This window comes from Crocodylus porosus, unplaced genomic scaffold (genome assembly GCF_001723895.1).
Source record: "Crocodylus porosus isolate Cpor-Errol unplaced genomic scaffold, CroPor_comp1, whole genome shotgun sequence".
Lineage (NCBI taxonomy): Eukaryota > Metazoa > Chordata > Crocodylia > Crocodylidae > Crocodylus > Crocodylus porosus.
In genome coordinates, this window is record NW_017728915.1 from 30271592 (window position 1) to 30343680 (window position 72089).

Genomic DNA, 72089 nt, shown 5'->3' on the forward strand with positions numbered 1-72089 from the left:
TTCATATGTTCATGTGACCGACTTTTAGGTCGTGACCCACAAGTTGAGAAACACTGGCTTAAATAACCCAAAACTGACTCAAGGTCTGCCAGCAGGGACATGAGTTTTCCATTTCAAATGGCAAAACAAAACAAAACACAGATTGTCCCTGTCACTGGAGAGAAATATGGGTTTTTCTTTTTAATGGAGAAAACCGTGGATTTTGCTGTTTTGCAGAGTTCCAGCCTGCAGGGGCCTGGGGCGACTAGGAGGAGGGCCACCAGACAGCGGACACCATGTGTATGTACATGCACATGACCACCAGGCAGCCTGGAGAGCAGCTCCCAGAGCTAAGGGTGGGGGTGGAATTGAGGCCCCCATAGGGAAGAAGGGAGGGAGTTGGGCTGGGGCTAGGGCTGCTGCCCAGCCTGACTGGTGCATGGGGCTTGGGACCCGGGGCTGTAGTGCATGGCTGCAGGGCCCCAATAGGGAACAGGATGGGTCCATAGTTGGTTCATCTGGGGGGATAGTGAGGGGACTGGCTCCCCACTGCTGCATGCACTCCCAGGGAGGGGCACGTGCCCCCAGATCTGTGTGCAGGTTGGGGTTGAGGGCAGGTGGGGGCTGTCTGCTGCAGGCTTGGGCTCCCTGCCCTGCTCACCCCACAGCAGTGGGGGGAGGGGGGGCAGTGCAGGGTTGTGCCTCTTGCTGCTGCGGGGTGGGCAGGGGCCACTTTGCCAGGGTGATGCAGGGCTCACAGCAGCAAGTTTCCCTGCCTGACCCCATCTCCTGGGCCACGCAGCCCACAGGGGAGGGCAGCAGGGCGAGGAGACTGAACCCACAGAGGGCAGCTCATACCTGCCCCCAACCCCATCTGGAGGGTGTGGGTCTCCCCTGCCCCCTGGGAGTGTATGTAGCACCGGAGGGGGAGGCAGGAGGCTGCAGACCCAGGTTCCTGGCTCCATAACCCTGGCAGGGGGGCTGTGGGTGGGGAGTGAGGGGCACGAGCAGGGCTAGGGGGTTATGACTTGGGAATGAGGGGCCTGAACCTGTGTCTTGGTGAGTGAAGGGGCAGGTGAGGGAATTTGTGATTTTTTATCAGGGAAAACCAGGATCCCTGCTGTCAAGATAGTATGCTGTAATTGGATTTCCTGGCCCCAATGACTGCAAGTCAGACTCAGAACTGGAAACAGAAGTTTTTTTCAGTTTGGTCCCTTTTATGTCTGCTTACCTTGTTTTGTCTTTTGGTAAATGGGATCAGACTTTAACAAAAATAGCATCACCTCAAGCCCACCTCAACCTTCTCCTTTCACCAAAGGAGAACAATTAATACTCTAAAAGACCGGCAGAGGGGGTATTCCCTGTTTTTAAAAAAAAAGGAATAAGGGTTATTATTCCTTTGAAAGGCTTATTCAGTACTTCGTATTTCCAGTACTTTCAATCGTTTTTCCCTTCATTTGTTTTATATCTTCAATAGAAAGATTTTGAGTGGTGATTGTTGCCATGGAAATAAGCAAGCCACAGTATCTGTACTCAGACCCTGAGTTGTGTTTAACCATTTAGCGTTGGGCAAGGACAGGAGTCATGTGAAAACCATTGACTCCCTCTGCCAACTTACTCCATCAGAATTAAATCAACAGGCGCACTGATAGTGTGGGAAAAGCTAACCAGGAGACTGTGAGATGACTCTGAGCGGGAGGAAAGGAAAAGGATCAAGACCTTTCCTTGCAGGAAGGCTTTCTGTAGCTGTGGAGTACCAAAGTGACATGACAGAGGACTCCTACGGAGCGAGGTGAAGAGAATGGGGATGTTACCATCCTGAACTAGCCCCAGCCTTTGTGCTGGTGAAGAGTGACACAAAGTGCGAGACCCGAAGGAATCGGTTTGAATATGGGCCTTAGAGCAAGGGAAGGCTGACCAACCTCTGCAGGTCCCTGGCACAGAGGGGAAATACCTCTCCATAACAGTAGGGATGGGCAGAATAGGAAATTCTTTTCAGGTCACACAAAGGAGAGTTTGAGAATTACCCGACTTTGGGATATCCAGGTCCCTGACAGTCCTCTTACATTTTTATATCCAAACAGGGTTTGCTAGGATCAGTGCTTTGCTAACATTTGAGTTTTCCTCTGTCAGAATTAGGAATCTGAAAAGGGGAACATAGCCAGAGCGTTGCACAGCACACGCTTATCCTGCCAGCGTGTGTCCACTCAGCATGCCTGGAAATCTGTGAGCATGACAGAATGCATTAAACAGAAGAAACACTGCTGGGTGCATGGATTGAAAAATTAAAAATGATATCACCATGTATCACTAAGAACAATCAAACTCCCACACGATCAATAGTGCGAAGGCCCTTCTAACCCTCGCACAGAGCACTTGACACATAGGGTCTCCAAGTGACCCCCTGGCCTGGCCCAGAGGCAGACTCCTTGCAGACTAGATCTTCAGGGCAAGAGGTAGCTGTGTTGGACTAACCACGGCAGAGGCAATAGGGCAAGAAGCCTCTCCACAATGAAGGCAATGGGTAAAAGGATGTATGGCAAGAAGGGATGTGTCAGCACAGTCCTCACTTGCTTACCATCCATTGAGGGCTGTGTCTGGATCCATCGATTCTTTGGCAGGCAACTGCTCCTGGTAGTCATGCCTCAAGTTTCCTGGCCTGCCAGTAGCCCAGTGGCCAAATCAAGCAGCTCCTGCCCATGAGCCATATGTTTGACACCCCAACACTTCTGTTGTACAGTAATGCTGTACAATGAGGGAATATGAGGGCTTATGCATAGTATATGGTGCCTCTAGCACCAGCATTAATTTTTTTGCCTTTTGGTGGGATTTAGGTGTTTAAACAGTTTAACTAGGGCATAAGAATTGAGCAATCATGACAACCAACAGCTAGTCATATGTGCTATGTGTCTTATTTGCAGTTAGTTCTGTATAAAGAGGGCGACAAAAAAGGACTATGCCTAAATTAACAAGTCTACAGCATGGGAAGGAATATTTCTTCTTTGAATCAAACACCAGTAGTAGTAGTAGCAGTAGCATAAGCAGTAATGCCAAGAGGCTCCAGGCACTGCATTTGTACAGTGCCCAGCATAAAGCAGGTGATTCTTCTTGCCCTGAAGAGTATAAGCCAGCTCCAGAAATCAAGCTTCCTACTTGCCAACTTCACTGCCCAATAGACTATGCTGCCTCGTAGAGGATACAATTGCATTTGTTTCTTTTATGGCCTGATTTTTGCTGCTCTTCTGTTATGCTCCAAGACAGCAGACCTTCCAGAGGAGATCCAACAAGGGGCCATGGGACTTTGAAACAGCAGGCATCGTTTCTGTGCCCTGTGCACAAACACCACGGGAAATCATAGAACAAGAAAGGTTAAATCAAGTTTTAATGACTACTTCACATCACATTAAACTTTGCCTACATCAGCTCCATGCTTCAAATCTATTTGCAATCCTCAGGCTGGCAAAAACATGTTGCATCTAATTTTCATGCCACAAAGTGGACTAGCCATAGCATAAAAGATTAGTTATTGTATAAGTTATGTATTCACATATGAGGAAGGGAGTATTTGAATTGGAGGAGGTGAGTGAGCCACACTTGAGTGTGGCTTCAATGCACCTATAAACCAAGAAAATTCCTAAAAGAGTATTTTAGGGTGGAGCTGTCAGTCTGTCTTACTGCAGTTTTTCTTCTTTGCATGGAGTATTTAAAAATTTACTGAAACAGAAAATAAGAGCCTGGGCACTCAGCTGGAAGGCATGAGATGTCTCTCCCTCTCTCTGGCAGCCTGGTTCCCCACTCAACATTTCAGCGTTTGTACCTTCCATTCACAGATACCCATCACTCCCTCTGCAGCGTATAGTGAAGCATAAGTGTCTTAAAACAGAGTTGATGACACTAGCCAGCTAACCTAAAATGCTATGCTTAAACCTCCTCTGAAGAAAACTGTATCTTAATATACAACAGTGAACAAGCTGGTCGCAACAACCCAACTGAAGGAAGTGAGAAGGTCTTTGAAGATAGCAGGAATTTTCTAGACTTTGAGCTAAATACGTTATCTTGGTACCTCTGTGCCATCTTAGCTCACGTGGTCTGATCATGTGTTCTCCTATCATTCGCAGGATTGTCCACCTCCAAAAATGTTATCTCCATCATTTATTTTGCCATAGAAGCAGCTTCTCTTTCAAAGGCAAGACTTTCTGAAACCCCATGCCTACGCCTAACAGTAACAACATTACACATGTCATTTTGAAAGTAAGTTTTTTGAGACAGGGACAAACCTTCTGTTGTGTGTTGGTACCCAGTCTAGCTCAATGGGATCCTTGTCCATGATGAAGCTCCTAAGCACATAAGAGCACAGATAGTAAAATAATACTTTGCCAATATGATTGAAATCACCCTCATAAGACAAATAACGAGGCAGGTATAGTGTTACCACACCCACATACAGTTTAGATGAGCCATGCAATTCAACCACGGTCACTCAGCAGGTAAGCTGAGCCACAAGCATAACTTGAATTTTAAACTGCAACCCATGCCCTTTGGGAATCTTTCAACTTTAATGGCAGGTCCATCTAAAGCCAGAGCTTTACAGAGCTCAGCAATATTGCAAGGGAAGTTTTCACTGTTTTCCATAATTATTGATCCAGTAGTATGTGTTTCTGGGGCAGAATATTTCCAGCAGCTATTTAGAAGAACAGTAGGTTTACAGCTGGAGGAGGAGACATCTGTTGTTTGCCTATCCTTTCTAAGACTAGCAATGGGTGTATGAGACATGACACTCCTGGCAGACAGCCAGTACATATGCAGTGCATATTTTAGACCTTTAGAAGGTCTAAAATGACTCAAAATTGTAACACTTAATTTAAAATAGAGAAGCAAGAGATGAATTTTGTGGGATGCTGTACTTAAAGTTAATAGCTTGAGAATTTAATTTAAATTATTATTCGGCGTACTAGACGTTTTCCTCTTTCTTTTTAAGCAGGTGAAATGAATACTTCAGAATGTTTAGTTCTCTGATCAGTGAAGAGGTGGGAGAAATCTCATTGTGTTTCTCTTGAATTGCTTTTCAGGTAGAAGGAACCTATTCGTAATTGTTAAAAAAAAATCCTCACTATTTGAAAGATCTACTTTATTAGCAATAGCTAGCTCTGTTAAAGTCCATATAATCATAACCCATTACTGTAACTGTTTTGATGCTCTGCTGTACCATTTCAAAGTCCGTGTAGTCTGTCTTCAAAGTATTGCTCGCTTGTGAGTTAATTTTGAACTAATAATAAAAGTATTTCTTCCAACAAAAAAGTTATTCTGGAATGACATGTTGCAATCTCCAGTTGCTTTCATCTTCCCCTTGAGATGTTCTGATTTACATAATGTTTTAACTATCTTTATATATATATATATATCATTTCTTTCAGAAGGCGACCTTACATCTTACAGCTCTGAATATGTTACAATATAGGAGTCAGGATTAAAAAAAGGACACTGACTGTGAAGATATAAGGAACAGACTGACACTTGCCACCTCAATATTTCCTCTAGAAATGAAGCAGAATATTATATACTGTGAAATTCATTCCCATTGGCAAAACATGGAACTCATCAGGGCTCCTGTGCTGCAAAATATCTCAGGATACAGTTTTACACACACAAAAATCCTTATAAGACAAAGTTTTTTATACAGTTTTCTTTGAAGACTTCCTTTTGATTTTACCAAGCTGAATGTTCATTATTCTAATTGTGATATTTAACACCATCATGGCAACTGATCCAATGCACAATTCATTAAAAGATAATATCCATTTAGTATTCACATTTCCCCAAAAAGAACCTCAAATTGCAGACAGCAGGAAGAGACTCAGAAGATCACACAACAGCAGCAACAACATGCAATGTCTTTAAAGACCCACTGTTGTTAATTTTTTAATTGGGGTTATTTTACAGGCCAAGTTACAAACTATTCTAAAGGTATAATTCGTCATTCAGTTTTAGGCTGTGCTCACCATGGAGGATTATAAAGTAGATAGCTATTTATTTCTAGAGCAACTAGAGCCCTAAATACAATTAGGGACTAATTATTATGTGGTATAAAAATATTTCAGAGAGACAGTGAACAGACATGGAATTTATGTGGAAAAAATGGTTATCATATTTACCAGAATACAAAACTATTTCCAATTCAAGATGACTGCCCTCCCCACAATAATTAGATTCTATACATGATAAATTTATAAGTTTGTTATAATTTTTCATGTATATTATCTAATTATTGGAAGGCTATCTTAAATCTATGCCCCTTGTTGCTGCATGAGGGAAAGAGCAGAAGCAGGCAGTTGTGGGGGGGCAGGGGGGCAGGCAGTAAAATAGTCAAGCAGCCTAACTCTTGCCCTTTTCCTCCTGACACCTTGTCTCCCCCCCATCGCTTGCCACCCACTGCTGCCTGTCCTCCTAGTGAATGCACACCCCAGACCCTGCACCCCCGCACTACCCTCCTCATTCCTGCAGAGGGGAGTAGGCAGTGGGGGGGAGGGGGCAGAAGGGCTAGCAGGGGCAGGATCCAACCCCAGGTCAGGGCTGGAGTCAAAGCCACAGTAGCCCTCTCCCTCCCATGCTCGTACTCAGATCCAAGGCTCCCTCGCAAGTTAAATGGGAGGTGGGGGGAGACCTCATCTTGGATTCAAGTCGATATAGTATTCATATTTTAGTAGCCTCTAGGCACTTCAGATGAAGTGGGAGATCCATTATATTAGGAACTATATAGGCACACAAAGGGCGCTGGGCAGGTGAAACCATATTTCAGCGAAATTTAAATTAATTTTGTATATCAACATAAATTACAGCCGGATCAGAAAGGACGGACATGCAAGTATCCCAGGGTTGCTCATGGAGCCGGTAACTATTACAGAGGCAGAGAGAGGTAGTTAGCTGTGTTAATCTGAAGGCAGGCAGCAGGCAAGATAGACGTGCAGTTGGTCGATAAGGGGCATTTCAATCTCGCCTTCTGCATTACTGAGGCAGAAGAACATGCAATAATGGGCCTGAGCTTAGCAAACAGCTAACCCATGATGGATACAGACTGATTTAAATCAGCATAACATACACCACTGATTTTCCCCTTAATTCCTTCAGCAGTAGTTTTCTACCAAACTTGGCAGTTACCCTGGGGTTAAGCGTTCGCGTCATCTGTCTGCTGCCTTTTTTATACCACTACTGCGCCTGCCTTGAAATGTTTACAGTAAATGCGCCGAGGTCACAATGCAGAACGGTTATTAATCAAGGAACAAAACTCAGGTCACTGCAAACCTAATCCAGTACCTCTACATTTTTTAAATTAAGTTAAGCATTTTCAAGAAAAAAGAATCAAGTTCCATGAAAAAAGCTTCGAAGTGGCAGCTGCTACCCCATTTCACTTGCATTCCATGCCCATATTAGAAGCAAAGTGTGAAGGCTACATGTATTAATTCATCAGCTCCAAATAACCCCAGAAAATGGATGCAGTAAAAAGGTAGAGCCTCAGTTCTGTAAACTGTTTCTTCGAGCAGTCCAGAGCTGGATTGCTGAGCCGTTTCCAGGCACTGGAACTTCAGTGGGTGTTTTGCCACTGATTTCAGCAGATGCAGTAGATGCAGGCCTATTTTCAAGGCATATTCTTGGTCAGCCATTTGCTTAACTGAGTGTTTTCTGCTTTTTTGGAGGCACAGGGTTGCTAAGGAAAAAAATGCCAAATGATTAATTGAGGCGTTGCAGGGACAGGCCTGTTCAAACCATCAGCCTGCTTGGATTAAATTTATGTCCTGCTCTAGGATGTTACAGGGTGAATGCACAACATATCATTAAATAAATATCTTCACAATGCAGTTTTAAGTTACACTCCCAACTCCCATGAATATTAACTATCTAGTTATTGTTTATGACTCCTACCGCCATATCTACAGGATAATACAAGTCAGGCTTATAACTACCACTTCCAGTACACCTGAGGATAGAGACGGATTTAATACATTCACATTCAGCACCTGTAGGAAAAAAACGGAACTTGTTTTTGCTCAATATAAACTAGCGTCAGTCCAAGTTATTTTTCCACAAGGCTGGTTGTATTGTTCTGCTCCTACCTTGTTATTCTAGACATGTGTTTAGTTGTCAGTCCTGGTCTCCAAGTCTCCAGCCAGTGAGAACAGTACATTCCTCTCCTGGGAAAGGGGAAGCAATTTATATTACTCAGCTGCCACTTCTACACCCTATAAGGGAGTACTTCCAAGGAGTCCATGAGGAGGGTCATGAAACTGTGGTCAATCAGAAAAATGGTGACCACAAGCAGGTTCTTTTTAATATGCAATTTGTGACAAGGTTTGGCATCTACAGGGAGGTGCCTAGCAGAAAGCTGAGATTATTTTGGGACTATAAGAATTAAAGGGTCCACCTGGACCCTCCTTAAATTTGCCACTGCAAATCCTCATACTCAACTAAAAAGCCCATTATAATTTATCATTATAAATAATAGTATTACCAATTCAATATGGCAAACATTGGGTAATTGAAGACCACGGCCTGGGAGAAAAGCAAATCTCAGTTTCATGTCAAGCACTAGAGTGTAACTTTGGGCATTTTCCAAAATGACTAGGTACTTTGCCTGACTGTTCCTTGATACCCACCTTGTTTCCCTGTAAAGCAATGTGCTTTTCATAAGGCAGGTGGTTGGCATACTCTGAACACCAGTTCCCTCTAAGGAGTTTTAGGTTGGACACTAAAAAACTTGAAACACCCTCAAAAAAATCCATCATCACTTTGTAAAACATTAGACTTGGTATTTGTCATCTCCAATAAGTCTGTAAGAAACATTTTCAGCTGTGTCAATTCCTCCTGCAGTCAATGTTTTCAAATGCTGCTGCAGCCCCCTGTGTTTTAACTTTAAATACTCTTAAGTCCAAATGCTTAAGTAAATATTTCCATAAATATGATACAGTAGCAGTCTGTCCAATAGCCCAATTGGATTAAATCCAACAGTTTCCAGAGCAGTCCTTGGGGTCAAACAGTTCCTTAAACTGTCCCATAAGTAATTCAGGCTTAACAATTTAAAAACCCTTTGGTAATAATCTCATTTCTAAACAACCAGAGTTTGCCAAAGCTCATTTATTTTTAATGAGATGGTAGATATTTTACAGTGTGTATCATTTTTTATGCGTTGTGTGACATAAAGGCTAATGACAGATTTGTGTTCCTTCTGTTCAGCTGGGAGAACACAAGCTTTACTCACAGCAATGTATTTGAAAGAATAAGGCAATTCAGCATTAACCCCATTCCCCATGGAAGGCAGATTTCCAAAAAAAATAAATAAAAGTTTGGTATCTCTATTTATTTTTTTTAACTCCTTCACTGCCTCCCCAAAAGTTTTAAAGCATAATGCTTAAATGCACAGAAGAAAGAGTAGATACGTACAAGTAAGAGACACCCCAAGCTGTATTTCTCCATATAGCAAGAATAAGTTTCATTACACACTGGATACTAAAACATGCAAGGGTACACAGATCTTCAGTCGCAGCAAACAGAACATAAATCATGTAGTGCCTTTCTTCTCCCCCACCCAAAGGGGAGGATCTACAGGGTTTGATTTAAAAGAGGCTTATTTTGCACTTTGTGCAATCGCACTTTACATACCTGGTCCCCAGCACTGCAAAAGTACACTGAGAGCCAAATGACTTACCCCATCATTTAGATGTACAGTGAACCAATACACATGTATACTGGAGACACCTCTCCATCAAAGTCAGATGTGCAACTTCTCTCAAATATTGAAGGAATTGGCATGAATGCAAATGTACAACTACCAGCTACTGATACATTTCCTCTTGTTTTGTCCACTTTAGTTTTAAATGTCTTCGGCTATGGGACTTTCTCCAGAGTCCCTTTGGAATCCATTCCCCATCTGAGTCTGGGAGGAATTCCTAACTTTTTGTGTGATAGCCTAAATCACTTGCCTTTATAAAAAAAAATATTTATATTCTTTTAATACACTTCTCTAGAAAAAAAATTGTACAAGTTCTGAGTTGCGGGGGGGAGGGAGAGTTTTATCTATACCCAATAATGAATCATTGGAATCACCCAGAGTTGCCACAAAATCAACCACTGAAGTGTTATTACTAAGTCAATATTTCCTTTTTCATCAAGTCCAAGGAAATTATACTGTAATAGAGGCATTTGCCACACTAACATTTTCATCATAACTAACACAGGCTAATATTCTGTGTAAAATTACTACCATGAATTAACTTTATGTTTGTAGAAAATGAGATTGTATGTAATTACTGATTTCCATTCACAATAAACTAAGCAAATTATCTTCACCAACATAAATGTGCCATAAATTTGTTTTGAGGCATAATGAAGAAATAAATTTGTGAAAGAAATATGGACTGAATCTGCCAAATTATTGTAAATGATAGCTTCTTTAAAATTAAGGAACGTAATTGCAATTGGAAAATGTTATCCTCTTAATGGATGTATTATTATTTAGGTAGACCAATAATCCTCTTTGCTGATGCCTCATTTCTAAACTATTGGCAGATTTTATGCATTTTATTATCAAAATGCTATGCAATCTATAAATAGACTGATTTACCATTTGCAGGATTAGGTTTGTTCTAATGAATTGTAGAGGATTTTCAAAACTGAGATAAAAAATAGTTTGCAGAAAGTAGCACATTTGTGCTCATATTGTTTAACGGAGTGTACTCATTCAATAGGCGAGATTGTTTTAACATACGGTTCCCCGCATTTGACATTAATGAGTGAAACTTGCCTTATTGAATATGGCATTTTGAATCAAATAAAGTGATCATTATTTCATGATGCTCTATCAATTGTGTATTATTTTTGTATTAAAAGCACAAAGTTTACTCCTATAAAATGGCAAAGGAGTTATAACACAGACTGCAATGCTGTGGAATACTAGTATTATCTGACAGTTGGTGGGAAATGACTGGATTTTGCATTTCTGTCCCTGCAGCATTAAAATGTGTGAACCAAAAGACAATGACCAGAGCCAGCGAATACTTGCATATTTGAAAAAATTTACTAACAAGAGTAACCCCCAGTAAGGTGACCATTCCCTAGTCACTCATATGCTTTAATATTTTTAGAGGATTGTACTCAGAACAATTATGCATTCAAAATAATAACAAAATCTTTCTGAAAGAACTTCTTAGTCATCACTTGAAGTACTTGTCAGTCAATTGGTAGGTATTTCTAAGGAAAATTATATTTGATAGCACGCACTGCTGCCAAAATGCTTAGCAGCGTTCCAGAAAATATAAACCATTTCTAATGTATTGAGCTGCCAGAAAGGTATCTGTCGGCATGTCTGCGCAAGATGCTACATCCCCATAGCAATGTGCTATGGTGACATACCATCAGTGGGCAAAAACTGTGATGCCTCACCTACATTGCCCTAGCCGTGCACTATAGCAAGGAAGTGGCTAAAAACAACTGTGCGCCACCAGCAAAGCATAGTGATGGCTGTTACTGCACCCTCATTTAGTACTTCCTTTAGGTGCTGTAGGGGTATGTGTGTGTACACATGCCCTGTATTGGGTTGCAATTGTACTGCTGTAGAGCTTTGTTGCATGCTGCCGCATGTTATACAACTGAATCACAGCAAGTATCGCATTGCAAACCCTATCCCCAGCACATAGTACAAACAATAACCCATGAATCAGGAAAGCAGCTAGAGGAATCCTCCCCCAAAATGTTTGGAATATCTGAATTGGTCCAACGAAGGATGGTCTAGTTATGCGGTTTTCAACCTTTTTTTCATTTACGGACTTCTAAATTTTTGATTGCCGGTGCGTATCCCTTTGGAAATTTCTAATGAAGGTACAGATCCCTTTGAATTGTAAGTGTGGGTATTCACATACTTTTGATTGATCGTAGTCATCTTTTGCAGACCCCGTAGACATAGTCTGCAAACTCCTCAGGGGTCCGCAGACCACAAGTTAAAAACCACTGCTCTAGTTTCCAAAACTCAAATTGGCTTCTCGTGCCATGACTGTTCATTCCTCTAGCCCTATTCCATATTCTGTCAAGACCTTTGTTGTGGTCTAATGTGCAGGAAATCTTAGTTTGGTGCAATTCTAGCATCAGCAGGGGAGATAGAGCTGTGCCTTGAACTCCTGTGTTTCATATGCAGAAAAAGCACACTGGTGCCAGGAGAATGAAAGGCTTTTTTTGGACCGGCTATGTAGAAGAAAATTTGTTCAACAAACTGAAAAATGATCATATTGTAGACTTCGTTTCTTCTCAAAAAGTGGGGTAACAGATAGCAAACAAGCATGAATGGTTCCATTTAAATATATATACACATCATAACCTTGATGCAGATTTAGCAGAAGAAATTGCTTTAGGCTATACAGGAGCATTATGTGTTTACTAGTGGAATATGGATGTTTAATTATTTGCTCGATGTGCATCACCTACCACAGGGATGGAAATGGATCCCAGAAAAGGTGTGTAAATGCCTCATACTGGAAACAGTAAAATTCAAACTCATAAAAAGCAAAAACTTTCCGTCCCTAAAAATGTAAAATACTGTTTTTTAGCTTACAGAGCTTTTTGTGTGTGTGTGAAAATAATCTATTAAGACACTGAAAGGCAAAAAACAAAAACAACTTTGTGGGGCATAAGTAGAGCTATTCAATATTTTTCAAATTAAGATTGGCTTATTGAACAGCATTCCTATTAAATAAAATGTTATGAAAAATAAAATCACAGGTGTTTCATTTTTCCAGCATTTTAAATTTAATTCATTAAAGCCATTCCGAAAATTCTCATTTACCAAAACACAGGTTTCTCTAAGAAGTCAATAACCATTTTGGCAACATTTTCCATGACATTTTTTTTTTTTTTATTTCAAAAGATTACTTTAAAATGATACAAATGGGAAGAATGAGAATTTATTGAAACTTTATATAAAATAGAAATTTGACTGCCAATATGAAAAAAGGTTTGATTATTAAACAGCAGCCGAATGACTTGTGGCTCCATCACTAGGGTTTGCTCACTCTAGACCAAGCTGTCTTGTTCACACTTGGTCTCCTCCATGATGGCTTCTTATCCAGTGCTATGTTCAGGTGCATTGACATTCCTATTTACTGCTTCAAGCACATCCCATCTGTATGAACATGCTGCCACTACAATAAAACGGATTCTCACATGCCCCCTCAGGCAATAAGTGAACTTTACCTTATGATCATGCTCGTCTCTAAACCCAACTCTTCGGCTGCAATATTTATTGTAGGTAACTCCATACTCTTGTGACTACAGCAGTGAAACACCCTCAGAGTTGCATCTGATGAGTTAGTGCTCCTGCCAGTCACTACATTAAGCAGTATTGGTAAAACAGAATATATATTGAGATTCTAGCACAACAAATGAGTTCATAATGAGAAAATGACTCTTAGTCATGTTGGTAATCCAGAGATACTGTACTGTTCAGCTGCCTCAAGGCATGAACACAAGTCACTGGCACTGCAAAGTCTGAGTCCTGATAGGTTAAGCCATCTTTGATTTGGACGTTGTTAATTACTAAAGGGAGTAACAGTAATAACAAGTAGTAACTGGAAATGATTGACAATTACTAATTAATATTAAAATCTTAATGGTAAATAACCTTGTGTGGGAACAGGGTTACTTTTCTTTTGAATGGGACGCATATGGAATAAGTTAATTAATTTTCTTCATTAAAGAAAGCCAAGTCAACCATAAACACAGAGAAAGAATAATTCCTTCTAGGCATATATGTTCCCCATGGTTTTCATCCCACATTATTTTTAGTGGCTTCATAGTCTAAAAAAAAGTAGAGAACTTAGTGGAAGACCCATTTTCCCTTCTCTGTTCAAGTCCAGTGAAATTGTCCTCTGGGTGCCCCTACAGGTCACCAAAGATCCCTGGAGTTGGTTCCACTTCAACAAAAGAATGGCAAGAAAATTCTGCAAACTAAAACATCTGTACATCTGCTGGATGTCTGCTCTGACACATGCTAAATTAGCATGAATTGGAGGAGACTTGATTAATCAAAGTTAATTAGCATGCTTCAAGAGCCTCCGTGTCATGTGTATTTAGTGCCCCCATACTTCAAAATGGCAGCAAAAGCACTTTAACTAAAACTTGTTGAATGAGCTTTAGTTAAAGCACCACCACATCATTTTGAAGTGTGGGACAATGAATACAGAGGACGCTGCGGGCAGTTTAAATCAGAGTGTTTCTTGGAGCCACTCTAATTAAAGCGCCATCCTCTACCCTGGAGAACGTATAAAGATGCCCAAAATATTTATAAGAAACCAGTCTCGGGGCTAGGTTCTAACTCATTTACACCAAAAAGTCTCTCTCAGAAATCAATAGTGTAGTAAGAGAAGTTATGATTTAGACAGGTTTCCTAACAGGAGACTGAAGGAGTTGGGTAATTGGGAGATGATCCTTCAGTTAAGTAGCTAGTTGAAGAAACATCCACAGGGCTTGCAGAGCTTGCACACTATTCTACAATCAGTGTGTTGTTCTTCTCATTCATGGATGCCTATTTATTAAACCCAGTGATCGCTACAGGAAACATTTTGGAGTGGGGGTCACTTTAATAGAGCCTATCTCCAAGCACATGCTACTTCGCACTTGACCTCTGCTGCCATTGCCAATCATTGCCTTCCCCCACACCTCCCCGCAGTGCTGCTCCCATGGCTTCGCCTCACCACCCAGGTGATACCCCTTACCACCAAAGCTCCCGCTACCAAAGCATGAAAGAAGCCACCTGCACCACAGGATGGATAAAGTGTCTCCATGGGCCACAGGTTGCCAACCCCTAGTCTATATTACATTTACTACATCTAATCTGGGTTTCATCGCCAAAACTGTTCTGCAGGTTGATTGAAAATCTAGAAGGTTACAGTATAGGTTCACTCCTGAAACAACTCATAATCTTATTTTTGAAGTGGCAGGATACTTCTCATTTGATTTCTTACTGCCTCGCACTCTGCTGAATATTCAAGGTAAGGTATTTGGCTCCAAGCAAGCTGAATTGGGGCCTGCTCTATTAAAAAACAAACTGTGACTCACTTTCAGCCTTATGTTTGCAAGAGTAGCTGAGGAATTGTCAACATTTCAGCAAAATGTCAGAAAAATGCATCAAAGGAGGGCAAATTTACAGGATTGGGAAGTGAGAAGAATTGTCTGTGGGCTGTTATTTAACTACAATTGTGAAAATGCAAGGAAATGTCAACAGAATATTCACAATATGTTTACAAAGCACAAAACAAGATAGTACACCTTTCTTTAATAACAATTTGTCTTCTCAGAACACAGAAGTATATGCTAGATAAAAATACCCTTATTTATTACAAAAAGACAAATTTATTACAACACATTTCTTTATGCCTTGCCCGCATTCAAGCTTGCTGTACGTTGTAATCACCCTGTTAAAAAAATGAGGCTATTTCATGTCTACCTGCTGAACCAAGGAGACAGACAGTGCAATGGAAATGCCAGTGGTTGGGGCAGAAGTGTGTATTACAAGGTTGGGACACAGGTCTCAGTCCTATTTCATACTGAAATAGGATATTGTGTTGAACTCTATCCCATAGCCAATAAACAAATTACAGGTTTCCCTCACTTTATGCTGTACAAGCGTTCCTTGAAAACAGTGCATAACTCGATTTCGCATAAAGGGAACCCACTTTACAACATAACAAATAGGGATACATTCCAGGACCTCGACTGTACTGACCCCCAGACCCATTTCTACCAGTTTTACAAGACAATTTTGGTACTTGTCACCAGCAGACATTACTCACAAGCCCAGGGCACTATCGTCATGGGGATGGCAACTACAGAAATACGTGTCACAGACAACAAGCAAGGAGCACAGATCCACACAGAAGACTACGGTTTGGTGTGTGTCACTCCCACAATGCACTGCACAAGGCAGCTGAGTGCAGGCTTTCACCACGCTGACTGCATAAGAGTGAATTTACCTTGCGTATAACGAATTTTTGGTATAAAAAGGGTCATCGCATAAGAACGAATTTATACATACAGAATCTGCAAAAAGCAAGGGAAACCTGTAAAAAGAAAGTCTTGTGGAAACATTGTGACCCTACGACAAAATCCTTCGGATGTAGCATCTCTGATGTATTCAAGAACCTAAAGGAAGGAGATGGGATCAAGGGCTCCAAGTCATCAACCTATATTGAAGATCTGCAGCAATCACAGAAATAGTTCAAGATTGCATACCTTTCCAGCTATAAATATTAACAATATACATTATGGTTATACCTAGAAGCCTTGTGAGCTAGTTGCAATACCACACACTCCCACACATGATGATCTATTTCCTCTCTTCCATTTAAGGATATTTAAAATTAAAGAATACCCTCTCCCCTACCTTTAAAACCAATGTTATACTTAATAGGCAGCCAGGGTATTTACTCGGCAAGGAAGAACAAACACCTTATATGTTTTCTCTCTTCCCATCACTTCTATTGCTACTTGTATTTCACCTTGTCAAGCCTCTGCATAATTCTTCTGGATATTGTTTTGGTTGTTCCTGTCTGTACCTCTTAGACTGTTTTTTTTCCCATTTGTGGGGAAGCTGAGGACTTGGGATCAGCTCAAGAAAGGGAAATCACATGGCAGGGGTAAACGTCTTCATTCTTCACTTGCCTCTGTTCTGCACGGAAGAATTCACTACAAATGCAGCACAGTTCATTTCTGTTAAGTGTACAGTAAAGGAGCATTATCTTAGAAAAAACTGTAAGATTTAATTAATGTTTTAAGATGTGCTATTTTTTTTTTTGGTTTTCTTTTGCTGTCTGACCACAGTGTAAATATTCTGTTGACATTTCCTTTCATTTTCACAACTGTAGTTAAATAACAGCCCAGAGACAATTAATGTTTTATTTAACAAATGTAATTAATTAATGTTTGTAAGAAGTATCAAATTCTTGCATGAAAAGAAATACTTTAAGGTGCAGCCACTTTTGGAAAAATTCAGATTTAAACACTTTATTGCTGTGCCAGATATTTCTTATTCTATCTGTAGGGAAACAATAGGTGTCATTAAAATCTTTGCATTTGCCTCTTGCCGTTATTTTCAGCCCTTAGGGGTCCATTGCAGAGGAACATAAATTACAGCAGCCCTAAGGCTGCTCTGATTTATGCCAGCGGGTGACAGGCCTACAAATATATCCGTAATATGGAACAGAGTAAACATTATATATAGCACTCTTCCCATACCAGCACTGATCATAGCTCGGGCGGACTGTCTTATTTTCCTACTCTGTAAAATGGAGATAATGTGTTTCACCTGGTTCAGAGATTAATTAAAACATTAGTGTCTGTACAGTAGACTCCTTTGAGAATATAAAATATGCCAAGTGCCAGTTGCTATTATTTATCTGAGGAAGAAAATACTCTCCTGTTTTGAATAAAGCAAGTCTCCTGGACTTATTACTACTGTCCTGCTTGTCATGTCCCTCATTTCAGAGTCTCTATTCAGAAAGAGGAAATGAGATGAAAAATAGAAATTCAAAGGAAAAAAAGATTCATGCTTTCCTACAAATAAAAGAGCTATACTACTGTATGAAATAACTACCTGAAGGGCTAGAAAATGAAATAAAATCAGAAGCTGGTAAACTGCCATTGCAGACCCATGCATGTCTAGTACAAAACAATTAATGCTACTATCATGACACAGATCCAGTACTTAGACGTAGTGTATCCTCCTTAGAAAGAGCACTGAGTGCAGAGATGTCCTGAGATATGCGTTTATAACGTTAGGCATAAGATATCCCAGAAAAGAAATCCATCAAATAGTCAGTTTGGAGTACTTACAAACCTTCCTCTAAAGTGACAATCATTTAGTTTTGAAAGATAGCTGCAAATTGATAGCAACATTATGCTTGAAAAGTTGTCTGTCTGTATTGGGAGGAACATGTCAGTACAGCACACACTCACATGTTGGTACATGTGGGTTTTATACTACAAATGCTTACCCATGAGTACTTCTTCCTTATATGGGCAACATCTTGATTTCAATGGGACAAATTATTTCCTGGTAAAATTCAGTGCAGCTACAATGGAGCTGTGTCCCTTTGTATTGGAGACTTAGGCCCTACAAGAGTAACTCTTACAACACAAAGATTATACAAAATTAGCAGCAATTGTATAAAATTCCTACTTGTTTTTTTTTCTTTCTAGTTGAAGAAAAAAAATGGAATTAAGGCTGTATGATGAAGTGCTTACAATTCTGTCAGTCCCAGAGCTAATGTTGAGTGGGCTGCTTTATCTAAACCACTTGTGTTTGTTCAATGTAGTCCTTGATTACACAACAGCATACTAACATATTTTCTCAGGATATGAGCTTCATTCAGGGCCCAGGTGTCCCCACCTGGCTATTCAATACTTTGAACTCACATTGAAGGGAATGGACTCTAATAGTGAATGGGCAGGGATACATTCCCTTTGGCTGAAATGGTTTAGATGGTTGGAATGGTTTCGACAGAGGACTAGAGGTCCCTTCTACCCCTACCTTTCGTGATTAATTCTGGAGAAATCACTGTCCAGTATTTTAAAAATTAAAGCAAAAGCTGACTATTAAAATCATTTACTTCAATAGGATTACATGCATAAATATCATATGCACATCAGTGTTTGTAGGATCAGGGCCTATGTTTGCTACTACTGTGTAAATCCACAGTAAACCCATTGTGCAGGTGTAATCAAGAGAAGAGCTAAATGTGCTGAGGAAAAATGCATAGTCAATAAGGCAGGGAGGACAGCATAATGACACAGTCACATCTTAGAGGACATCTGGCTTATTCAGCATTGGGATGATATTCACTGCTCACTGAACAGAGAGAATAAAAATAATGTAAAAAAAAAAAAATAATGAGCCAAGTTCTCAGCTGACCAACAAGGAACAATATAAATATAACTACATTGATTGACATCAGTGGAGCATCTGGACCTCCTCCTCCTTCTCCTCGTGTCCTTGTCATAAACTAGACGTTTTTTCCAGAACCATGCACAACTGATGGCTGTCTTTGTTGCCACAGTGAGGTCTTCCTCTGTACAGGTCTCACCATGAGTTGACAAAGGAGCAGGTGCTCCACAGTCTGCACTTCATCTCACTGTCATGTATTTAGGTCATGAGTAGCCCCATTTGATCATGTTTGTTTTTGATCTTCCATTTTGCATGCACAGGTGATTCAGGCTTCGCCATGTTGTCCAGCCTAGATCAGCCCCTTTCCAGGTCCATTTCAAAGCACCTGACTGTGCGTTATCTTTTTTTCCATACAGTGGATGCCTGGGGTCTTCATCTGCCATGATGTTTCTTTTTGGCTCACTACCTTTCTTCTAATATCAGATGGTGCAATGCTAGCCAGTAAGTACAGGCCATCCTTGGGTGTTGGCTTTAGACATCCTTTTATTTCATGGCAGCTATTGTTTAGAACTGGGTCTAGTTTCTTGGCATGAACTGACCATTCCCATACTGGACATGCATACTCTGCAGTGGAGTAATACAAGGCAATAGCAGTGGTTCATAATGTAGTTGGGTTTATTCCTGACCTTGAGGCGAGCAACTTTTGACGTATGTTGTTGTGGGCCCTAATTTTTCCTTTTGTCTTCTTTACGCATGTTTTGAAAGTAAGTCTTCAGTCCAATGTAACCCCCAAGTACACATGGTTCAGGTGATTAGTCAGTGGAATTCCTCCCCAGGTGATATTCAATTTCCGCTTAGCTTCTCTCTAGCGTAAGTGAAAAGTTGTGGCCTACATCACAGTTGGGTTGGCATGAAGCTGGTTCTTATTGTAGTAACCTGAGAGGTTGCTCAACGCACATGTCAGTCTGTTCTTGACAGTGGCAAAGTCCTTCTCATGTGATGTGACGCATAGATCATCAGCATATATGAATCTCCTTGTACTACACTGTATGGGTTGGTCATTGGTATATGTTAAAAAGGGCCGGTGCTACAATGCTACCCTATGGGGAGCCATTTCATTATCATCTCCAGTGGCTCTGTTTATTGCAAAGTTCTATGTAAAAACACTAGCACCATGACAAAAAGAGATTTGGGGGTGATGACTGACTACAAGATGAACATAGGCCACCCATGCAGTATCGCAGCTGGCAAAGCAAACAAAACTCTGGCTTGCATCTAATGATGCATCTCGAGCAAGAGCCAGGATGTCATCCTCCCAGTGCACTTGGCCTTGGTGAGGCCACAGCTGGAGTACTGCATCCAATTCTAGGGTCCACAAGTCAAGAAGGACGTGGAGAAGCTTGAAAGAGTTCAGAGGAGAGCCGCGCATGATCAGAGAACAAGAGAACAGGCCTTATGAAGAGAGGCTGCGAGCTATGGGACTCTTCAGCTTAGAGAAGCGCAGGCTAAGGGGTGACTTAGTAGAAGCCTGTAAGTACATCAGAGCTGGGGGGGACAACTGTTCACCAGAGCACCCAGGGAATGACAAGGTCCGATGGTCACAAACTCCAGCGAGACCGTTTTAGGCTGGACATAAGGCAAAATTTCTTTACTGTCTGAGCCCTCAAGGCCTGGAACAGGCTCTCCCAAGAGGTGGTGCAAGCACCTACTTTGGACACTTTTAAGAAACATTTGGACGTTTAAATTGCTGGGATCCTTTGACCCCACATGACTTCCTGCCCCTTGGGCCAGGGACTGGACCCAGTGATCTTATGAGGTCTCTTCCAGCCTTAATGTCTATGAAATCTATTTTCTAAAAGGGATCAGATGAGCTGTACTAGGCAGTATTTGTGCAGTATACTGAAGCCTTTAGTAAGCAGGTTTCAGTGGCTGACGGTGTTGTATGCCACTGATAGGTCTACAACCACAGCACCTGTTATCATCCCTTTCTCAAATCCATCTTCTATATGTTGGGTGATGTTTAGTATTTGGCCAGTGCAGGATTTGCCTTGTCTGAATCCGGCTTGTTCTGTTATTAGATGTTGTTTGATATGAGGTGAAAGGTGAAGGGAAAAAGGAAAGACTTTCCATTAAAGCAGGAGCTCAATGTCATTCAAATGGACTTCAACCGACAGGACAGGGTGAAGGAAGAGAAATGCCAAGGTTTCATGATTGCGACTGCAATGAAGAATTTCAAAAGCAAACTGTGGGGTGCATTCATGACAGTGTAGAATGTGGCCAGAGAGAAAAGAAAAACAAGTCCTCCTTTAAATGCCCGGAGTTATTTTCTTGCTGCCCCAGACAGATGCTATAGTCACAAAACAAAATCAGCGTTAAGAATAAGGCAGCTTATACCAAAAAAGTCCTTTTGTAGTAAGTGCCAACAAAGAACACATTGTACATTAATTGCTTGTCTCTCAGTCCAGACCATCTGTCTCTGCAATGTAATGAACACTGGCATACTTGCTGGAATTTGCTCAATAACTAAAATTGTGTCTGAACCAAACCTTCCTTGCGTCTTGTTATACTATCAGTTTGACTTTTTGTGAGCTATAACACAAGTTCACCGCAGAACCTTCTTTAAGAAGCAGCTCTTTAGCTGATGTAATATAACTGAAGTTGAGAACTTTATAGCTATGATAATAGCAAAGAAGCAAGAACACCTAGGCTAGGTAAAGACATTCAAAAAGCCCAGGACAGAATCCATCTAAGTTATGCAGTTTTCTGTATGTGGTGTACTTTAGATAGGCAGCAAACACAACATGCATTCGCCCTTTGGTGGAGGGCGAGTGGGGGAGAGAAACCCAAATCTTTGCCTGGGCTCTACCATTTTTAAATCGGACCATGCATGCTGAACTTCTGGTCTGTTATGGGGTCTGTTATGGGTACAGACTGGTTTTGCACGCTGAAATTCTGTTCTACGATGCTGATACATAACATAGAGCTGGTGTGGGGCGTTAAGACTCAGTTTGGTAAAAGAAACTGGGAACACATTTCTACTAGCGGTAGATAGCTCATCTAACAACACTTATTTGACTAATGTAAGTCATCACGACTGTCTCGCAGTCTTAACAGAAATCCAAGGATAACAAAATACCAAAGCAGCCTGGGTAGCAGCCACTGATATTAAAATAGCCATGAGTCATGTGATGTGTACAGCAGGCACAGATGCATAGGCAAAAATATAATTTTGTATTTAGCATTTAATGATAAGCAAATGCTGAACACGAAAAGCAAGGCTGTGGCATTTAGACACAGGGCTCAAACATAGCCAGACCACCGCCAGAAACTGGGCAAGTGCTCATTTTCCGGCAAAGGGGCTTACAGGGGCCCTGCAACCTGTTAGCAGAGGGAGTAAGCTGTACTGTCCATGTGCCTACACTCCTGTGAGCGTGTGACCCGATGGCTTTGAAAGTGATAACGCCCACGCCTGTTAGTTCTTCCATTGGAAAGGGCTGGAGTCTTGTCTGCACGTGTGTGTGTGTGTGTGTGCGCACGCGCGTGCAGCAGTGGCGTTCTCTGTTTCTTAATTACTCCTGTTGATGGTAGATGTTATAGATAATGGGAAATCACACTGTATACAAGCAATTCAGATTTATCAGGGATTTCAGAAATGAGGCTGTCCTACTATAAAGCTTATTCTCTAGAAGGAACTGTCAGCTCCTAGCCTGCTGAGCATGATTGATGACTTTTCATTATTTTCTGGCTTCAAGATCAACTGGGAGAAGTTAGAGGTTCTACGGCTTTCCAGATTTTGCCCCAGGAAATCTGTCCTCATCATGGATATTTTTTGCACTGCCAAAACACTTTGAATTGCATAGATATTAGGAGAGTCACATAATCTCAATGACATGGGAAGCAAACATTTTTTACCATTAAAATTCTGCAAAGCTATTTTGACAGATGGAAGGAATTCCACCTATTGCTATGGGAAAAGGTCAATTCCATTACAATAATTTCCACTCCAAGAATTAATTATTGCCTGTTGATGAGACCATTGGAGAGCTTGAAGAAGCCTTTTTATGGACTTAGAATAGATATTCAAGGAGGTCCTATGGGGTGAGAATAAAGCAGTGGGAATTACTATTGAGACACTAACAAGATAGAGAGAAATGATTCCCTCAATTTACAAAGATAGGAAGACTATATGAAATAGCTTAGGAGACCATCTCTATTCTGACCCTTTGCCTAAGCCCATTCTTCAAGAGAAGGCCAGATGTTTTCTACCCTATAAGGGGTTCGTTCTTATATATGTAGTCTTGCTGCCCCTTTTTTCTAAGCAGCTCAGGCCTCAATTTTGCACTGAGACACAGTTGGTAAAACATATATATTGAAATATTTTACAGGTACTGAGTATTAAATTAAATAGAAATTTGTAAAACTTGCCTTCTTTTCCTTTTGTTCCTTGTGCTCTCTTGATGAAAATCCTGAAAGGTTTGAATGCTCAATTGCAGTTCAGTTCTTGTGTTTAGGAAATTTCAGAGAAAAAACATTGATGAAGATAAAAAAAAATTTTTTTGTTTTTGTTTTTGTTTTTTGCAGGGGTTTTGCATCCGGAAAAAAAATAAATTCAGTAACCTGTATGCATCCATTTGAGCCACCCTGAAAGGAAAGGGTTTTTGTTCAAGGGTCCCCTGAATATTGATGAGTGCAGGATTAGGACTCAAGAGCCTAATCTCTACCCAAGTCCAAAACTGCAAGCCAAAACTCCCACTCAAGTGCTGCCCAACTCCAAGAGTACCTGAACTCCACAGGTACCTTACTGAAAGGCTTAAGTTTTACAGGCACACAAAATTGTACTCCTAGCGTATACTCAGAACAGCCTGACTCTTGACAGGGCTGAGATGGCCAGTGCTTCACTCAGAGATTCTCAGGAAATATATATTACAGAATAGAATAAGACACCCTACAAAATATGGTCCTCTTTCACAGGAACTGTCTTAATACAATGCAGAAGGAAAGAAATCTAGGCTCAGTAACCTCCTTGGGGAGGGATGGGTGTAGAAAAGAATTTAAGGGTCATGGAGGCACACTGGGGCAACACTTTTGAGATGAAACCTGGGAGTTAGGTTTATATTTTGGACTTTGTCCTAATTAAGGAATGAAAAAGGTCAAAATACTAGAATTTCCTATGAGCAGGTGTTTCAGCTCCAAACACTGCTGTCAGTCCAAGTGGGGTTATGCACCCCTACTGCACACAAGACTTAAGTTAGAATGAAGAAGAGGTCTTGTACCAGCCCTGTATATAAAGTGAGTGCATCCAACACACTCACCTCTGCCTCGCTGGAGACCTTTGACAACAACTCTGATGAATTTACATCAAAGAGCCAGGCTCTTCAAATGTAAATACAGCATAAGAACATCCCTAAATACAGATGTAGATGCATAAACACCTCGGTCTGAATGCATTATCATTGCAGAACCAAAGTGATGACACTGGAGCTCACATTCACATTTGTTTCATCTGTACAATGCCCTTGATTTGTGCAGACTCAACCGTCTAAAAGCTTTTATACTCACTGAAAGCTTTAGTTATACATGTGGGGAGGGGTGTATGTTCCAAATAAAACCAGCACAAGAAGCGAAGCATTAGAGATTCTTAAACCAAGTAAATTTTCATTAGATTCTATGAAGACACAGCTCATATGTGGTGGTGTATTACTGCACTGTCCTATAAGCATTCAGTGTTTTTTTACGAATGCCTTCTCTCTGACTTACTAGTTTCTTGCTTCAGAAACTACAGGAAGTTACTCGCCCCTTTTAAGGGCATAGGTTTTGGCCGTGTTGGTCTACAGGCAAAAAAAGATACTGAACTCTTGGCAGAGGTGATATCTTTTATGAGACCTACTAAATAGTTGCAAAAAATATTGTGCAACTATTTAGCTGCTGTAATAAAAGATATCACCTCTGTTAAGAGTTCTGCATATTTTTTCGTCCCTTTTAATGCTCTGGCGGAGAAGTATTGGCTATGCAGAAGCAATTATTTAGTTCTGAATACTTGAACCCAAATTAGACTATTCAAAACCAAAATAAAGGTCTTATGCCCTCCACATATACACAGGCCTATAAACAATCTTGGTCATTTTTCACATTACTGCTGGAGAACGATGCTACTTTTCCCCTTTCCCAAAGAGAAATCTGGATCAGCACTGCGATCTCAAATTCAAACAACAAAACATTCACAGGGTTTACTATTCAATATTTCTTTTAGTTTCTGATGTAGGTAGTTAGAAAATGCTTTTTGTGACCGTGCTCATCTGAATTGTACTGGTATTTGACCCACTTTACTATCTAGAGAACTTGACAACAATGTGGACACGAATGCTGATTTTTTTTAGACTCCCTCTTATTTCATGGTTGAAATATAGTAACATCACATGGGTTTTAAATATGGTAACATCCTGCAGTCGTCAACTTTTCTAGATAGCTGCATGAGTAAATAAATACATGAGCAATACTTTTCTCAGCCCTGGGACTCTAACATCCAATAATGAAGACAATGATATAACAGAGACCCCCATCTCTATTTGAGCACTGTCTGAAAATTGATTGGGCAGGCCTTTCAGGTGAATACAGTACAAAATGTCCAGTCTTTATTATCTTCAGTTTTGTACTTTTACAGGCTTGAAAAATCCTGAATAAACAAAGTAATATATTCTTTGTTGTTCCAGTAATAAGCCAGTCCAGTGCCACGAGAAATGTGTCATCCAAAGGAAGCAAATAGAAAGGGTGGAGCAAATTATTTTAAGAGACAAACAACAAGATATGTGTGTGTGTGAGAATTTGGGTGAGAAACGTACCATCACTAGGAACTTCAGAGGGATTCAATTCTGCACGTCTGGTCTGCGAACATTAAAATACAAGTTACAACCCCTACAAAACACAGTTGTGGCCACTTTCACACCTCTCATTTTTTATACTATGTCCACTTCACACTGATAGCATAAGGGAGTTCTCAAATGCATACATGTATTTACACTTACTTGCAAATTCATGTACACAGCCCGCCAAGCACAAAGAACACCTTTAATATTAATGAGAATAAGGGTAAAAAAAAAAAAGCTTGGAAAGGAAAGAAATAACAGCTCATGACACTGCCAAAAAAAAAAAAAAATCTCTCTTCCCTTCCTGATAGAGCAACAGCAGTGAAAAGTTACAATAAAGTTGTGTTGATATGACTCTCTCTCTCTCTCTCAATAGTTGTTGAAATAAAACAAACTGGTCTTGTTTCCTGAACAATCAATTCTACATATTACTTCTGAATGAGCTCTTGATGTAGGAAGGCAGAAAATAGTCAGATGTACCTAGGCAAGGCAAAGATTCAATTCTTTTTTCCTATTATTACCTTCACCAAAAATACTTTAAGATGAGAGAAGTGATGGATTTCAAACTCACTCAAACCTTGTAGATTGTAAATGGAACCATGTTTCTTCATTATGTCCTCCCCTGCCAGTAGCCTATTTAAGTTTCAAATATGGGTAACATAGTGGTATGTCCTTCAGCAGTAAAGAATGGGCATGGGGATAGTTTAGTAAGTCCATACGTCTCTTGTCACTCCAAGGGCAGAGGGAGCCGTAGGTGAAGGTCCAGACTCCTCCCTGATAAGCCCTTCTCCAAAACACATCGTAAGGGAAGTAGGATATGGTCCATTGGTGTCCTACCCACTCCATGCAGAAGAGGCATTCACAGCTTCCAAAAGGGAGATGCAATATGTATAGTCACGTGCAAACCAGACTGATCCAGAATGCATTGCGTGGATGCCTAATGTCTCCTGTGCTCAGCTGAGTAATGGAGCATTAATTAACAACTCGGATCTGAATGGAAGCACAGGAATTCCCTGCTGCTCCTAAGGGCTGCACGAAGAGCACTTCCCTACTATTGCAGGCACCATAGCCGGAGCCAAAATATTTGTCACGAGGTGGGGCGCAGGGGTGGCCGTGATCCCTCTAGCGCCCCCCCTACCGTGTCAAGTAGGCGATCCAGCACCCTCTTATCTCACCCACCACGTCTTTGATGCTATCTGGTTCTATATGGGAGGCTGCCTTTGATCCCCTAGTACATGGTGTTATGCTGGAACCATTCCCCGTTCCGTATGGGGTGACTCAGTGCACCCCAGCCTTAAGGGCTATGCGTGCCTCCTACCTCCCCTTTAGCACGCCCCAAGCCTCGCAGCTCTTCCTGGACGTTCTCATATCATATGCTTGCCCCTACCTGGGGTCTCTCGATGCACGCACTCCCTCTCTCTGGGGTTTCGCCGTATGCACGCCCGATATACTCGCCCCTCCTGGGCTTCTGTCCACCTTCTTGCCCTTTCCAGGCCTCTAGTCGCGTGCTCGGCTCTGTCGAGCTCCTATCAGTCAGGTGCCTATCCACATGTCTGCCCCTCTCCAGGCTTATTCTTGCACGCTTGCCCCTCTCCGGGACTTCTACCGCACGCTCGCCCTTCCCCGGGACTTAGTGTTAGTAGGGTGCTAATTGGTCACCCTGGAGCCTCCTATTTTAGTCTGCCCTTCATGCTTGTCCTCACGTGCCGGCCCCTCTCCAGGACTTTTACCGCACGCTCACCCAGGCATCCTGTTGCCACCCCTCATGCCCTCTCTGGGGCCTGTGCCGCGCTGCCCGCACCCCTCACGCCCTCTCTGGGGCCTGTGCTGCGCTGCCCGCGCTCCTTACCCGCACTCAGGCTTCCCAAGGTTGGGTCTCAGGTGGCCTTAGCCTTACCTGGCCCCAGACCCCTTTCCTGGGTCATACGCCCTACTGGGCATAATACCACCCTCACAGGCTGGGGTCTCAACACCCCACACACCGTGCCTCTCCAGCGCTCACCCGCTGTGCCAGCTGTGACGCCAATTGCTGTGCTGCCAAGCCAGCTTGTGTCGCTGTGGCCTCACTGGGCACCAGGACCCCCTGAGCTACTGGGGAGCCCCTATGCAGCCTCCTTGCACCCCTACAGCCTCACCCAGTCCTCCGGTCAGGGTCAACACCCCCAATACGCGCCCCACCGGCACACACAGCTGTGCCTCACTGTGCCACTGGGCACCAGGAACCCCCAGATTATTGGGGAGCTCCCATGAGGCCTTGTCACACCCCTACAGCCTCACCCAGTCCTCTGGTATTCACACAAACAGCCCTACCGCAAAGCAAACTACTAGCCAACTGGCTCTAACTCAAAATAAGCCTACCGGCTATAACATAAGGGTCCAGGCCCAAACCGGCCCTCTTGCAAAGGCATCTCTGTCAGGATTCCCTCACCATGCTGCGGCCCCTTAGGTGCGCTCAGGCTGCACCACTCATCTCTGCTCTGCTAGGCTCTTCTGCAGAGCTCCTCCTGCACCTCAGGCTGCCAGAAGGGAACTGCCACTAGGCTTTGGCCTGGGCTGTTTATAAAGGCCCGGCCCTGGCCCCTTTCCGGTCATGTGACCAGCCTGGTTGCTCCGACAACCAACACTTGTGCTGCCTTAGGGAGCTTCAGCAGCCCATATTCCTAATGTCAGTAGCAGGCACCTTAGTGCCCTGCTACATTTGGACTTGTACCAAGCTCCGTCTCAAAACAATTTTTGTCTTCTTCATTATGAAGATCATTACAAAGAACCGTCTCTGTTTGCTCACATGACTACTCCCATTGACTTCACTTAGTTCATGAAGATTTTACCCAAGAGGAAATCTTTGGCTATTAACTGCCTCTAAAGGGTTGTCTACATCAGTTGTACCCTGGACTACAACCAAAAAGCATATTCTGTGCACTTGATCCCTCTCAGTGCATGCCCATTAAGGTAACGTAGATGATTTTGGGTGGCCCTGAACATATGCCTGAACACTGCTTTCAGGCTCCCTGCCTTGGGTGAACTTCTTAGTACATCTTCAACATCACTCTAGACCAGCTGGTTCTGCTTCCTTTGCAGGATCTGCCATATGCACTGATTCATGACTGGAAAGAGTGACAGCATGAAGGCAACAAAGGCCCACCTTAAAATAGACACTATATACTTGTTCAGCTCTTCCAGAGAAATTCTGAGTTGGTGCAAGGATTCTTCCCCCCAGCCACTACATACAATCCATTTCAGGACTGGCTACAATGGTAATGCATGTGGCAGAGCTCATATAATCTCCCCATCCATTTTGTCAGATGATTATTTATCTCAAGCTTTTGCCCAAGTTGTGAAGCAGTGTAACGAAATAAATACTGAAGCAAAATACAGGCATTTTCCAGTGTGCTATTTGCAGAATGGCTGAAAAACACAAGCCTGTTGAAGTCAGTCGGACCGCAGCTGTTTAACGATGGTACAGCGAGCAACTGACACGCTAGCGCGCTAAAAGAATGATTACCCACCACGTACATCAATCACTTGGCAGAACAGAAATATAGAGTCATTGTAATAGAACAATATCACATGATAAATACCTTCCCCCCTTGAAATTCTTGTGCCTCAGCATTTAGAGATGATATATGACTAGACTTCACCTTGACATTTTTTTCCTAGCAGAGGACCATTGTCCTGTAACATTTTTCTTTGAAGACAGCTCGTAAAAAAATTTAGGAGGAATCCTAATGAAGTGATACACCTACAGAAGGGCACAACAACTTAGTCATAAGCAGTACATAATGCCACTGTTTAGTGTAGGCAGGGAATGCTTATTCCGCTGCTTATTTTAATAAAGATGGATTTTGTTCTCCTTCCTCATGAGAAGCAGCAGTTACTAATAGGTCCACTGAAGACAAGGGTTGATTAACTGGAGTGGAAGAAACAAATTATACCTCCTCTACAGCATGCATGCTGTTTTCCTCAACATTTCAGTAGTAAACTTTTGCTCTCCCCCCCGATATCCATTCAGTCTAAAAGCAGGTCTCTACCAGTCCTCCCTTGTTGGCACCCATCAGCACAAGGGCAGGGAAGCTCTGAAGACTGTTCACAGCTTCTTGAGGAGATACTATCCTGCTTATTCCTCCAGCTTTCCTGAGATGCATATGATGTTGCAAGAGCAAGGCAATCTCACAACACCTGCCTGCCCCTACCCCGCCAAACCACAAGATGTGTTGGCTTCACTCTAGTGGCACTGGCCCTGCAAAAGTCACTATTCCAGTAATACCACTTCCTATCCAGCTATCTTTTGTTTTGATCTGCAACCTAAAAAATGCCAAACAGCCCCCACCCCTTCTCCAACAACCCGAAAAACAAATATCATGAACTACAGTTCTTAATTGGAACGGGCTACTAGTCATTTTGTCAGGAATTATGAGGCACCAACCAAAAAAAGAGATAAAGCAGCTCTGTGCACTTAAGGGATGGAGATACAATACTGTGGTGTGATTTGAGCTACCAGTTTTATTGGTTTGACTGTGTTACATACAAGATGTGAAGCAGAGATTCATTTATGAGGGCCGCGTTTAGAAGGTGCTAATAAAACTTTGGTACCATACCACAAACTTATGAATTTTTTATACGACTAACTTTACAAAGAAACTATTTTAGGGATTCTGAAAAAGTGTATTAATGCTATTTTTCATTTCACTTCATCTGGAAACCCAGGCTGCCCAAGCTGAAGAGCACATTCATATGAACACACATTTTAGAAGCCCGTAAAATGATCTAATAAAGCTAACGTATATATAAAAAGCTAACTTTCTTTCTGCTCAGCAGCAACAATAAGGCAAAATAAAAGTTTTGCTGCTCGTTCATTTTCTACGGCCTAGAACTTGTGGTGGACTTCTGTGCATCTAGACAAGCCTTGGACTGCTAAGCTTTCGAGGGCAGATACAAGCAAATAAATACAGTCTGGCATGACTACTCAGGTTAGATACCTAACTAGTATCTTAGGAGCTTATCTTACTGGCCAGGACAAGATACTGATGCTCATAACAAGGCTGTCTGATGTCTAAGCATTCATGGGGGAGGGGATAAATGTCCCACAGGTCGCACCACCAGTGATCACAGGCCCCCCAGACCACACACTGTATGGAGGCCTCCCTCCCCCAATACACCATGTGTGTGGCCCTAGGCTTATCCTCAGATCCCTAGACCATACCGGGCTGCAAAAGCCTGCCCCCTGAGTTGGGAACAGGCAGCAAAAGCCACAGGAGGGAGGGTAAGTCCAGAGTCTCTGGTTGCTGTCGCAGTTGGAAAGATGGGGAATGGAAGGCAGGCAGGAGCCCAGAGACTGCAAATTAGCACCTTGGCCTGCATGCAACTTCTGTCTGGCCTCCATCTGGCATCATAACTCTTGTATTCTTGGCTGCAGCTCAGACTAAATAGGAAAGTTGGTGAATACCATCACTCTAGCCTAGTGATTAGGGTTCTCTCCTGGAAAGTGAAGATCACAGAGATCAGATCGGGCCATTATGCAAGAGGTGAGCAGCAGGAGAAGCAGCAGCACCATGCGGCATCCCAATGGCTATCGCTGGCAACTCAGTACTTTGACCTCAGAAGCGTGGTGGGGTGTTGTGATTCACAGGAAAAGGGAGATGCGTAATGTGTAGCATGAGGCTTTCCTGTTTCTTATTGGCTACTTCTAAGCATCTCTAGACCCTCTGAACTGCCCTTTGGAAGTATATGTTATTCCCCATTCTCTGTTAAGGACACCAAGAAGCATAAACCCAAATCAGTCTTAAGCACTTCCAACGTCTCTCCCTTGACTCCATATGGAAGCCAGACACTTCACAAGGTCACTTTGAATCAAGCTTTTGTGATGGGAGCTCCAAAGGTAGGTGTTGCCCTACCTATATCCAGGTGCTGTTAGAGGCAGTATGGGTGCTACCTCATGTCAGTAAAATGCATTGGACAGATCTTGGGTGGGAGGAGAAACAGGGACTTAACTTGTACTAGGTCACAGCACACAGTATGTCAGAAGCAGGGCCACACGGAGAGCCAGGTCTTTTGATTCCCAGTCAATTGCTTCATCCACCAGGTATGAAATTTGCAGTTCTTCCATAACTTTATAAAAATAAATCGTTTTAAAGATTAGCATTTTAATCCATCTGTACTGTTCCAGCCAAATAATTTTGTAGGAGATTTAAAAGAAGGAAAGCAGCAGCAACAGCCGTTTGGAAGTTGCTTAGGCATCTGGAAAGTGAACTTTGATTTCAGTTGAGACTCACTCTGAAGCAATCTGTAGATGAGGTGCCCCAAAGTGCACAATAAATGCAGGATATCCAATGGATCTGCAATATCTCCTGGCCTTTTTTCACCGCATACATGGAAAAACAACTCTAGAGTTTCAAACGTATGTGAATATGTCTAACTTCAGAAAGTCTCAGACTGTGAAGGGAGACTCGGTCAAGCATTTTAAATACGGTTGCAGAATTATTACATGTTGAAGTTCATTATCGCTGGTAATACAATTGGATTTCACAAAAACAGTTTGTAAATAATTGCAGATGAACTGCACATGATTGCACATAGTTTACACATGATTACAGTTTGATTGCAAAGACAACCATACAAACAATGAGCTCAATTTACCCCATAGTTGTAAATGTTTTGTAAATGGATTATATGCACTTAAATCCATTTGCTTAAATGTATTCAGCAAATATTTTTTAGCTGTGAATTCATGCAGGATGCTGAATGAGGGCTTGTTTACTACAAACCTGAGCAGATAACATTTCTGATACTCCTCGTTACATTCACTGTTCAGAAATTCTCATTCTTTCTTCTCACTCCTACCAATTTTTAATCTACTAGGCTCTTTCTCAAAGTTTATTACAATTATTGGAATGACTGTCACCCACTTCACTTGTATTTGGATCAGGTTGTTATTAATATGACAAAAGCAGCATGGATAATTGCATATAATTTATTTCTATTCACAATAACAGCTACGTGAATCTGATAATGTCCAAGCTGCCCCTAATCAAGCCAACAGTGCTCTGGACTGGGGAAACCAAGTCAAAAGTGGGTGAATATATCACTGTGTCCTAACCTTACTAGCCTTGCTGGGCTTAGGTGTCACAGGGCTTCAACATGGCTGGGGTTTCTCTGGTCAAAATAAAGCGTATCAGAAAAATCTAGATCTTGAAAAGATCCAGTGTGAGCATGGTCCTAATATGGGGTTTCCAAGTCCTTTTGCACCACCTTCTCTTCATAAATTGTTCTCCCTGAATAAATTAAGAAAATTTTTTTTGGTTCTACCTTTTCTCTTTGCAAATTACCAAGGAGAGCAAAACTCTTCTTCTGACAATGCTGATAGAACAATTTAACACTGCCGTGCCAGTGATAGTTTTAGTTAAAAGAGAACTATTGTTTTCATTGTCTTTCCCCACACATCCTTTATCCACATAATTAATAACTGAATCTTGATACTAGCTGCATCGTGTCAACACGACTCTTGTGGAGCTGCTCAGGCAGAGATTCTGTGTCACTTAATGTATCTGTTGCTACAGACCCATCAGCTCATTTTAAATCCACAGTTTATGGTACTTCTTATTTACGGTAAATCCAAAATTAGTGACTTATTACTATAGCCTTGAATGATGAGATGAGCCAATTCCAGGACTGATGTAAGCAGATATAGCTCCCCTTGCCTCAGTGAAGTTGTACCACATCGCCCGCAGCTCAGAAGTTGATGTCGAATTGTTTTGCTGTGTTACAAATGCACAGGATGTTCAACAACTGCATCCTAGTCATGTAGGAGACATGTAGAGCTAATATTAATTTTTTTCTAATTAATGATTCCCTCAGAAAATAAAAGCCTTCATCTTTGTGGGGGGGATGAGAAAAAAAACATGTTCTTGTTAATAGCAGACACAATTTCACCATTAATTATGTCCGCTGAGACCTGTGCAGTAACGAACAAACCAAAAAGAGCAAAAATACAGGCATCAAAATTATTGCCTTGTGATAATTTGGGGAATTATTCCTCATATGCTCTTTTACCTTGCTGTTATGCACGATGTTAAACAACCCCTACAGAATAATGATTGCAGTAGCATAGGAAATAAGTCCATTAAAACAAGAATACCTCCATGTCTGTTTGCGGTTCATCCTGGGATGTCACAATATTCTTCCTCTTTAATAAAAAAAAAGGAAGAATATATATTTATATGTAATTTTAAAAGTTCAAAACTTCTTTGACTAAAGGGACTGCTGATTTTAGTAGTATCCAACTTGAGACACTTGTGCTCCCATGGTCTGCTATGCCTTGAACTCTGCACTGCTGAAGATAAGGCCTTGAAGGTACTTTAAACTGGTACCCAACTTAGGACATACTTTAATTTAAAAAAACCCGAACAAGGGATTTTCCTTCTCTGATCGTTTTCTCCACCACTGAAGTCAGAAAGTAGGGATCCCTCTTCATCTACTGATGTGACTCATCACAACATCACAATTTTTTTGGCTCTCACTGCCTCTGAAGATGCAATTTGGGCTAAAAATGCTTGAGATAGGACCCATGTAATAAAGCCTATTCTGCATTCACCATGTACTCTCACAAAAAGTGAACCAGGGTCTTTGTAGCTTTGGTACAAGCTAGATACCCAGTTCACTAACAAATGCTTATTTACTTCAAGGCTTTTTGTCTCTATTTTTTAAAACCAGAGTTTAAAAGGTAAAAAAAAAGGTTTTACAAAATCTGTAAGAGAGCTGACAATGATCTTGGTTCAACAGGTAGGAAAGGCTATAAGGAAAGGGGTAGAGCATACAGCAAAGTATCTAAGGAGAGGAAAACCCTCAGGCAGATGTTGGAGTTCTCCTTGAGACTGATAACCTCCTTACAGTGTCATCTAAACAACAAAAAGAGATAAGATCATGCCGGAGGAGTGGAAAGAGGCAAAACTGTCAGGCCTAATCATTCTAAGTCTTCTCTGCACTGCTTTAAAAAAAAACCCACATTTGTATGTTGGAATATAGGTTTTTTAATATACCCATATATACCACAGGTATTCTTTGTAACTGATGGGCCTGAATGCAATAACTAGGGACTTACCAAATTTGAGATTTTGGGGATTCTGCGAGATCTGTCATTGCCCACAAAATTTGGCAATGCCCACAAAATCCACAGGGGAAAAAAAAAGAATTACAAAAAAGAAAATGCTGGCTCCCCAGAAGCAGGCAGCAGTCCTCGGTGCACTGCAGCAGCCCAGTGAGCCAGGGAACTGGGGGCTGCCCACTCGAAGGGTTGTGGACAAGACGGCTGCCACCCCCCACCCTTGCCGCTGATCGACTGCAAAGGCTGCCTGTCATGTGGCCCTGCCCCTCTCCACCACCCAGCAATGAGGGGTAGGGCTACATGCATTATACATACATACGTATGTATGTATGTATGTATTACAATGCTAGACTTTCTCAATGAGTGCATAAGAGCTGTTTTAAAAGTAGGACTACGTTCATAACAGATCTACAGCAGGCCTTTTTAATCTCAGGTTGGGACATAACTAAAAGATGGACAAGCTTTATGTAAGAAAATGAGTACAGTACATACAGGTTCCATGGTTTACCGCGTGTATTCCTTTTCTTTATGCTGGAGATATATACATTTAAGACTAATACTTGTCAGTGGAACCACTCTATTTTCTCCAAGAAACATGTCAAGTATACATTTTCATGGCATACTAATTCATTACTTGAGGAGATAATATTCTTCCTCTTATCAAATATTAACGATCATTTCAGGAAGTCTGAGAATTGTCTTCGAGCAACTTCTTGCAGTCATTAATTAAAATAATGAGCAGTGTAACACTACATGTGCAATTCTCCTGCAAGGCCTAATGTGTTTGCCTAAAAGTCTCCTTCTACCATAAACATCTGGAAAATCTGGTAAATTAAAAAGCTGATTCATTAATATACTTCTGGGTAATCCTAGGCTCCCTTTTTGCAAAAATCCATATTGGCCTGCTAAGATTCCTGGCAAGATGTCACAAAAAAAATTTTTTTTTTCTTGGTGTTCATACACACTCCTCTCCACTCCCATTGCTTTCATTATCAACTGGTGAAAAGTAAAAGAATACAGTCCACTTAAGCATAGTCAGACACCCATATTTATGAAATATTTTAAAAGTAACATTTAACAGAGTAGGAAAATGATTTCCCAAACACATTTGGCTATTTTAATGAATTTCACTGGCTGCTTTTGCTTCCTTGAATATTTTTACTATCGAGGTCTAACAGTGATACTAGTGCAGGAATGAATCCTCTTAAAAACTGAATGTTAGGTTCCTAAGTATTCACATACCTTGCAAATCTGTCCAGTCATAACACTAATCTATACAGCTGGGCAATTTTTTTCATCAAAAATGAAGTACAGTTTCAGTCATGCTAAAAATTATTCAGAAATCTGACCTGAGTTTGCAGACCAATTTGGGATGGAACAATAAGTTTCCAGGGCTGGCTTTGTGAAAGGTCTTGGTTAAGTCAGGGAAGATCCTGTCTTGAGCAAGGGGCTAACCTCATGAGGTCCTTTCTAGTCCTACATTCCTGTTCCTCAGGGTTAGGGACAGAAGTTACACATAAACCAGTATAAGTGATTGGAAACTGGTTCAAATCTGTAAAACAACAGAAGCCAAGTGCAAATAAACCTCTTTCAAAATGGCCAAAACCAGTTTAACATACACCTGGATGGCTGCAGTATCACACTAACTGATTTAGGTGAATCACTAACTGAATTGGTTTATTGAACTTCTGTCCCAGATACCCTCCAAATTCGAGTTAACTCACAGTCTCCTAACGTTCCAGAATGCTTTGAAACTTCCCCATAAGCCCCACTTCATAAGGTGGGTGAGTTAGCCTTGGCCCAACCTGTCTGCTCCAGTCGACCAGGGAGGCATGGTCTAGCACACCCTGGCTTTTGGCCTGGGCCACTGCAGGCATGTGGCTGCATTTCTGGAATCAAAGATGAATGTCTGTTCACTTGCTTATCGGTTTAATTTATACAGTTTTGACTAATCTGTGAAAATTGAATCCATTCAGCCTTGGGCTTTTTGATTGTCTGCATTTAGCCAAAAGGCATAAACATGCATCCAGGATATGAGGAGGACTAGCATCAATCTCCTTCTGTATTGCAAGATTAGAACCCATATCTTCCAGAAGGGTGCTCTAACTAACAGATGATTCTGGGCTCTCACACTTTCCTTTTGACAGTCTTCTATTTTTACAGACATTTGTTGCAGCCAAGTGAAAATCTGATCCCTTTCCTCTCTTCCTCTAGGAATATTTTATATTGCACCTGAAAATATGTATGAGCTTAATTACTTTGCACACACGCATAGTGTTCCTGCAGCGAGGTGGAAAAGATGGGGAGCGATAGGATGCACGTATGGAGGACAGATTAAGGAGGGAGCGGATTTAGAATAGCCCTACTATGTTTTTCCTTTCATGTGTTTATGCCAGGATACAAGTAAATCATGCCCCTCAGGTTGTATCCAAGTCCAGGTATCTGACTCCCCCACCATCACATAAGGGCAAAGAAATATTTGGGCTGTTCTCTAATTCTTGTGTGCGTGTCTGGATCTGGGAAAGCCTACCACTCTAGTGTAGTCTAATTCCTTTTCCCTTTACCCTCATGCGAGTCAAGATCTGTTTGACCCTGATGTTATCACAAATTTAAACCTCTGAAGAACAGGAAATACAAAGGTAAGGTACATCCCTCGCCTCTGTGTATGGCAGGTAACTGGCAAGGGGGGCTGGTTTGGTGTGACGACCAATTAGAGGGCCCAGGGCATGACTTGTAAAGGCTTGATTCTTTGTGTAGTTCAAACTATATAGCCAGTCTATGATTTATGGAAGCAGCAGCAGGAAGTACGAGATAGCAGGCAGCAGCTTATTGTATGCTGATCTCTTCTAAAAAGCTAATAGCTTAACAGGCCAAACCAAATCAACTAGTAAAGAAGGTAGAAAGTAAGGCTCCCTGGTATGGGGAGAAAGGAGGAGAGAAATACATACTCTCTCTCTCACTCTCTCTTTTTCTCTCCTTTCCCAGGCTTACAGTTACTGTGAACACCAGTGAATAAAAACTTGTCAAGATTTCAGAGCATAACAGGTCTTTGACTTCTCTCACCAGCTAGCTATTACCCACACGACACCTTTCAATGAACAGCCATCATTTCCATTCCCCAATAACAAAGAACAAAACTGTACAGGCAAGGAGCACTTAGGAATCACACAAAATCCTTTATTTTAGCATCTCGAAACCAACATATGCGATCATCATAATTGCTCACACGATCACCAGTTCGCAGAAGACATTTTTTTTGCTTCGTTAGAAAAGACAGCTAGCAAAAAAATGAAACAACCTTCATAAACTCATCATTAAGGTTGCCCAGCAAACATCATCTATCTTCCCAGAACAAAGCTAAACTCAGACTTCTACAAACCAGGATTTACAAGCATCAGATAAACTTCCAAACAACATTAACACTATGCTTTTTGTCTGATTCCCAAATATACCTTGAACGTGGTATTGGACACAAGCTACTTACAACTTCCATATGATCAACTGCTCAGATTACAAAAACAGCACCGTGCCTGCTAAATTTCATAGCCCGGTCATCTTTTTGCACCTGATATACTTCATTTGCCACTTCACAAGACCACATTTGTGCCCTGCCCTATGAACACAACCTACGAATGTAGCACTGAAATGAGTCAAACAAGCTCTGTCAAGAAACATGAGTACCACTTTCTTTGGACACATATATAGAGGGTCAGGCAAAGGACGTGACACACCAACCCCCACCTAAACTCATACCAGTCACCTTGTCACCATCCAATGTATTACTTCCCTCCCTCAAGTGCTTATAGATAATTCCCATTGGCTACTGCTGGCACCAGTGGACCAGAATTAAGGCTTCCCAGGTATGTTCATGGCCTCTTTCCTGTCTTTCAGGGCATACAAACTTTGATGAACTTTATGTTCTGGAAGGGCATACTACATTCCCAGACAACTTTGCTATGTTAAAGTTTTGTCATTCAATTAAATTCTCCTCCTAGTTATTGCTCAGTGCAATTTCCTTCCTCCTTGATGGCATTGCTTCATTTAAACTTCATTTTAAGTGTTTTACTTCAGATCCTTATTCTATCTTCATAATAATATTTCATAGTTTTTCCTCCTTTGTAAAAGAGAAAAATGAAGCCAAGTGGCAGTTCACATTAACATCACTTAAGATGCCTATAATTATCTGAATTATCCCAAAGAGAAAATTAAAGAGAAAAGAAAGTTCTCGGGTCTTTTCATCTGATGTGAAAGTGAGTGAATTATTTATGGGAGGACTCAGAATCGCCCTCCAGTGAACCAAGTGTGCTTGTTTTTGTACAGTGCAAAGGCAGGTGGAGGTTTAAAACCTCCTTGGTTGAAAGAAATGTTTCATGAGGAGGGGGAGGGAATATCTGAGTAACAACAAAATGATAGTATAATGACAATTAGCAAACGGTGCTAGGTGTTATAAAACAGTATAGACAATTCATCTCACTGATAGACTGAACAAGTTAGCCAGAAATGAAGCCTGGTCTCAAGACAGGAGCTAACTCAGGGAATGCCGGGTGATAAGAAAACAGCTTTATTTTTGCATCTATGAAAATATGCACCGATGGAGAACTAAAAAGAGGAATAACACAGATGTAAAGGACACCAAATGAAACCAGTCAAATCCAACCGGCTCTAATGGCTGAATGCAGTTTGCATACTGGTAACTGAGCTCAGTTGACCCCAGAGCCTCTTCAGAATGGCAGAAGCAACCCTTGTTTTAGGGACTTCTTAGTGAAGAAGCTAGTATGCAGTGCTTCCAAGTTTCAGTAGCAGAACCGAGGCCCCCCTTTCCAAGCCCCCCCCCCCCGCAACCATTTAACACAGTCATACATTATTGCATTGTACAACAAGTATCAGCCTAATGCATTTGTGTGATGGATGGCTGAAGTTTTGCCAGAATATAAAGCAGTTTATTTCTGATTTCATTTGGGAAAGGCTCAGTCACTTCCTATGCTGATTTCACAGCAGAAATCCAATGTAACATGGCAGTCTAGTAAAAATGGACGGTTTATAAGAGATTTTTTTTTTATGTGTGTACTGTTTGTAACCTTAGCTCCTCTCGATTGCCTGTTTCAGAGAAGTCAATAGAGGCTTGCAACAAAAACATTCAAAAAGCTACACCTAACGGTCGGATCAAAACTAAGTTTTGGCAGTAAAAAGGGAGTTTATGAATAATGACACAGACAGTTGAGAAGTACAGAGCACTCCCTGAAAAATTAATGACCTGCAACAAGCACAAAAATCATTTCACTGTTTCTCCACAGACAGCGAGTTTGTGCGTCTCAAATAAATGGAACTGGTCACTCGTTTTGAAACTAACACTTTATCTTTGAAAGCTCAGGTTAAATTGTTGCAAGACAGACCCTCCCTTCTGGCACATAATCAGAAGGCCTGTTCATTGATCTCATGGGTCTTGTAATACTTGCACATTAATTGAAAGCCGAACTTTTAAAACAGGCGGCCATACTGTAGGTGGGAAGACTGTCTCTAGGCTTCTTTTGGTAGGAGTGGAATAGAGCAATGCTTTTCAACCAGCATGCCATGGCACACCAGCATGCCACAAAGAGCTCCCTTGTGTGCTGCAAGAATTTTGGAGTAAAGAGGAGAAAGGTCTCCAGACATCTAGTGCTTACAAATAAGCCACGTCAATGAGATGTTCACAAAAGACTCGTGCATGCGTTGGGTGTGGGAGAGAAAGAAAACCAGTTGAGCAGAAGGAAATTCATCTACTAGGCATGTCTTGGCTGTGAGGGATGTGCAGTTCACAAGCCCCTGAGCAGCTGTGCCACAAAATTTTGCAGCAGCAATGAGCTGCAACAGGCTTATAAGCACGAGGATGGGGAATGCCTTAACAGGTGTGCTGCGGAAAAATTTTATTAATGTAAGTGCGCCTTGGGCTAAAAAAGGTTAGGAAAAAACTGGGATAGAATACGTATCTCACATATTAGGCATTCCTCTTGTTAAAGAAGTTCAGGAAACAATATTATCCTGCATGTCAGATTATATACCTGTACAAAATAAGTATCCTACAGGACTCCCTGAAGTACCTACATCACAAAGAGAGGTAGGAACTCAGAAACAATCCATTTAGGAGGAAGCCTGTGTGTAACAGCATGGTGTATTTGAGGGCACATGGTTTGGGTCAACTCCTGGAGTGTAACAACCCTGTTATGGGTTTGAATGTGGCAAGAGCCACACTCATAATTCCCCACTGGCCCTGAGACCTGAGCTGGGATGTGGCACAGCTTGAAGACCTACCACTAGTCATCCAGGAGCCAGTCTTTCTGGTCAGCACTGCTGGGGGACTTCAGGGACAGCGAGAAACCCCCTTTTTTCTGGGGAAAGACTCACAGCTGTTCCCAGCGGACATGATGAACATCTTGCTGGGGTCGTTTGACCCCAGTACTCTTTCCTGCCATGGCAGGGGGTCGGACTAGATGATCTGCTCAGGTCCCTTCCGACCCTACCAACTATGAAACTATGAAACTATGATGGTCAACGAGGAATGAACCCAGAAGTAGCTGGAGGGTTGAGATTGAGGAGCTCCCTGGCTATGGTAGCACATGACAGAGGGAACTGAAGGCAATTGGGTCACAGCAAAAACCAAGCTTCTTAAGGGCAAGGGAGCAAGGACTCATCACTTGCCCCCCTCCCTGCCCTCGCTCCCCCAAAGAGAGGAGAAGGGGCATCATGTACAGGGTAGAAGTGGTACATACCTGTGTGGAGGCACAGGATTAGGCAGAGCAGTGAGTCAATGAAACCACTGACTGAAAGGCTTGTAAGGCCAGAGATGACTAGCAAATTGGGACAAGTTAGTAAGACGCGGTGGTCAGACGATTCCAGTCTGCCCATAGGACGGTACCGCTATATGAAGCCCTGATTCAGGAAGGGAAGATCCTAACCTGTTCTGGGTAAATCTGTTTGTGGACTTTGATAAGACTGCCCAGAGAAGGGTGGAGATGGGAAGAAAGGTACCTTAACAGGGATTTGATTGCGGGGTCACCCTTAAAGGACTGAATGAAGTAAAAGGGAGAGGCTCCATAGTACTCAAACCAGGCCAGGCAATCCAAAGCCGTTGTCCTGAGGATTAGGAGTAAAAGATTTATATTATATCAACAGGGCTGGTGAGGACAGGGTGAAGGGGTTGGAGTCCTGTGAAGAGGATCCACCAGGGGAATGAAGCTGCAGTCTTCATTATCTGATTATTAACCATAGGTTTCCCATTTCCTTTCCATCAAGGCATGGCAGGAAGCTGTGAGGAAGCAGGCTGCACTTCAGATCCTAAAGACGTGAGTAAGGCACCTATATATCTCCACTCAACAATGCATGCAGTGAAGGAAAGGACAAGGCTGTCACAAATCCTGTAGCTAGGCTCATGCTCTGACATCTCCCTACAGGACTTGGCAAAGGTAAAAATGTACTGCTGAGGTAGTATGCCTGCTATTCAACCTTGATTTTGAACATGGGTCTTCATCATCTGAAGCAAACAGAGTGCTTATTTTCCAAATTTAGCAAAAGAAGTAACCCATTATTTTATCTGCCGTATAGGAACATCAGGCAGAAAAGGATTTCTTGGGTCACCGAATCCAGTCCTGTTATAACCTTATCTGAGGTCTATCTATCTTAAGAAACTAAGAAAGCTGTTTGCCAACAATACCAAACACAAAGATCAAATACATTTTTAGAGGCTAGCAGGAATAGATTGAAATAGCTACAAATATCAGAAAACACATAACGATACTTAAAAACACCAACTTACCCTTTTTTCTTTTTTTGGGTGGGGTAGTTCAGTGTAAGTGTGATATAGTGACTGAATTTCAAAGACCGCGAAGGACTAACATATCCATTTCTCACTATATCTCAGCTACACGCCTGTGTTGCACATTTTACAGGTTTGACACAATGCCAATATTGACAGTTTCGGCATTTTGCAGGAAAAAAGTCCCCGATTTAAGATTTTATAAAACAACTATAAAAGCAGCATTTTTGTGCTTCCTTTTTTCCTGAGCAAACCTGTTGCAAATATCCTGCTGTCAGGAAGCTTGCGACTTATGACCCCCGGACCATTTTACACAATATGGGGAAGCCTCATTCTCTTTACTGTATGGACTGCAAATCCAAAGCACGGAGCAGACAAGTAGCTTGCTCAAGACCACGTATGAGTTGGTGGCAAAACTGGGACTAGGGCTGGGTGTTCTGACTCTCTATCCACGTTCCCTCCTTCAAGGCCAGTGCAGCAGGGGATAAAACAAAATGACCTCCTTGAACCCTAGTGTCTTACGTAAGAAAGAGCTGCATTCATCTGCTTCCTAAATCCCAGGGCACAAGGCTAGCTTCACCAGTAATAGCTGCTTTTATGTAACCAAATCATGGGACTATCTTTCTTTGCACCTGCTAGCACAATGTTGCCTCAGTGCAGGCTTCAAGCAGTTACAGCAAAAGTTCCTCCAAAACGCCTGAAGAGTATATTACTTGGAGCTGTCACTTGGAGGAGAAACTAGATCCTTCTTCTGTGTGCTGGAGCCAATATACCAAACCATGCCCTAAGCAAACAAATTGATTCATGAGACACGGTTACTCCACTGGGGATTACAACCACAACCACAGGAAGGGCAGAAGCACACCATTACACACACACACACACACACACACACACACACACGAAAAATTAGCTAGTCTTAATGTTTGCACTTCTCAGTAGGGAATTTATACTTAGGAGGCTGAGAGTTGGCAGAGAATAAATTCTTAGAAAACATCTCTAAATTATAAATGTAGACAGAATAAATCATTAGGCAATTCTTTGAGGGAGCAGGGAGAATTCCTCATCTGTTCAGTGGAGCTGCTTAGAAAATAATCTTTAAGAAAGTCTCATCTGGAAATGTTTGTTTTTTAAGTTTCAACAAACCACAAACAAACAAACAACCCTGTCATAAATATGTACCAAAACCAAAATGTGTCCTTAGGGAACGTTTCCTAGGTTCCAGAACAGAATTTCTATTGAACACCGGAAAGAAACCAATCCACCCCCAGGACAGTGGATAGGGCACTCCTCTAGGGGTGTGGGATGCTTGAGTAGTGCACTGACTCTTTTATAACCCTTATAATTCCCCAGCAGCATTGCTAATGGCAATTATGAAGCAAGAGAGGTGAAAACTCTTGTTGAACATCTGACCGGTATTTCTGCAAACCATTTTGGTTTTCACAAACTGGCATTTTCCAGTTAAGGAAAATAGACTGGAAGTGCCCATGTCTACTTCCAGACTTGGTGCTGCAGGGATACAACCGTTCTCAGTTGTTATCATTTGCAATGGCAGCAGTTGACATGCTACGAGCGAAGAGTTCGAGGCCGCTAAGTCTTATAAAGTCAGTGACCGTGATATATTTGCAATGTACATAGTTGTTTGGGGCAGGAAGAACTGTTTTATCTTCATTCAGAGAAGCTGCAATTTTGATAGCCTTGGCAACAACATACATATCTTTCCCCTAATTTAGTTGCTATATCCTAGAATTCTTTGTCTACCATATATTACCTGTAAGGATTTAAAAAAAAAACAAACCAAACCCATAAATACTTCTGAAGAAGTGTTCCACACAACACAAACAGTGTATTTGATAAAGAATATAGTTTGATAAATGTATGTGTACAAGGCAAAGCAGAAATACAGCAGATTTATTTCATCAGTAACTTCACTTACCTTATACAAGACTACACTGCGACCTAATGTATAGCTCATTGATATTGTATTGCTCACAATAAACATTTACATTCTGGGTTTATTTTTTAATTTATACTATATATTTGCCAAGCTGTTCCCCTGTGTGCACATAAAAAAAAAAATCAAAAGTAAATGTGTGAGTGGCATCTGAATTTCAGAAGCAACCCCTCAAATTGTTAGGGGGGCAAATGAAGTATTTTATACTGCTGGATATTGGCAACTCACTATATCTATTCTACATGCATATCTGCAATCAAACCCCCGGCTATTGTCACTGCAGTCAATCAATTTTCAGACATGTCCTAAGCTTTGTAAATGCAGAAAAACTGAAGAGTTTGAGTACATTTGAGCTGAAGAAAGAGTTATTCATGACTCAGCCTTTTATTTCAGCAAGTGGCTTGCTCCAACCCTAAACACTCCTACAGTAAACCTATTCTCATCTGAGAAATCCTTGAATTTGCCTCCGCTTGTTTAAACTAACTTTTTAAAGATGTTTTCCAATTTAAAAAGCAAAACAAAAACAAACAAAACATATTCATCAGCCCTTGTCTGAGGGTGCCAAGAAACATCTTCCAATGACTCATGCTCCACCCATATTCATTTGTCCAAGTAACTAAATTTTTAGCCAGACAGCAAAACCACCAAATAACAAAAGGCAAAGCTGAAGTAAATTCCAGCTATTCGACATGTCTCTGGAATATGCTTTTTGTCCTGGGACCCATCCTGTTCAACATCTTCATTAATGATGTGCACATTGGAGTCAGGAGTGGACTGGCCAAGTTCGCCGATGACACCGAACTTTGGGGCAAAGCATCCACGCCAGAAGATAGGCGGGTGATCCAGGCTGACCTGGACAAGCTCAGCAAATGGGCGGACGAGAACCTGATGGTGTTTAACACCAAAAAATGCAAGGTTCTCCACCTTGGGAGGAAAAACCTGCAGCATCCTTATAGGCTCGGCAGTGCTACGTTGGATAGCACTGCAGAAGAAAGAGACTTGGGGGTCATTATTGACCACAAGATGAACATGAGCCTCCAATGCGATGCTGCGGCTAGTAAAGCGGCCAAAATGCTGGCTTGCATCCATAGATGCTTCTCGAGCAAATCCCGGGACTTCATTCTCCCCTTGTACTCGGCCTTGGTGAGGCCGCAGCTGGAGTACTGCGTCCAGTTTTGGGCTCCACAATTCAAAAAGGATGTGGAGAAGCTTGAGAGAGTCCAGAGGAGAGCCACGCGCATGATCAGAGGTCAGGAAAACAGATCTTACAATGATAGGCTGAGAGCCATGGGTCTCTTTAGCCTGGAAAAGCGCAGGCTCAGGGGTGATCTGATGGCCACCTATAAGTTTATCAGGGGTGACCACCAGGATCTGGGGGAACGTCTGTTCACCAGAGCGCCCCAAGGGATGACGAGGTCGAACGGTCACAAACTCCTGCAAGACCGTTTCAGGCTGGACATAAGGAAGGATTTCTTTACTGTCCGAGCCCCCAAGGTCTGGAACAGTCTGCCAGCGGAGGTGGTTCAAGCACCTACATTGAACACCTTCAAGAGTAAATTGGATGCTTATCTTGCTGAGATCCTGTGACCCCAGCTGACTTCCTGCCCTTTGGGCAGGGGGCTGGACTCGATGATCTCCCGAGGTCCCTTCCAGCCCTAATGTCTATGAAATCTATGAAATCTATGAAATCCTTGATATAAAATAAGTGCTTTAAGTACAGAATCAGAAAAGGGAAAGATGAAAACCCTGGATTTTGTTTCGCAGCTAGCATTGATAAAGGTGTTCCCTTTTAGCTCAGTATGCTGATATCTGTAGTGTGGGTCACAGGTGGAAGAATGAGTCTGAGGACCATTAAACAAAAGAATTATTTAAAATATATCAAAATATTTGCAGTTTATAGGTTTATGTGGTGTATTTTTCATTAGCAACTATAAAATTGTACTGTGTATTGCTGTTTTAATGAGACTTTATTTACCACATTCAATCATTTCACCCACTTCAAGTTGTCCTATTGAAACTCATACCACTACCCAGGAGTGCGACTTTCACACTAAAGAGAAGCTTGCTGCTTTACTTGTGTGCATTTACAAAAAAGTATTCTAATATAATGCCGGGCTTAATCTGTCTGTCTGGCTGTCTGTAACACTTTTGGCCAACTGTGCAGGTGCTGCCGAGAGGGTAGGTGGCGACTGGCTACGCAGGCCTGGGCTGCGCAAACCCAAGTTTGAGCCACTGCCAGGGAAGTTTGTGTAAGCAGAAAACATGCCCCCGCGCTGAAGAAGGAGGCGATGGTGGCAGAGGGAGTCTTTACATGGCCAGCCCCAAAGGGTGAGCAGGGGCCAAGGGGGGGCCAAGATTGGGGACTCTGACTGGGCTGTGCCAATGTTCTGCTGGGACCAAAGCCTGGCTAGAGGGTAATGCCCAATGCCCTCCCCACCCCACACTCAGGGTCAGACCAATCACCAGATTTGGGGCCAGGAAGGAATTTAACCCCATGGTCAGTTTGGTATGGGCTGTTGGTGGGTTGCTTTCCTTTTTAGTGCAGGGCATGGCCCTCTACCTGAGATCTCTTGAGCATATAGTGACGTTTCATAAAAGCAGGACATTGGCTTCTGGACCTCCCAGTATAGTTATGTCAGGGGCTAGGGGGCTATGCACAGGTTAGGGTGTGTTGTGTCAGGGTGCAGACTGGCAGTCTGTGTTGTATCAGTGTCTTATATAGAGTTTAGATTATGGATTGTATAGGATGGTTTGAGTAGGGATGACCCTGGACTAGATGATCTCTGGATCTATCACTATGACTATGATTCTACGGCTAGAGTAGTTGTAATACTAGATAGGCACTCTCTATCTTTAAGTGGGTTGTTGAAGTGTTTCCCAATAACTGCAGTGATTATTGGGTTCAATATATACAGGCATACCATAAAAATGATAACAAAACTAAACAAAAACACTCATTGTAAAGCAATAGGCAACCTCTGCAGATGATTGTTTCTCTCTAAGGGTACTGCAATGTGTTGATGTAAATATGTTTTAAGGGCCCTTAAAATAGGAGTGTCCACAAATTAGGACAAGAAAACACATGCTAAGGACCCTTTGAAAAGCTTAGAGATAACCCTCTTCTATCAAGGATTCCCTCCAACTGGTTTTGCAGCGTGTGTTGCAATCATGTGCGACTGCCTCACAAGCCCAAAATCAGTTGAGAGAAGCCCTGCAGCATCCGAGGAGACACCATTCCCAGCTGCTCTATCCTTTCCCACAGTTACAGCAAGGGCAGCTGGGGGAGAACCTGAAGGTAAGAATCCCCACCTTCCCTTCCCTCCCCTCCACTGCCATTGAAGGCTCCCTCCTGCCCCTCAGGACTTCCCATTTTGGGTTCCCCTTCCCTGCTTGCTCCCCCAGGACAGCAGCCACAGGTGAGCCGCATGCTGCTGGGGGGTGGGGGCAGTAAGCAGAGACCTAGGGTGCCAGGGAGCAGGCCCAATCTGGGGATATTATCTTTGATCTTGGACGCTAGTCCTAGCTCTATGTCCACCTTAGCTTTCCTGACAGCCCCCCTACAGGCCCAAGCAGAGGAGGTATACTCCTGTTTGGAGATAGCACCCCCCTTCCACCGGGTGTACACCACCTTTTTGGCAATCAGGCATTCCTGGATGCCCTTGGTGAGCCAGGGGGCTTTTGGGCACTCTTGCCCCCCTTGCTTCTTGTTGAGATGGTCACCCCTTGGGCCCTTAGTATCATCTCCTTAAGGAACAACCACTCATCTTGGGCAATGAGTTTCCCTGCCCTCGAGAACCCCAGTGCCTCTCCTACTAATCTCCTCAACTTGTTGAAGTTGGCCCTCTTGAAGTCTAGGGCTACCACCTTGCTGTAGGCCCTTGACACCCTGCGCTGGATGGTGAATTCCAGCAAGCGATGATCACTATCACTCAGGTGGTCAAAGACCTGGAGGCCCCTCACCAGGTCATCGCCTGTGGACAGGACCAGGTCCAACAGGGCATTTCCTCTGGTGGAACTGTGCACCTCCTGTATTAAGTGGAGGTCCTGTATCTCAGCCAGGAACTTCCTGGAATGGTCCGACCTGGTTGACTGTTCCTCCCAGCAGATGTCTGGGTAATTTAAATCACCCATGACAACTACATCCCTTGCCTTAAGTGCCTCTGCAAGCTGGCCCAAAAATTCCCGGTCCAGTTCCTCCCCTTGGCTGGGGAGTCTGTAGTAGACCTCCACCATTAAGTCCCTCTCCCCATGGTCCCCTTGTATCTTGACACAGAGCACTTCAGCTTGCCCCTCCTCTGACCCCGTTCTGCTGGCAGAGGATGTGTATTGATCCTTGACATAAAGCGCCACAGCCCCACCTTTCCTTCCTTCTCTATCCCCTTTATAAAGTCCATAGCCTCTAATGCTAACTGCCCAGTTGTAGAATGAATCCCACCATGTTTCTGTACGCCCTATTATGTCTGGGTTTGAACTGGCTGTTTTGAGGGCAAGTTCCTCCTGTTTGTTCCCCATACTGTGAGCATCGGTATATAGGCATTTAAGGCCTTGCATAGCTGCTTGTGCCACCCTCCAATTTGGGAGACTGTCTGGACCCCCTGATTATGGCTCGATTATGGTTCTGAAGTCATTCTTATTTGATAGGGATGTGGATAAAGGAGAACAGACGTAGGTGAAAGTGGCAAAAAAGCTTTTAATTCATATTTATAGACAATGGACAGTTCATCATTGCAGCATTTCCTAGTCCCAGTTTTCTTGCTGGAGCCTAGGTAACAGTAGAAGTAGCACTGCTGGGACCCTTACTATAACTTAAAGGCTAAAGCAGTCTTTGTTCCTTCTTTTCAAAAGGAGGGGAAAGTTTCATGGAGCCATGGCAGTTCCTTCTTCTTTTCCTCCCAACTTACCTCTGAATAGTCTATTGGAAAAACTCTATGTCATGTCCACACAAACTGCAACCCTAGTAAGGGTTCACACTTCAATAAACCACAGATATTAATTCTGCTCTGTGTTCCTAAAGAAAAGCAAGTTAAGTCTATTTCTCCTTACTTAATTGCAAAATGAAAACCCTTTAAGCACTGCCTTCTATCCTGAGTATATACTCCCCTTACTGTCATCTTCCAAGTGTCTAACCCAAAGCTAACTGTCAGTGGGAGCCTTTATCATTTGATGTAGTAGACTTTGAATTGGACCCCAAAATCCTGATGTTCAGTCACCTCAAAATTGGCCAAGGTGAGGGCAAGAGATTATGCACAATACTTCCACAGAAGTTGATGCACCAAATACTTTCCAAAAAAAAAAGAGACGATGCAAAGTGATCATGGGCTTCTACTAATGTGAAAGTAGACTCTACGCAGTTAAAATTAATAGCTATAAAAGATTCTGTTGTGTTAGTCTGAGGACAATGGGTGCAGCTTCCATAAGTGACTAATTGAACTGACGTTTGTATACCATCGCATTCCCTAAATTATTGTATGTGACAATCGCTACTTTTTTGTGCAGGACTTTTTTCATCCGACTAAACTAGGCTGACTCAAAAAGCACATTTCAGAATGATAATTCATTCAACTCAAGATGTGCCTACAGTAAAAAACACCTTTAGGGAATGAACACATAATAGTGAACGGAGCTTTTAAGTAAGCTGTCCACAGGGCTATGCCAATTTAAACAAATTAAAATAATTGTCAGCAGGCTAGGAATGGAAATACTCTCTTTGTAAGGCTGCTGTGAAATGCCCTAGGGGGTTGGGTGGCACAGTAAGATTTTTAAATAATACCACTCTCGTGACTCCCTGGTAGATTCATGTATTTATATCCTCTAGGTCTAGCTGCATACCAATATCCCCAGGTGTAAAGATGCTGCTCTCCCATATTTAACATGACTGATATAATGGCATAGTGCTGTGTATTATACCACAAAGGATTGACTGGTATAGAGAAATCCCAAACCCTGGAAGGCTTGGGGGCTCGCTGCAGTACAATGATTTTTCACCAATTGTTCTCCTCTGCTTAGCCAGCCCATGGTTCTTGTGAAATTCATTTACATTGCTCGTATGGAGAAAGACTCTTTCAACGCCGCGCCCTTGGAGAACTGCATTGGCAGAGAGGTGTCATGGTACTTTTACCAGATACCAGTGCCCGGTTTACAGTAGCTTCACTTTTACTTTCTCTGGCAGCTGGCAGTTCCAAAGAGCTTTGCCAATAGCCAGTGATCACAAGGCCTAAAAATACCTTGGTCTGAACACTGATCCTCAAGCTGGGGAACAAGAGCAGCTTGAGAGTCACTTCGGTAGTGCTGTGGAGGATTCTGCCATACTGGGCAGAGACCAGATCCTAAAGTTTGGCACCCTTTTGTAAAGCTGCCAAAGAGAGGAAGGAGAGTCCAATCCATCGTGCCTTGGATAGGGTGTTCAGATGTAATGTCAACAACAGAATAAAATGTCACTACTTGGGTTTCTTGTATAGGTTGTATGTATGATCATTGCAGAATGTGAACACCCACGCTGAATGTCACACGCCAGCCAGTTTATAGAAATAAGAAAAGAATGGCAATTTAGTACGCAGTAGGAAAACATACATATATGGTATAAAGGCAGAGACATGCAAGGCCTGATATTTTTTTCCCCGCAGAATTCAATTAAGCACCTGGTTACTGTGATTGCATGCATACAGCAGTTATTGGTGTGTCCAAACTGAACAATGGGAATACACAGACATCTTGACATGCAAATACTCAATTGGAAGCAGAGGCATGAAACTACATATACTTGGTTTCATTTGCAATCTTTTACATACACTTTTAAAAATCAGCCCTTGCTGAGATACTTTTTTGCAGAAACATGCACAGGCAGATATGCTGTATTCCCAGAGAAAGAGAAAACAAGTTTTCTGCAAATTTTCCACAGCAGTGGTAATGTATAGCAGCAGTAAGCTAATTTTGCCTAATTTGCATTAACAGGTTCACAAAATATCTGGTGACCTTGGGATAATATAAGCATTTTTCCACCTGTTGTTAGTAGCAACAGCTCTAAAAATTAAATCCGGTGGCAGAGAAATAGTATACTAGCCTAACACATAGCACTTTGTACAAGGTTATGTGATGCTAGGTATCTTAGCACAGACTGAACCAGGCCTTTATTACACTGTCAAATTATTTTGGCCCTCTTCCCGCCCCCCCTCCCCAATTATATAAAGCTATTGAAACACCAAAGAAAAGAGTACGAGGTAGTTTAAATCTGTCTGCAGAATGAAATAGCAGCATGTATTCAAAAGATGAATAGCTCATCAGAAAAAATTAGCCATGAGAATGACACTACAACACTGTGCTATGGGATGTTCAACTGCTTCTGAAGTCTGAGAAAAAGGTTGAGTGATCAGTTCTATAAAAGTCTGTGGACTTATACATTTAAGCTGCCTATTCTGGAAAACATTGCCATGCAGCTTAGTGGAAATGGGGAAAGAAAGAGAACTGAATTCTTAACCAGAGTTAAGATTAAACTGGGCAGGTCTTCTATGCATGTGCTTTCATGCACAGTAGCCTATTCTACTGAGCATTAAAGCATCCCATTGAAAACAGTGCTAATACGCTAATATATTAGCATCACTAAAAAGGCATGCACTTTTGCTACAGTGCATTAGGGGAGCCTAATATGCATTTATGCAATACCTCATATAAGAGGTACTAAACTGAATGTGCAGTAGCAAAAGCGAATTAATGCACATGTAGACATCTCCACTGACACATAGGATCTGAATCTTCCTGAAATAAGGACAACTAGATCAGCATTTCAGTCTTGAATGATGTTCTATGGAGAAGCTAAAGCATCTTGAAAGTGCTAAATCAAAACAATGCAGATATGTTGTCACAATTAGCGCCTACATACACTGATAGAGAACATGAGTACTGCTTACGGAAACTTATATGCATCTCAGATTCAGTCCATGTATAAAACGCATCTCTATCTGGTCTTCTCCCAGCAAGAATATGGTATGCATCTCAGGTTTGAGCTACAATTCATTACACATTCATAGTTCTTTGGTTTGGCTTGAAAACACCGGGTTATATGTAGTAGATAGATACCTACTAAAACTCCATGTTGTCCAGTTGGGCTGGATGCCATGAACAAAGTAAGCTGTTACCCCTCATCCAAACCGTAGTAAGGAACCCCTGTCTGAAGCAATTTCTGTACCCCTCAGGTGCAAAGAACTGCAATTACGTCCTCATTCTGTGCTGAAGAACAATGCTGACAAGCAGATTCCTTGCCCACAAGCCTCCATAAAAGAGCATGTCATTTAAACCAGACCTTGGATTACTCTCGTTTCTTTTATCTCTGTTATTTTCTTTCCAAATGAAGTGAAAAGTGGTGAGGAACAGGCCTGGTGGGAGCTTGCTGGCATGGGCATTTTTTTTTAAATGACATAATCATTGCTTTTGCTCCCAGTCCTCCCCAGATAGATAAAGGGATTGATTTATTTCTTGGGGAAACTGCTTTTCCAAATGATCACTCCTGAAAGTTTTCATGCACTAGCTTGATGTTTTACAGATGCTGAAGTGCAAGATTGGAGAGGGTGGAGTGGAGAAGAGGTTGTAATCGTGGCAGCTTTGATTCGACTTTTTGTCTTTCTAGGGCAGGAAAATTGACTTCAATTGCAATGTGCTGTCTGTGGGTGTTTTGAATCAGATGTTGAAAAAGCAATATCCTGCCTTCCCCATTTAAGATCAGATGAAACTTTGATATACCTTCTTTCGCCCAAGCCCTCCCTTGTCTGTTGTGCAGTGATCCACACACAAATCAGCTATCCACCCATCTTGCCCCAGTCTAGAAACAGATGCATCTTCTTTGCCCTGTGTCTACAGCCCCAGTCCTGCACTCCTCTACTGTTAACCCCCAATTTAGAAACTGCTTCCAAAGAAAGGAGATAAAATTAGCATTTCATGTACACAATATATATCATTAGGAGCTTGGACTTTTACTTTAATGAGACCAAGGTCCACAATGCTTTCCTTTCCATTATGCTACCTCTATGCCTTCAGCAAGAAACCCTCTTAATTTATTCTTTCTTTTGCATTTAATTTCAGATGCAGTAGTTCTGCTTTAATAAAGCAAAACTGTCCACTTACATACTTAGTATTGTCTTCACAGATGTGTACTACCTCCTGTCCTCTTTGACCTGACATTTTTTCTTATGTGGGATCCCTTTGTCTGAAGCTTCAGAAGCCTGCAGGAACCAGTCTCTTCCCTAAGCTATTTTCAATAAGATTTTGTGGACGCTGATTTTACTGGACTGTGAAAACAATAATAAAGTATGTCACTATCTCTTTGTGATATACAGCCCATTTCCCTCAAAGAGGTCAAAACTAAAATTGTTACACATTTATTTTTGACATCTCCTGGAGCTCTTAATCCATGCATTAATGTGGAACTAGTTTTAGGCACACGTAAAGTGGCTTAAAGTTATGCCACACCAGGGCAGGATTCTCTGTGATCGGTGTTACCCAGCTCACATGCCATTAATGTGCAGCCACTCTCCAAGTGGCCAGGATGAGCCACTCAAGTTTCAGTCCTCCAGCATCCCAGGATGCACTGTCACCTCCTACCCAGCCCCTTGAGGGACAAACTTTCCACCCCCTTGAGGGATGCTCAGGGACAGTTCAGCTTCAGCACTAAATCTAAAGCTTAGCTTATTCTATGCACTGCTACAAGCTGGCAGGCCTGGGATGGATGAAATGAGCTCCTCACTTACGACACTGTGCAGTCAGAAGTGCATCTCTCGCTGGGATCAGTCCTTTGAATCCTCAGGAGAACAGCCAATCCTTTATGAAAGGCACTGTTGTCTCTTTCCTTTAGATTAACTCCGAGGGCTGAACTTTGTTAGACTGCTCCCTGGAATGGGTGGATGCCTGCTGGTGCTTGGATCACGGACCACTAAAAGCACCTCTGCTCCCACCCCGTGCTCAAATCTGTGCCAGTTGATCTGATCTAGTGAAATGCACAGCACCAAAGAGTTGGGCATTGCCTTCCAGCTGAGTTTGGGCACAAGAGGGCAGGCATGAAGACCGCCTCTATGCTCTTCCCAGTAAACAGGAGCTCTTTTAGCTTCAATATCATAGTGAATCAACTTCTGCTACCTCCTTCCTCAGCTCTGTGCACTTTTAACAATGTGTTGTTAATAGGATTTCAGTAGAAAGTATTTCCCATATAGATACTTTTCTCTATTTGACACCCGCCGTGACCCTCAAAACGTATTAAAAATGGCTTATAAAATGGTTTCTTTTGGAGTCTGAGCAAATGTCTATGTATACAAAGTACTTCAGGAAATGAAAATGGATGAACAAAACACACTCCAATGAAGGAGAAATAGAAAGAGGATTAGCAGCAACCTTTTAGCTGTGAATCTTGGGGATGAAGGAAAATTAAGGTTAGAGGAAAAATCCAGCAGAGCTAATATGTATGGAAAGATGAAAGAGGGGGGAGAATGGGAGGTGAAGTGGAAGGGGGGAGAATGGAAAGATAGGAGGGAAGAGGAGCTGCAAAAGGTCAAGTTGCATGCAGAAGAGGTGAATATAGTATCAAAGGGTAAGAACCATATGAGCGGAATCAAAGTTTAAGGAAGCAAAGCTTGAAATAAGAACACTGATCATTTTGGAGATAGGTTATTGGATTAAAGTGAAGCAGTACTATCACCTTATACAAGGGAACAAGAAATGAATTGAAAACATATCTTACGAGAGAATGTCAAGCTGCATGGGCTTTTTATACCATTTTTCATTAGTTAGGTGCCTGCTTCTTTTGATTCATTCTTTAATTTCTTTATCTTTAGCAGATATAGAACAATAGGGCTTTTTCTTTATCCTCTGAGAGTTTGCCATGCTCTTTAATTTATTCAGATGGGTTATTGTCTATGTTGCTACTGCAAAAAAAATTTTGGTTGCTTTTGCCTATCTGGATCAGTATTTAATTATTGCTGAACTCAGCGGAGGGACATCTGTGTGCTGAAGGAAGTAATTGACTGGAGCATAGAATAGTTGTCCAAAGGAAGTCGTTGCAGAGATCCCACTAAACCTGCTTTTAAATGGCTCGGCCAGACTGTTGAAGCTACGCTACTACAAGAAGCAATGTTGCATTATCCCAGGAAAGGACCAGGCAACCTAGCCAGCCTCCCAACTCTACCTTTTTTTTATGATACAGCTCAGTCTATACCAGACACTTACATAGATTATTGCCTGACTCAATCTGAAAGCCAGTCTGATTTTGGTGACAAATTGTGGTAATGACCTGGTTTTAGCAGTTTCCATCCTTGTTACAAACTTTTTTTTTCCTATAGCCAAGAAGAGAGCTTTCCAAGGTGCAGGCTGCAGTCCAGGCCTGCATAATTCCCCCTTGATACTCAGCACCTGGTAAGCATGCATAATCTTCATTTGCCCGCATCGTAGCATCTGTAGCATACCTCTTCTAATTTCTGCATTACCTAGGAATCAATAGTATCACTAACTGCTTACCTGGGCCCAGGGCCTTTGAGAAAACTCCCACTGAAGTCAACATAAAAAAACCCAACAACCCTGATTTCAGTAGATCTGTGGAAGGTTGCAAGGAAACCAACAGTCCAGACCTCTGTGTCATTCACCAAAAGTGGAATCAGGAGGAGCATGCACTTTGCAGCAAACTGTTTCAATTGCACATATTGCTTTTGATCTCTAGGAATTTTTTTCTATGTATTTGTGTTCTTAAATCTCCAGACAGCTAATAACAGGAAAAGGAAATCATTCAGACTGGTAATACACACACTTCACCTACTTAGGGAGATGAACTATAGTCATTTCTACTTTTATGGATTAGCTCAACAAGCATTGCATTTAAATGTTACCTCAGTTTAAGTAGAGCTAATATTCTAGCAGTTCCAGTGATTTCCTTCTTCACTTTAGACCTGTGACAGTAACAGCATTTGAGCTACAGCCGGCTATGTTTTTTTTAGCATTTTGATCAGATAATAATTGGCAATTTACACAACAATGGACATCAGCTGTGGGCATGCAGTTCTGGTCATGTTGTTTTGGTCAGAGGAAATAGGGCAATATAATACTAATATTCAGGGGACTGAGCAAGCTGCACTTCCAGACCTGTCAATGGGATGTGTCAAAATTAGTTAGCCCTTTAAGTCTTCAAGCGAAGACTTAAAAAAGGAGCGCTTCCATTCTTCCTTTTTTAAAAGAAAAAACAGGGCCAATAAAGGACTTCAAAGCTCAACACTCAAGTCAAAACATGCTTATTTTGGAGTCATAAAAACGGAGGTTTTAGTAGACGAATGTTTTCACCTAGCTCTGAAGGTAAGGAATTAAAAACCACCTAGCCATGTAGGAAAACATGCAGTTTCTTCTAACAAGAGTAAAAGAGACCAGAGTATTATCCTCCTTCTGTATGTATGGGCAGAGCCAGATCGACACAGGAGATTACTACAAGACAATCTGCCACATTAATAAAACCTTTATACAACAGATCCTAACTTCTTAAGAAGCACAACCACCTCTGAGGTCAGATAGTCACTCATCTTCCAGATGCTTATGTCTCTTGCAGCATTTTTAATTCATGCCAGGGAAGCCTCCGTTTTATATTTTTTCCCTGAACCTTGACACAAGTTCAAAATGAAGGATCTGTTAACTTCAGTTTCTTACTTCCCTCCATCTGTTTGGGTCACAAAATGAATGGTTCTCCACTAGCAAGTACAGTGAAGAGCTACGTTATGATAAAAATAGAAGTGCGAGATGAGACTCAGGTCCCTATTTTCCATGAGCTGCTGCAAGATTTCAGCTATTGCCATGACACACGCTAAGGATTCAATAATTACAAAAACCCAAACGGCAATATACCAAACTATTCCAATCCTCAGTAATATTCAGTCGCTAGTAAACATGCATAAATACCCACTTGTCCAGAGGGCACTAGTTAGGCAAGCAATCAAAAAATCTCCAAGACGACAACCGTTCCCTCTCTCATCAACTTTACACTGACTTCCTCAAAAATGGCATTGCTTTGCAACGCTAAATTCATTAATTTTCTTAAACAGCTATTTAATTTTTTGCCACTCATTAAGAAAAAAAAAGAAGCTTTCAAAGAAAGTGTGCACAGCAAGGCAGAAACTCATCTCCTAGAAGTCTGGCACCACCACCACCACAAAACAGCCCTCTACCGAAGCCTAACTTCACCTCCTTTCACATGATTGTGATTACTTTTTGCAGGTGCAAACAACAGAGCAAATTCTGCTTGGCTTTCACAGGAGTCTACAGCATAGAAGCTGGGCAAAAGGCATTTTCCTGCACAGTTTGCATAGGCACTGCAACAGCTGGAGTGGAGGGAATTATCCACCAGCTAATCTGCCTAGGGTATTCATTACCTTCCAGAGGCAAAACTCTAAATCTCCAGTCCCTATGTATACTAGACAGCCCAGGTGCATGTGCACTCTCAGCTTTCAGCATCAAATGGACAGGCGAGTTTATGTAGGACACAGAGCTGTTTCCATAGTTTGACTGGCTTCCCCAACTCTTCAGAAAATGGTGAAAGCACAAGCCAGACCTCACTTTTTTCCTCTTCTAGGAACACTTATTTCTTAGGTTGGCAGGCACTCCTTCCCAGCAGGTCTTGGCTCTGTCTATAATCCCCAGGAAGTCTCTGGGAACCACAATGCCCAGAAGTCCTTTGTTCCAAACTAACCCAGATCTGGGCTATGACTGATCCAACTCCTGATAATGCGGGCCCATCCCTCGTGATAGTTTTAGGAATCAAATTGGCAGGTTGACTTTTTTGTGAGGCGCTATTTAGTTGTGCGTTCCTCTTTTATAAGAAGATGTCATGGGTTTTTGGATGTTGTTACTCAGGACGGCCAGTTTGATTTGGTGTGCTTGTCAAAAACAAATCATCCTCGGAGAGGAATTAAGGCAAGGGTCAAAGGAAAGTTTATGTAGGACACAACATCCTTAAATAAGTGTAATTTGAAAAATAATGCAATCTATTCCTAAACGTTAGTGTGATGTTCTTCCTCCTCTCCCCCCACCTTTTCTTTATTGTTTTATTTTGTGGGGGGGGGGGTTATATACTTTTGGGTTTTTTTCACTTACCGCTACTAGCAATGCTTTATTTTATTTGGCAAAATATCAACCCCTGTGCAAGCCTAGCTTTACCTACTTTTGCATTGAACAGACCAGAATAAATTAATAAATTCAGGTTACAGTTGGAGGTGATAGCTGACTTATGAAGACTGAATTATCTTAGAAAACCAGAATTAAATTTTGTGAAAACTTGAGGAAGAGTATGTTTTGTAACAAAGCTCATATATTTCCAGTTTACGAAGACTGAAAACAGTTTAAATGTAATGTTTTCCTGCTGGAAATGAAGCCTGTGACACGTTTTGCTATAAAAAGCTATTTTGTGCACATGCTATAAGTAAAAGAGAAAAGTAAGTAGCGGAAAGCAAGAGAGACTCACATTCTGGTGTATTTTTATGTAGGTGACAAGAGTTACAGGGAGTCCTTTAATAGCCTGCATCTAGAGCACTGCATATCACAAAACCAACACAACATACTTGGGCATCACCAATCACAGTACATAGAGCAAGTGAGGCTTGGCCTCCTTCTGCCCAGCACTGCGGTACAATGTAGTATGGCTAGTAGCATATGTGGAAAAATGGATATATCTGTTCCCGCACTTTGTCCTGTTATTCCTCTGCATTTTTCAGTCAACCTTGAATTAGTTCTTGATCTGCCGCAAGTTTTAAAATATACAAAACTCTTCTTATATATAAGAATGAAGTATGATTTTGACCTTGCATGGCAAACACTTATAAATTTGAGTTATCCTTAAATCAGGTCACTTTATGCTTTACATTGCCAAAGGAAGTGCTAACCTTCAGCATGAAGGTTGTTCTCAGTGTTAAAGACTCGATGCTTGTGTAGTCAAATTCTCTGAACTTACTACGTGGCATCATAGTTTATAGTCCACAGAGACAAATGAAAGGAAAGTATATGCTCAAGTTCCTCAGAGCTTCAAGATTCAAGCTAACATTTCCCTTTCCATATTCAAAAACTAACATCAAGGAAACCTATTATATGTTGTTTATTTTGAAAAAAGAAAACTCACATTAAGAAAAGGTTTTGAAATGCCATCTTTCTGAGAATGCACATGCATGTATAAATCAATAAAAACCCAACATCCTCCATTTTTTGTAATTCAATAGCAGTAATATTAAAATTGCCTTTAAATGTCAAGGATGTTGGAAAAATTAAAGATGAAATTACGACAGCACTTCCCCTGTGAAATAGTAATTCTTTTAGTAATCCTGTAAACAAAAGCTCTTATATAATTCTGCTCATCTGTTATAAAAGTACTTTATGACAAAGATGTCTCTGTGATAAGAATTAATTAAGGAAACCATCTGGTTTGAGAAGAACTTTTCTAAAGTGTATTTATATATAAAAAAGGCTTTTCTCATTAAAGGCATTAGAATTTGAATTAAACAGGATCTTATTTCAATGGTGAGTTAGGTGTGTGGGTGTAATACTGTATTTCTGGTGGCTGCATGGATTTAAAAAGGAGGGCGCTCTGCTTTGCTTCTTTGGTTATGTCTTTATTTTTGGTTCCCCATGTACCCCTGAAGAAAATAACTGTGCTTGCATTTGTGGTAGTGTGCATTTCTTAGTGGTGGCAGAGGACAGAACCAGGAGCAATGGCCTCAGGCTGCAGGGAAGTTTAACTTAGATATTAGAAAAACCCTCTCACTAGAAGGAACAGGTTACCCAGAGAGATTGTGAAGTCTCCATCCTTGGAGGTTTTTAAGACCCGGCTGGACAAAGCTTTTGCCGGGATGGCATATTTGGGAATGGTCCTGCTTTGGGTTGGACTAGATGACCTCCTGAGGCGGTCCCTTCCAATCCTAACTATGATTCTATCATTTGTGTTAAATGTACAGCTCCATATCAAATCCATGTTGTTCATGCTTGCATCTACCCAAGTATTTGTATGCCACAGGGCTGAAACCCTTCTTGTTACCCCTGGTGGCAGGGCCATCCCTGGGAAGGGGTGAATGGGGGTGACTGCTCCGAGCCTTGTGCTTTGGGGGGCCCCGTGGAGTGGGGCGGAGCAGCGGTTCAATGTCCAGCCACTTGCTACCCACCCCCCCAGCTGCCGATGCAGCTTATTCGAGTCCAGATCCCGTGGGATCAGAGTGGGAGGTGGGACTCTACATGGGCTGATTTGCCCCAGGCCCCCTACCCTGCTTGGGTCAGCTCTGCCTGGTTGTTATGAAATATTTTTTTATTGACAGTATAGCACACAGGCATTTGCTGAAAGGGCCTGAAACGATCAGATCCCATTTGAAAATTGCATCAATGAATACAAAATGTATCAGAGTTGCATTACACTCTCATCATCAGGAGTCCTTAGTAGTCGAGGATGATTGGCAGTGGTGGTTCTTGATTTGAGCATGCTCACTGTACATATATCTCTGCAGACCTTGTTCAGATCATTCCCAGCGCTACTCAGTGCTGCTATTGTTTCTGCTTCTTTGGTCCTGTGCCCTTTCCCTGCCCAACAGTGCACCGATGCTGTTGTAAAAGGTTAAAATTACTGTCTGCTGATAAAATGAGATACTACTGACACTAAACACACTGCATTTCTACAGCACTTCCCCTTCCGCGCACTAAAGTAGAGGTTTTCAAACTACAGACCATTGGTCGCTTGCAGAGAGCCTGAGTGGTCATGTAAACATGGGGAGGGTGGGGGAGAAGCTCTTCCAGTCTCTGTGAATTATTTTTATTTTTGAAGGCAGCAAATTCAACTCAATGAACATTTTAGATTCACAGACTCCTGTTACAAGATGTGTCACTTAGAAAGGGTCTCCTCTTCCTCTGGTGTACTTTCTCTGCGTTGCATCAGACTCTGACTTTTACATTTGATATTCAGCTGTAAGGCCTGGATGTTTCTCAAGCACAACTCCCACTGAAAACAATGGGAGTTCTATGGCTGGAGTGGCTGTAAGTGGATTCACAAGGAGAAATCAATCATTGCAAGGGAAAGCTGTGCCATAATATTCCCTCAGCTATAAAGATGCTGTGGTGGAAATGAGCTGGCATTTTCCAAGTCATCATTAATGCAAGCCAGAATCTCAATCCCTTTTCTGGTTTGCCCATTCCACATATATTTATTCTGAAATTAGGAAAAGCTGCATTGAAGCAGCAGTATATGAAGTGAATGACCAGAACAACTTAAATGGAGAAATACAATCATTTTGATGTATTAGGTTTCAAAATACCGTACCTTCGGCAGTACCTCACATAAGGATGTTACTGCACATTAATTTTGAGAGCGTTAGGATCTGCCCACCACTACTTCAGCAGTAAATGCCATGGCAATAAAGAATAATCGCTGCAGTAGTCATGCTGCTATAGTTAAAGCTCCGCTGGAGTTTCCATTCTGAGTTATAAATGCTCTTTTTGAAGGATTTGTGACTTGGTACTTTTAAATTCACATTGGGCTGCAACTTCGCTTGGGAAAGGGGTATTAAAAATATTTAAATTGCTTTATGGTTTTGTTTGACTTTTTAGGCATGTTGACTGACTAAAACCAGACGAACTCCTGAAACAAAGACCTGGTCTAGGCGTAGATTTGCTTTAACCTTTTTGATTAGGGGTTTTATTTATGCCAACATAATAATGTGATGTCCCCCCCTCAGCATACAGAGGTAGTAGTAGGAAAACAGTTATGCTAGGATAGATTTTTCCCATCACTTTAGTAAAATAAATTAGCTTTGCCCTGGCATCTTTACCCTAGTATTCCTACACCCTTAGGGAATTTCAGTGCTAGACATATATATATTTCTAAAAATATATATTGTTCAAGCAGTCAGAATTATGTGCTGGCCCAAGGATTTCATCCTTTATTGCTCAAGGAAAGAGAGCAACCTGTTTTTTTTCCACTCAGACAAGTATGCCATTATGTTTTGAGTGGTTAACTCTTTACGTGCTTTTGAGAGATCCTTGCTCTTGGATTATTGACTTTGTTCTGTTCATTAATTATCATTTACTTCTTGAGTCTTGAACCTGAAGCCAAATATGCATAAGCGGTAACTCCTTCACCCAATAGGTACTTCATTGGTTCCAGCCACACCTCATACAGGATCCCAGGAGCAACTTGCAGTTGATGGCTGTGCATCACTAGCCTGGAAATACACATTGGAGGTAGCACTCAAGGAGTTAATTTTCTCAAGCACAATAAAATAAACAAGATAAGGGGCTTCTGCCTCAGAGTTTAAGTCAGAGATTTCAAAAACACAGTGTAATTATGAGGAACAGTCCAGACGTGCCAGCGAGTAATGAGAACAAAAGCTGAAAAGACTCTAATCTTCAGTAAGTTGCACCAAAAATAGGAAAAGAATAATATCATTATTGGATGAACACAACTAACTTCAGTGCAAAGCTTGTCAGATCTAATACAGTCAACTGTAAAACTGATGTAGGGAATCATGACCCTACATCTACGCTGCCACACTAGACTTCTCCCACCCAAAAGAACATAATTAATTTCAGCTGGAGGACGTTCTCCATTTCTGTAATTAATAACATGTGCATTCACTGAACTAATCCTCTGTTGTGGGAAAGGTGTACAGGGTTATTAGTGAAAACAAATGAAACCATTCCCCACCCCCCTCAAAATTAGCTGTAATCAGTTGTGATCAATGTTTACAAATCAGGATGACATCAAAGATTTTTTTCATTGTATGGGTACCTCCTCTCCAAAGGAAAAGAACCCAAAAATCAATGCAAAGGTTGTATATATATTTCTGACACCAACATTTTCATGAATTTATTAAACCCAACTTTAAAAATAATTGACTGATGCATGTTTTTCATTATAAACTGTTATGGTACACTCTGAACTGACTGAAATGCTGAGAATGTCATCTTGCCTTTCTATCCTAGGGAACATACAGATGTTCCTGCTCCAGGAAAAGGTCAGAGGTGAAATTATTGTCCATGAAGGCAACACGAGTTTTGCCGTTGACTTAAAAGCTAAGAATTTCACCCTCTACTGTAACCAACATTCAACATCCAAGAAATAGACAAGTCAGTATTTTATTTTTCTATACATAAAAGATTATTCAATGCCTGGCTCACTACATGTTATATTTGTAACAGCAAAGTGACCTCTGAATTTGGCAAGTCTTAGCAATTAATGACCACTTTGTGTTAAGGCCATTAGTCTGTCATTAATGATAAGAAAATAGCCTCTGTTATTGTCCAATCCTGTGCTATTTGGAGTTGTTGAGAGTTTTGTCACTGACTTCAACTGGAGTAGCCAAAGGGTCAATTCAGTTGTCTTTCTTGGAGTGCCAATGATTTCAGTAGTACGGATAGCAAGAAATACCCCAACTTGGGAGGCCTGGATGGCTTCTAATCCTTTTGTAGTGCCAGAGAGATAAAAGAGAAGTTAATATTCCCTTAGAAAATAGGAGTCAGAAGCTCTTTGGGGTAGATCCAGCACTAAAATTAGTGTACACAGTTCTCATTTAATCTAGTGGAAGGTCTCTTTTGAGCCATTCATTTCTAACTAGATTTTTAGAAAACCTAATAATGTAGCCAGTGGAATTCACATGCTGTTACTGAAGCATGACCAACTGTGAGTCACTAAACAACAAGAGCTAGGGACAGAAGTTACACATAAACTTGTTTAAGTAATCAGAAACTAGTTTAAACCTGTAACTGAACAGAAGCTCACTGCATATAAACCAGTTTCAAAATGACTGAAACTGGTTTAAGATAAACCTGGTTAAATGTAGTATCAGACTTAACTGATTTGGGTCAAACCAGTTTATGAAACTTCTGTCCCAGATCCCTTCCTGGTTCAAGTTAAATCACAGTCCCCAGCACGCTTTCTAGCCCTGGGCTGGGCTGTGCTGTCTGCTCCAGAAAGCAGGAGTGGTCCCAACCCTCTGCTCCCTAGCTGGAGCAGTGAGAGCTGGCTGACAGGAGGGAGAGGAAAGCCTGGCTAGGGATGCAGCCTAGCCTACAGGGGAGGAACTGCCCCCTCAAGCAAGCCCTGGCTAGGGTCTGGGACCTGGGAGGGGGGTTAAACACCCCTTCCTCCACTCAAACTTACTGCTGGCTGTGACTGTGAACTACAAATCCCAGAGGCACCTGGAAGCAGGAAGAGGAAGTAATGAGCAACCTTGCAGAGTCCTGCTGCTGTCCTCCTGGACCGCAAATCCCAGAGACATTGGGGGGCAGCAGGAAAAGGAAGTGAATACAGCCAGAGAGTTGTGCTCTAGCACACCCTGGTTTCTGGCCTGAGCCACTGCAGGGACATGTGGCTGCAGTTCCCGAATCAAAGGTAAGTGTCTGTTCACTTCTGTTTTGATTTAGTCTGTGCAGCTTAGACTAACCTGCACTGACTGAATCAATTTAGCCTTGGCCTTTTTGACTGTCTGTATCTAGCCAAGGGGAACAGAGGGTTGTCAAGCTTCTTCAAACAATATCAGGATTTTTTTTTAATAGATGGTGGTCGAAGAGTTTAATACCTGTAGGCTGACCTACTGCATAGCCTATACCTAAAGTATTAGACTATTGTATAAATCACAAGAGGTCATAAGAGTCTCACAACTAGATAACAGGCAACATACATAACAAACAAAATGAACAGCTATATACAGTGGTGGTTCACTCTCTGTGCTGGATGGCCTTGGTTCCCTGCCTTCAGGGACCCTTGGCTGCTCTGAAATCTTTCCTTTTGTGTTCTTTCTCTCTTCTGATGACTCTTCATTCCTGGATACTATTGATTGGTCTCGTTGTGGTTGTCTTACTGTTCACATTCTGTCATGTCAGCATAGTCCTTTGTTCCAACAAACCCATCACATGCACACATTTTAATTTTGGCATTTACTAGTCTCCTAATTTGGTTTTACCACCAAAACTTGAAATCCCAAAGGCTCTGTAGTTGGTCAGCGTGACCTGGACAATATTGTATAGTCCCTTATCTCATGTTATGGAACAGTGTGATACATGTCTTCAATTTCCCAGCCTGTGTGTCTGCTGGCTTCAGACACAGTGGGCCTTGAAGGAAACTTTGTCAGAAGCATGTTTTTAGAAATCAGTTTACCGTTGTGATTGCCCTGTACCATTGTTCTAATGCAATATCTACTCTACCTGCCAATTCTCAAAGACAAACCTTTAAATATCATTTTCTAGCCATCAGCTGGCACACACTGTAGCATACTCATGCCCGGCCAGCTCCAGTCACTCTCTACACATGCATTGAGGTTGCATAAATTACTCCACCATAAGATAGTACTTGTCCTGGACAATACTATCCTACAGCAGAGTTAATTTACTGTGCCCTCAAATGGGCAAAGACAGTGGATCAGTAGACAGTGATGCTTTACTGAAGAGCTAATTAGTCAGCTCCTCAGAAAAGCGCGCATGTAGATGCACCTAAAACATAGGGACACTTGCTAAGGGGCTGAATTTCATTGGACCTACTAATGTAGCTACTTGAATATAGACACAAAGAAAGATTAGTGTGTGACAAGTTTAAATAAAACAGGTTTTCCCTTTTTAATATGAGTAAAAGGCAGGAGGGTCTATGAGATATTGCTCTGTTAAATAAGTTATCAGTAAGAGCTCATTTGGTCTTGTTCAAGTCTGTAGAAGATAAGTTGGTCTATTCAGCAGTACACTGGATTAGGTGGAGGAAACAAATAAGGAACACTCATTTTCACCCTAAGGTAAGAAAGTGTAGTTTATATGAACTAGGTTTATTGAGTTCCATTATTCTGATTCAAATATTAATGTTGGCAGCCACAGAGTTAGAGAAGCATCATGCACGAAAAGTGTCTGTCTGTCTATTTCCTTGTAAAGTTCATCCTCAAGGAAAGAACTGATTTTCTATGAACCATTAGTTAGTCATATAAAGTTCAGCGTCCCTCTCTCGCCCATCCCATCAGAGCTAGGGAAAGACCAGGACTGACATTCTGTGTTCAGTATCCTTTAATGTATTTTTTTGATCCATTTTAAGATCTGGAAACAAAAAGTACAAGCATTCAGTGAACTCCCTGGAACCCGACAGCCAATAAATACCTGGTGGATCAGCTTTGAAAGTACTCATCTAAAATATTCCAAGTTTCCCCCCTCTCATATTATACCTTGTGCATTGTGCATGCAAAATAAATGATGCTACAATGGAGTATGCAAAGGTTGTCCTCTGAGGCATCCTCATATTTTCCCATGGGTAAATAACATGGAAACAGAGTAATGAAAATAATGGATTTTTCAGTAGAGTGACAGAGCCAAGAAGAAAAAATTCAGTTTGGGCTGACATCAAACAAAAAGAATTGTTTTATTCCTGGATTATTATTTCTTTCGTATGTTTTTTTTCCACCCCCAATTAAGGCAATTTTAAAATTACATTTTGAACTGGTAACACAGAGTGTTTTGACATTTTTAAAACTCCCCCTTCCCATTATGTAAACAACAGCTTTTAGCTGTATTGCACCCAAACGTATGTTTTGTTTCAGTCTCTCCAAGACTTTGGTTTTTCGGTAGGGGTTAGAGATGGGAGAGGGGAAGGGGAGGAGGGGAGAGAAGGAGTTAATTCTTTAAAAAAACATTAAAAAATAACTCATCCCAAGCCTCAAATTTGTGCCACAAACGTTTGTGCTCTACCTCACCATCCTATTTTATAGTGCATACATGGTGCATATGTAAATATCTAAACACCATATGTCGGTAGCTATATATAGATACACCTGCAGAATCTATCATACCATATAAACAAGGTTCTGAATTCTGCACTGAATTCACAGGTACAAATCTGCTGTGACTTGATTCTAATCAATTATTTTTAATTAAATGCAATTCTGCTGTGTGGGGGGCTCTCCACCTACAGATAAAGTGACGGATTTGCGCCTACAATCCTGGCACAATCCTTCCACTTCCTCGGGAAAGAGAGCATGAGAAAGAGAGAACCTGCCTTGAATTTCATTGAAAACACTGGGTTCCTCTAAAACACAAACTCCCTCCCTCCAAGAAATATGGCATTTTAAAGCTTCAGGGCTGTCTTCCCCAACACCGGGGCAGAAGTTCCTGATAAATGTGCTGTTCACTTATAGAAACCAATGATAAATGGCCTTACATTGGTTCTGAGTTATTTCATAAAACTATAAAATTAAAAGGAGCCTCCTAAATAAGATGAAAGTACTTGTAAACAGTCTGTTTTCATGGCACTCGTGTGTAAGCCTCTTTTCATTGCCTTGTTTATACGCATTCTGTATATGGCAATCCATCAACAAATGTTAAATATAAAGACTTCAAAATAAGAACAGCAGCAAGCTGTTTATCTGAGATTCAAACTTTGGCAAATAAGCCCCGCTAGGCATCTCTTGGAAAAGCTTTCTGAATTACTTCTGTTTTCTTGCTTGGGATGAAAAGCCACCTATTGGCTGCCAATATTTATGTATTTTTACATTTGGACAATCCGTAGCTGATTTCATAAGCACAACTGGTACAGGAGAAAGAACAGATTTGTGTGCCCAGAACAAATAAAACACACATTTTAAGTACTGACAGTCTTTTTTTTTTTTTATACCCTGCTGCAAAACTTTGCTGAGGAAGGAGAATGTCAGAAATGTTATAAAGTTTTCTTGCACCAAGTTTGCTTCCTCCGCCGGGGAGGCCGGAAAGAATGCAGAGTCCATGGATCCCTGCCTGAACCCTACAATCGTCGATAGAATAGGATTGACTGCATGCTAATCGGTGGTCTCCACAGCATGCACATCTCTGAGAATCATTGCAATTGGCTGCTTCCCATTATAGCTCTTCAGCAAAAGCCTATGGAAAGCATATATGACCAGACATTTTGCGTGACTTCTGAAGAAATCAGAAAAGAAAAAACACACAATGAAAGTCAACATGAAACCAAATTTCCATTCTGATTTCCCTTTCATGTTAATTACTCTAGCTCTAGGCATGCTAGGCAGGTGTATTCAAAATTATCCCATGCTTGATTGAAGGCTTGCCCTGCAGGCCTTATTCAGGGGAACAGTCCTTAATTGTTGAGTTTTTGATTTGAAAAGGCAACTTGCATCAGTAAAAGTTGAATGCATCAGTTCCTAAATTGGCATTCTCATAATTTCTTCTTGTCTATTAGTCAGCTGATTTTTGTTAAGTATTTGAGTTGAATACAGGCCTGTGTTAGTAATAAATAATCAAAGTATTCGTGTCTTTCATATGAAACATTTTGTTGGAAATGCACTTATCAGCACTACCTTTATCAAATCTTAGCAGTACTATTTAGATTATAATGCATACCCTGGACAGCACATTACATTATATCAGATTCTTAGAGAAGCTGTTTCCTAGTAAATTGATGGCAGGTGAATATCCTGCTTAACATAAAGACTTATCACTTGGTATTAAAATAAATTCTGCAATCCAGATCTAATTGTTATAGATAGATTTGCTACATTTAAATCGTTTATGCTGTGGGAAGGCAGATATAGAAAGAATCCTGAAACTGCAATATGATTATGGATTTTCCATACTGATATCTGTTTTATGGATCTTCTCAAAGGCTGCTTTTCCAAGAGTGACAAAGCTTATGTACAATAAGATTATATTTTCTCTCTCAGATGCTGCAGTACAATTTATCATTTGCTGCATCATATTATCACAGCCCAAGGTAACTCTAGTTCTGAAGATGAATGGAAATTGTGCTTTCATTCTTTCCAATTAAGACAAATAACCTGTGTGCTCCTGTAATTTTACATTTTCCAGCTATATTCACAATTTAAAATGTGAAAGCCACCTCTCTGAAATTACAGATTATCCTGCATTATATAGATGGATTAATTTTTGCCTGGCTCCTGTTGTTTCATGTCTTCTACATACTCAATTGCATTTGAAAATTGTAAATTGCATTTGCTTTCTCTGGTAGTGAAGCTGTTTCCCCCTCCACCCAAATGAATAGAACAACTTCCTAATGAACAACAGAACGCTGTATTTATATACATAATTAACTTATTGTATTCATACTTAATTTATTGTATTCTTCCTGCATGAAGCATCATTGCTTTATGAGTATGGGATGCTGGATTGGCCATGAATTTGCTACAACCCCTATATCAGTTACCTTGGGCAAATGGAAACCCCCCAAAAGTACATCAGAACAGTTCCAGATTACTCTAGGCACATAGCTGGCAAACATACACAAAGTGACATAAAACAGACTTGCAGGTAAACCCTAAAGCTTCTTGATTTGATTGATGCAATGGGGACGTCTGGAGTCCTGCGTCCAATTTTGGGCCCCCCACAACAGAAAGGGTGTCGACAAAGTGGGGAGAGTCCAGCAGAGGGCATCAAAAATGGAGGTAGGGGAACACATGACTTATGGGGAGAGGCTGAGGAAACTGGGTTTATTTAGCCTGGAGAAGAGAAGACTGAGGAGGGATTTAATAGCAGCCTTCAATTACCTGAACTACGCAAAAAGGATGGAGCTACACTCTTCTCAGCATTGGTAGATGACAGCAAGGAGCAATGTTTTCAAGGTGCAACACGGAAAGTTTAGGTTTTGTGTTAGGAAAATCTCTCTCACGCGGAGGGTAGTAAAACACTGGAACAGGTTACCCAGAGAGATGGTGGAAGCTCCATCCTTGGAGGTTTTTAAGACCCAGCTCAACAAAGCTTTGGCGGGACTGATCTAGTTAGGGCTGGTCCTACTTTGAACAGGGGGTTGGACTAGATAACCACCTGAAGTCCTTTCCAACCCTAATTTTCTATGATTCTTTTAAGAAGCCTTCAATCTGGGGTGAATTTCAGCAAGAAAGGGTTGGTTTTTTTTAAATTCAGTATCAAGATGAAACCACATCTGAGAAGAAACACAATAATTGTTATGATTTCAGTTACCACCTGTAAGAGTGTATAGGCAGAAAATGTAGTGAAGCCGAGATGCTGAAGATTACAATTTCATATGTCAAAGGCACGATCCCCATGACTACTTCTCATATTGGAACTACACTCTCATGACTTTTGCAAGAATGCGTTACAACTTCAAATGTAAAGGAGGTCTTTTTTGTAAAGAACAAGCATATACAATGAGGTAAAACAATAATATCAATTATCATTAGCACTACACATTTGAGAGAGGCCATTTCTGGTGAAAGAGTTCTTTTACCTTTACTCTGGAAACATTCACCTGGTAAGCACTTTTCCATATGTTTAAAGTGAATTCGTCATCTTTGTGGATTAGGAAAGGAACACACAATGAGTTAGGTAAATGCTGATAACCAAAGACATTTTTTGTGCTTTCACAGGATGAAAAATCAACTAGTTTAGGGCCCAATCCTGTCAAACTGTTCAAATTAATTTTGCACAAGATTTTGGGCATCAAAATACCCCTGCAGGTTTTTAGTGGAGTTCACAAAAGTGCTTAACTCCCACTGAAAGTGAATGGAGGTTAGATGCCTGGCTCAGACACTTGTGAATCCCCCTCAAAGCTATTTGAAGCTAAATACACCCTTGTAAATATGAGCTGGCATACTTTGAGCTTCACAGGATACATCAGAAGCTTCTAGGATTAGGCCCTACACGTTAATACAGAAATATTTGTAAAAATAATCCATGATTCCAGCTGATCAGATTGCTCCCCCCTGTGCACGCTAACAATGCTTTGATACGACAGAGTACATTTCCTTAGACCCGTACACCGAATTACGCTGTCTGTTCAATGTAGGTATTACATTTAACTTCAGCTGATTTGAGACACCTCACTCTTTAATCGGGAAGCACTTGGCTTTTCTCATAAATGGGTAATTTTCAGCTTGAAGAAACACTTCCACCTTCAGGGAACAATGTATTCTCCTCTCCCAATGGCTTTCAATTTTATTTACTTTGTCAAGTAGCCAACAAGAACATGTTGCGATACAGTACTAGACTTCTCAGGTTGAAAGCATACGTTTTTACTAAGTGCAAGCTCTCTGCTTGCTATGGAAGTGCTGTGCAGCATAATTGATCTAATTTATGCTGAAAACATAGATAACACTATAAAAATAATGTCTTACAGAAAAAAATAGGATTGCAGCAAATGGTGCTCAGTACATTTGAACTCTAAGAAGCCTCTGTTAGATCACCTAATAAATCTAAGACCAACCATATCTTCATTTGCTCATTAGGTACTCAGTTTAAAAGAAAAAAAAATCAATACATGTTCCTGTTTCATGTTTGAAGAATGGCGTTGAGCCATCCGAGGTCTGGAGTGCCTTCAAGTGAATGACATGCTCAGATGAAGTGCAGAACCTCAATATCACCTCTGCTCATTTTGAACCTCAGTCACTGGATTCTGAATTTTGACAATATCAGAATTAAAATGGAGAGGAGAAAATAGAGACTCTGTCAACTGTGGAACTGCTACATTTCTGCATCAAAAAGAAAAAGCACTCCATCCAGTCCTTCAGTGCTTCAAATCAAAC

The 72089-nt window shown here is 41.6% G+C and overlaps 1 long non-coding RNA gene across 1 annotated transcript; it reads right to left on the bottom strand.

Moving 5' to 3' along the window:
- Positions 1 to 29697: 29697 nt before the first annotated feature.
- On the bottom strand, positions 29698 to 48971 carry LOC109310802. The gene is made up of 3 exons (XR_002101329.1): positions 48868 to 48971; positions 46027 to 46029; positions 29698 to 29709 (listed from the first exon to the last, which is right to left on the bottom strand). It is a non-coding gene; the product is annotated as an uncharacterized LOC109310802 (long non-coding RNA).
- Positions 48972 to 72089: the final 23118 nt, after the last annotated feature.